Source organism: Strongylocentrotus purpuratus, unplaced genomic scaffold (assembly GCF_000002235.5).
Source record: "Strongylocentrotus purpuratus isolate Spur 01 unplaced genomic scaffold, Spur_5.0 spur5_contig_842, whole genome shotgun sequence".
In the NCBI taxonomy this organism is placed as follows: domain Eukaryota; kingdom Metazoa; phylum Echinodermata; class Echinoidea; order Camarodonta; family Strongylocentrotidae; genus Strongylocentrotus; species Strongylocentrotus purpuratus.
The window spans coordinates 1,625,918-1,698,006 of record NW_022145549.1 but is presented as its reverse complement, the minus strand read 5'-3'; the positions used below and the strand labels follow the sequence as shown (position 1 = coordinate 1,698,006).

Sequence of the window (72,089 nt, the reverse complement as noted above, 5' to 3'; positions counted from 1 at the left end):
AGGATTTGTGAAACACAAATCACCGATCTCACAAGAAGACATGGCGAAAATTCAAGATTCGCTTGATTTGGACGATCCACAAGGCCTTCAAGATAAGGTATTTATAGATGTCATGTTGTATTTTTGCAATCGTGGGAGGGAGAATTTGCGTGAAATGACAGTCGACAGCTTTGACATTTGTGAGAATGGGGGAAAATGCTACATAGCTCTCAAAGATACACTCACTAAGAACAATCGCGAAGATAAACTAGAGAAAAGCCAATGTGGAATTATGACTCCAACAAATGGTCCCCGATGTCCTGTTGCCTCCTTCTTACGCTACAAAAGTAAGCTGAACCCCGAGTGTGGATCGTTTTGGCAGAGACCAAATCCCAAGCTGAAATCAAGTGATGCTCAGTGGTCCATGGTATTGTAATGCTCGCCAAGGGAAAAACACCATCGGAGACAAGATGAAAAACATTTCATCTCGTGCAGGTGTCAAGACATATACCAACCATTGCCTAAGGGCAACCAGCATCACTACTCTGCAGAATGCAGGGTTCCGAGATAGAGAAATAATGAGTGTGTCTGGACATCACTCTGAAAGCAGTCTCAAGCACTATGCTACAACTAACAGTGAAACAAAAGAAAACATGAGCCGTGCTATCGCATCAGCTATTGATCCAAAGTCAGCACAACAATCATCAGCAACATCCACTGGTGCCACGACTGCAAGTGCAAGTGAGCGAAGTGAAAGCCAGGAACTCCGTGACTTAAATCTAATGATGAATGAGATCACAGATAATCCAGAGATCTTCCCACGTGTATGTAACATCACTGCTAGTAGTCATGCCCATGTTTCAAGCCAGCAAGTCCAAGCCCCAACATTTAACATACAAAACTGTGTTGTAAACATCTACAACAAGTAGACTAGACGCACAGTCTGTGTAAATATGTTGCGAATTTGTGAATTTATAAAGTTACTGTTCATGTTCTACTGTTCTACTGGAGCACAGCTTGTTGGTGATATCATCCTGTACAAAAGTTACTGTTCGTGTAAACGTGTTTGGTATTCCCTGTTCTACTGGAGCACAGCTTGTTGGATTTCATACTGTACACAAGTTATTGTTGGTGTTAATAGTTAATATTCATGACTTCAAAGAGATGGAAACCTAAATGGGTGAGTCAACATTTTCCTTTTTTTCGTTATATAAAATATATATTGACTGCTTTTAATATTCGAGGCATAGTGGTTTCTATAGGGTCTCGGGAAACTCACAACCTGCTATGACCCCGCGGCGCAAGCGCCTTGGGGTCATAGCAGGTTGTGAGTTTCCCGAGACCCTATAGAAACCACTGTGCCTCTCAAAGCAGTCAATATATCCTTAATATTTTACCCTCAACCGTTTCCAAGACGGTGTCAATGCGCACACTTTGTGCGCATGCTGAAAGTTACGTCATGAACGAGGACAAGGCGAATACTATAATAATGTCCCGTGTCGAGGTCTGCTCCTTCGACAGTCTTCTCACCAATCGAAGGCTAATTTCGACTATGATGTCATCTTGTTATATTCCTCATCCCCAAGACCCGATCTAAAAAAGGGCATAGAAGTTCAGCTCTGGAGTAATTAATACCTCAATATAGTTCAACAAGGGCTCCATCTGCAGAGTCTCTTGGTTGGTGTTCAGGCTAAACCCGTTTCGTCACTCAGTCGTTCAGTTGGAAACAATAGGGGGTTTTCGTTTGTCACGTCGACATAGTCGACGTCAAATATAAGACGTCATTTCGGCGATCTGTGCATGCGTCGGGTCGTCTGGCGTCGTCAGGCCACATTTGCGAACCCGTTCATCGATGATTTGAGGTTCGTCAGAAAACTAGTGACCCGTCGTCAGAATGACGTCAACTTGCTACATCGCAGCGTAAATCAGAAAGTAAAAACAGAAAGAGAAAGGGATAGAATGATTAAAAAAACAAAGAATAACATTTTTTAAAAAGGTGATAGAAGGAAGAAACAAAGAATAACATAAGGAAAGACTGAAAGAGAAAGTGATAGAATGATAAAAACAAAGAATAACATAAGAGAAGACAATAGAAGGAAAAACAAAGACTAACATAAGGAAAGACAGAAAGAGAAAGTAATAGAATGATAAAAACAAAGAATAACATAAGAGAATTAAGTTGAAAGAAGGAAGAAACAAAGAATAACATAAGAAAAGACAGAAAAAGAAGGTGAAAGAAGGGAAAAAACAAAGAATAACATAAGGAAAGACAGAAAGAGAAAGTGAAGGAAGGAAAAAACAAAGAATAACATAAGGAAAGACAGAAAGAAAAGGTGAAAGAAGGAAAAAACAAAGTATAACATAAGGAAAGACAGAAAGAGAAGGTGAAAGAAGGAAAAAACAAAGAATAACATAAGGAAATACAAAAAGAGAAAGTGATAGAAAGATAAAAACAAAGAATAACATAAGAGAAGATGAAAAAAGGAAGAAACGAAGAATAACATGAGGAAAGACAGAAAGAGAAGGTGAAAGAAGGAAAAAACAAAGAATAACATAAGGAAAGACAGAAAGAGAAGGTGAAAGAAGGAAAACACCAAGAAAAACATAAGGAAAGACTGAAGAGAAAGTGAAAGAAGGAAAAAACAAAGAATAACATAAGGAAAGACAGAAAGAGAAGGTGAAAGAAGAAAAAAACAAAGAAAAGCATAAGGAAAGACAGAAAGAGAAGGTGAAAGAAGGAAAAAAACAAAGAATAACATAAGGAAATACAAAAAGAGAAAGTGATAGAATGATAAAAACAAAGAATAACATAAGAGAAGATGATAGAAGGAAGAAACAAAGAATAATATGAGGAAAGATAGAAAGAAAAATGATAGAATGATATCAACAACAATAACATTAGGAAAGACAGAAAGAGAAAATGATTAAGAATAGACAATGGAAAGATAGAAGAGAAGATGAAAGAAGGAAAAACAAAGAATAACATAAGGAAAATAGAGAGAGTATAATAGAATAATTAACGAAGAACAAAATAAGAAGTGAAAGAAGGAGAAATTGAATAAGCGCGTGCGGGGGCCATTACGTCATCGTGTAGAGAACGGGGGTCGACTTAAAACGAAAAGGGTTATAAGGTAGTGAACAGGACGGGTGTCTGACGCCAATTCGCATCGTTAGAGGACGTGAACGCCGTCCTCGTCCACACAAACGAAAAGCCCCTATTCATGAACATCTAAAACTAATACCCCATTCCATACTCGTTGGGGGCGCATTTCCAGAAGAAAAAAACAAATTCAGATGATGACGTCGTTGTTTACTCTTAAATAGGTTTAACAATGATGTCCTTTGCCTACGACATCCTTCTCCTACCTTCTCTTTTCCTCCTTTTAAAAAAAAAATGTGTTTGTATTTCTCCCCTTTTTGTTCTTCCCATCTTCGAATTCCCACAGAGGAATTATTATCATCCCTCTTTCTGGAGGAAAGACAGGGAGCAAAGAAAACGACGACCAGGATTTGGTTGCTCTTTCCTTCTAAAAGAAACTTATTATCGACCTTTAACTCCGTCCTTTCTTCCCTTCTCCACCTCTTTAACAAGCTCCCGTCCCCCTCTCCCCGGCCCGGCTCCTCTTTTTTCTTTTATTCCATCCTTCATGTAGCATATTATTATGGCACAGTATTTCACCCTCAACCGTTTCCAAGACAGTGTCAATGCGAACACTTTGTGCGCATGCTGAAAGTTACGTCATGAACGAGGACAAGGCGAATACTATAATAATGTCCCGTGTCGAGGTCTGCTCCTTCGCTTGTCTTCTCACCAATCGAAGGCTAATTTCGACTATGATGTCATCTTGTTATATTCCTCATCCCCAAGACCCGATCTGAAAAGGGCATAGAAGTTCAGCTCTGGAGTAAATAATACCTTAATATAGTTCAACAAGGGCTCCATCTGCAGAGTCTCTTGGTTGGTGTTCAGGCTAAACCTGTTTCGTCACTCAGTCGGTCACTTGGAAACAATCATGAACATCTTAAACTACTACCCCATTCCATACTCGTTGGGGGCGCATTTCCACAGGAAAAAAACAAATTCAGATGATGACGTCGTTGTTTACTCTTAAATAGGTTTAACAATGATGTCCTTTGCCTACGACATCCTTCTCTTACCTTCCCTTTTCCTCCTTTTTAAAAAAAAAATGTGTTTGTATTTCTCCCCTTTTTGTTCTTCCCCTCTTCGAATTTCCATAGAGGAATTATCATCATCCTTCTTTCTGGAGGAAAGACAGGGAGCAAAGAAAACGACGACCAGGTTTTGGTGGCTTTTCCCTTCTAAAAGAAGCTTATTATCGTCCTCTAACTCCGTCCTTTCTTCCCTTCTCCACCTCTTTAACAAACTCCCCCCTCTCCCCGGCCCGGCACCTCTTTTTTCTTTTATTCCATCCTTCATGTAGCATGTTATTATGGCGCAATATTTCACCCTCAACCGTTTCCAAGACGGTGTCAATGCGCACACTTTGTGCGCATGCTGAAAGTTACGTCATGAACGAGGACAAGGCGAGGTCTGCTCCTTCGACAGTCTTCTCACCAATCGAAGGCTAATTTCGACTATGATGTCATCTTGTTATATTCCTCATCCCCAAGACCCGATCTGAAAAGGGCATAGAAGTTCAGCTCTGGAGTAATTAATACCTCAATATAGTTCAACAAGGGCTCCATCTGCAGAGTCTCTTGGTTGGTGTTCAGGCTAAACCCGTTTCGTCACTCAGTCGTTCAGTTGGAAACAATCATGAACATCTAAAACTAATACCCCATTCCATACTCGTTGGGGGCGCATTTCCAGAAGAAAAAAACAAATTCAGATGATGACGTCGTTGTTTACTCTTAAATAGGTTTAACAATGATGTCCTTTGCCTACGACATCGTTTTCTTACCTTCCCTTTTTCCCCCTTTTTTTTTGGTTAAAAATGTGTTTGTATTTCTCCCAAGACCCGATCTGAAAAGGGCATAGAAGTTCAGCTCTGGAGTAATTAATACCTCAATATAGTTCAACAAGGGCTTCATCTGCAGAGTCTCTTGGTTGGTGTTCAGGCTGGTTCTAGGACAATTACCCCCTTTGCAATCACCCCCCGGAAAGTTACCCCCCGGAAAACTACCCCTCAAGGACAATTACCCCCCGGAAAATTACCCCCGAGGACAATTACCCCCCCCCCCCAAGGATAATTCCCCCCCAAGGACAATTACCCCCCGGAAAACTACCCCTTGAGGAATTACCCCACGAGGACAATTACCCGCCCCGAGGACAATTCCCCCCCCCCCCCTGGGACAATCAGGATTCAATAGCAAAAGACGATCTGACACGTATGCTGTGAAGGTTACGAGCCCATAAAATCCCGTGCATGAACCCACATTCGTTCAAATACTTTCGCGTGATCTTCCTCATTACTACACATTTTTCTTTAACTATAATGTATGCAGCAACACTGTGGTTGCTGTTTTCTACGAAGGATTTATCTTGTGCAGCGTTATTTCAACTTTTTGTTCGACACGATGCCCTCTTAAGAAAAGAAAAGTTTCGCCCAATCTTAAATTCTTCACAATTTATTTATTTTGCATCACTCTGGCACTCGTCAAGTGCTACGTATGGGCACATTTGTTTCTTGATTTAGTGAACGACCAAGAAAAGCAAGGACAAGACATTTTCAAAATGGTAAAACATAATGTTGTAATCAACACACTAGCACAGATTTAAGGTATGCGGGCGCCTCACCGCCGAATGTACACGAATATAAAGTGAAATATTCGGTCATGACCTTGATACACGAATATGAGGATATTCGGGCCTCTCGTTGCCTTGATTCATCATGTTTATAATTGTGATGAGTGTGGTAACAATGTAATGTCACAATAAAAGATAATATATATTCGCAAAATATTTTCAGCGAGCGAGGAAGAAAGACATTTTATTATTTGTTTACATTTTATTTTCTCATGAAAATAAATACTCTACCCGTTTCTGATATTTGTTTTTCACAAAATCAACGTTTGCCAAAAAAAATTGTCATGTAACTAACATTCTCTTGCGGCACCCCAGTTGGAAAAATGCTGCAGACAGCTCTGGAATTACAAAATCATTGAGATGAATGTACCCAAGTGCTTATTTTATTTTAATATGGCACCGTACATACCATATATTTAACTTGAAGGCAATTTTTATTTCAAAATAAATTACAGTACAAGAAAACATATTTTAGTTCACCATGAAAACAGAAATATATATATATATATATATATATATATTACATTACATTTATAAACATGAAGAGAACCTTAATTTTGGAATAGATCATGGATGAGGGCCCATTATACATACAAAGACAAATATACGATCAGCTGATTAGAAAAGTTACAGAGGATGCATAAATAATGATATCTTACATCCTAATTTCTTTGTTGGGCCATTTTGGGGGAGACTAGCTGTATTAACGCGTACTCATCTGCGCGCAATGTATTGTTAAATTTCTAAGAAATGTAAATTCCGTACTTTGATTTGATACATGCGTCTTCTGGCAATTGAATTCGATTTGATACATGCGTCTTCTGGCAATTGAATTTGATTCAATACACGTGGCATATTAAGTCATACTTCACAAAGGTGGAATGGATACAGAGCGAGAGGGGTGGGTGAAATCTCCTCCTAGGAGGATACATGTACGTCAAGCAAAAAGATTTGGCAGATGGGTACGAGGGCTTTGAATGTGAGCTACGAATATAAATATAATTTATACACAACCCCTGTACGAAACAAATCTATTCCGTCATAAATAACTAAGAAAATGAAAGTTCATGACATTTTCTCTAAATAGCAATTTGAAGAGGAGCTCGTATTTTACGTCACAGTGTTACAAATTCCCTGGGTGTGATTGTCCTCGGGCCGCGGTAATGGTGTTTCGAGGGGGGGGGGTAATTGTCCTCGGGGGTAGTTGTTCTCGGGTGGTAATTGTCCTCGGGGGTAGTTGTCCTCGGGGGGTAATTGTCCTGGGGGTAGTTGTCCTCGGGGGTAATTGTCCTCGGGGGGTAATTGTCCTCGGGGGTAGTTGTCCTCGGGGGGTAATTCTCCGGGGGGTAATTTTCCGGGGGGTAATTGTCCTTGGGGGGAAATTGTCCTCGGGGGGTAATTCTCCGGGGGGTAATTTTCCGGGGGGTAATTGTCCTTGGGGGGTAATTGTCCTCGGGGGGTAATTCTCCGGGGGGTAAATTTCCAGGGGGTAATTGTCCTTGGGGGGTAGTTTTCCGGGGGGTAATTTTCCGGGGGGTGATTGCCCAAGGGGTAATTGTCCTGATACGGTATGCGAGTATTGCACCAGGGAGACCATAGGCCACACGCCGGTACGCTTCCTCAGATTCCGATGCAGTAAACACTGTTGTAACAAACTGTCCCCATTCGTTTAACACAGTGGTCAGGTACTGCATTGTCATGGCCATCACCTTTTATTTTCTTGAGGATCTGGGAGAAGAAAAAACAGTTGAGAAAGAAAAAAAATTGTTAGTTTATTTTGTATTATTATTATTCTTTTTAATGATTTAGTTGTCCGACCAGCCTGCACTCTCGTAGTTTGGACTGCTGTATTCAGAACTGAAGGTCGAGGGTTGGAGTCCCCACCATGTCTGGTATACTATTAATATAGTTATGAATAAAAATATAAAAATCACCTGCTTTGTGCCATCCACACAGAGTATCTCACCAGTCTGGCTCAGTATAGACTGCCTGAAGACATCCAGCTGCTCGATCTCCTGGATAAAGAGGGCCCGACGGAGAACCCGTGCACATGGGGTGGGGGACTGGGGAATGGGTTGGGTATAGCTGCCTTCTGGCTTCAGGAACTCCATGATGCCCTTCTGAGAGGTGGATGGAGCATTTATCCGCTGGCTGTGGAGCACCGTCTGGTAGACTCCTCTCCTGGTGGCATACCATACATCGTGCCCCTCCTTTATCACACGATGTAGCTTCGTCATGGACATCAAGTTCAACCTATCCTGCAGGAAAAGGATTAATAGCCCGCGTCCCACATATAACAGCCGGGAATAAGTTTGCAAAGAAACGCGAAATGTTCATCAGGATAGATGGGCTGTAACCATGCGCCTGGTACTGGAGGTCACTGCCCGTCCTTTGGTGCTCCTTCAAGCAGTAAAAGCACTGCATCCTCTCAGTCATTAGAGTGAAGCTGCTGCTCAATGTACACACCTTTAAAATGCAAAAAAGACATAATTGAGAAGAAAAAAACATTCATTTGGAAATGAATTCATTGTTATTGGTTTCACATAAAAACACCAACTACCATGCACACACACAAACACATGTGTACATACACACATACATGTACATACAAACAAACAAACAACAGGCAAAAAACAGATGATACATGATATAGATCTCACTTGTCTTGCGTTGGAGCTAAAGCCACTCTTGGGTGTAACCAACACTGTTCTCACCGCTCACCATACCATTCATCATGTCCCTGTTGAATCATCCTCTGTACTTTGTTCATGGATATGGCATTGAGACGATCACTCAAGAGAGTCACTACATATTTGTCTATGGCCCGCTTTCCACAGATGATTGCCGGGAACATACTTCGGACTGCAGGGGCAAGTTGCATTAGGATGGTCGGACTGAAGGCATGCCAGCGATATTGTATTGGCTGATCATCACCTTGGACTGCTGACGATGACTCATGCAGTATAGGCATTTTAGACGCTCAGTCAAAAGAGTTCAATCTGGCTTGGACAGATTCGAACTTGTGAGGACATCTGAACCTTTCCTGACATTAGGAGCAGCAAATGCAGGATTTGCACCTACAGGGGGGTTTGATTGTGCAGTCTCTCCCCTGACAGGCCTCTGCCCTCTTTCCCAGGCCTGGTGTGCCAGGAATGTTGAAGTTGGCAAGGAGTGTGGCACGAACACATCGGTCACCGTTGACCAGCTCCTTCATAGGGGCATCTTCCAATTTTGTGTATGATCGCTTGTACGCATACAGGAGAGCGACACCGCTAGAGATTTGGCGAGCACAGCGCCCAACTTCCTGCCAATAAGTTAGGGCATCCTCCACTCCCCAGTTGATGACCACTTCCACATCATCAATGTCTACTCCAAGTCCAAGGGCCAGAGTGGTAACAACCACTCTGGTACAGCTTCCCCTGCGACCAAATTCTCCCATTATTTCCTGGGACTTGCCAGGTGTCGTTTTGCTGTGGTACATCTCTATGAGCCGATGTTTGCTTGGATGTGGACATCTGACCTCTGGCACCTGTTCCACCATCCAGTTGTAGTTCTTTTGGCAATTGTTCATGCCCTTTGTAAAGATAATAATCTTTGTAGCCTCGGTCCCTGACTGCTGTACACCATTCACTTCCCAGAGCAAATGCTTCTCGAATTGCTCCACAACTCGTTCCACATGGAGGTAGATGTGGGGTCTGTAAGATATTAAAATAGTTTTCAATTATTAAACATCTGATGAGCACCTTCCCTAAAATGAAACAACTTAAAATGACACAACAAAATAACGATCATTGGAGAAGTGTACCGAAAGAAAATAAAGATGGATAAAGTGTGAAATTCCTATATTATAATTTGTGACTAACCTTTTCACGTTTGTGAATATGCACCATGATGCTGGGAATGCCTCCACAAGCTCCAGCAGGCGCTCCTTCTGCCACCTTAGCCCCGGTGGCCTTGAACTTGTCAAGGAGCCACAGAACGTACCCAACGTCGTTCTCCAGCAGCCACTTGAAGTGCTGCTATGACTAACCTGCAGCAGTTATTGTCAGTGTATAACACTTTTGGGGATGGGGCATTTGCACGCCTGAATCTCGAGCTGAGTCCAAGGGCCATCCTTTGGTAGCATTCTTCTGATTCGGAGGCCACCACCACTGCCGTCACGAACTGGCCCCACTCGTTTAAAATGCTTGTTAAAAAAATGCATGGTGCCCTGGCCGTCACCATGCACCTTTTTGAGGATCTGTAATATAACATACATGAACAATATTGCATAACTTTAATATTTGCGTCAAATGATTTCATTTTGATAATTTGTGTACCTATAATTGACGATAACTTCCATCTTTTAGTTATTGATTTCAATTCTGTTTTCATTGTTCTATTATTTAATTTAATTGTTTGATTACTATCACTAATACCATTATCTTCTTCATCAACGTTATCACCATCATCACAAAGTCAAGTACCTACCTGTTTAGTTCCATCAAGCAGAGAATCACTACGGTGACGCTCAGTATGCTCTGGCGATAGACAGGCATCCTTTCCATCTCCACTATCAGATGTGCCCGACAGAGCGTGCGGGGAGAAGGGAGCTGCATCTGTAGGAGAGGAGGGGTGTATGTACCAGGCGGCTTGATGAATGGCAGGATTCCTGGTTGAGATGTGCCCGAGGACTCAGCAGAGTGTGCCTTGTAAAGTAGGGTCTGGTACCAATCCCTTCTCTTTGCATACCACTCGCTGTGACCTGTCTCTAGCACGCGGTATACCTTGGACATGGAGACCGAGTTGATGCGGTCGATTAGGAGGGTGACGACTTCCTTGTCCACTGCCCGCTTTCCCACAATAACGGCAGGGAACATACTCCTCACTGCGGGGGCAAGTTGCTGGAGAACACTTGAGCTAGAAGAATTCCAAGAGTACTGGAGCTTTTCCTTGTCTGAAGCAGACCTGTGGTAGATGAGGCGCTCTGTGAGGAGCGTATACAGGAATTTCATCCCAAACACAGTGTGGGCGACACTCCCCTAACCATGGCAAACAAGGCTATACCCTAATGGTGCCGGGCAATCAGTGTTGGGGCAAGGCACCTTCAGCTGCATGACACCGACTGGCCTCCAAAAGAAAGTCGGTGTCCTGAAGAAGGACAGCATCGAGGGAAGAGTGCCTTCTACTTGAACGAAGAGTGGGGGTGGGTTTAAGAACCTTCCTTGATCCCTCTTTGGTGTACAGCCCAAACACTGGATCGTTCTTAAGCCATGACAAATGCAAAATATAGCATTTATAATAGTTTGGAGGTATAAAATTGCATCTAGAACATCAATAATATGAGATACTGTTCAACATCTACATGAGCATAAAAATGCAAGAAATAGTATTCTGCAATGATCAGAGACCATTGCCTCTAACACATGAATAAAACCTCAATTTTGAGAAGCGTTTCTCAACCGCTCCAACTCTTCATCTACAACCCTTTTAAAATGTTCAAAGCTCTCAAACTGCTGGTTGTCAAATCCAGGAGTTGTAGATCTGTTGGTTGTAGGGCAGTAGGTGAAAATCTTCCGACCACCTGTACCTAGCAACTTTGGTTTGGAGGGATGGTACCGCTGCTTCTTACCTCCACATCCAAATCCACATTCATAGACTGCTCTCATGTCACCATGGGCACATTTACATAGTAGGAAATTTTCATGAGGGCACATGAGTTAAAATGATTTCTAACCTTCAGTCAATTCTCCAGATGAACCTTGACACTTGAAAATTCTCACACCCATTCTAGGAGCCGTTCCTTCTGCCATTTTAGACGAGTGCACTTTTCTCCCTCCCGGTGAAATTTGTGAAGCAGCCACACAACCCAGCCAACATCGTTTTCAAGTAGACACTTGAATGTTTGGCTGGCATACTGGCCAAAGGTGATTACAAGGCAGGCTCTCCACAGCTCGTGCCCTAACTCCCTTGCAGCACTCTCTGCCGTCTTTAGATCTGGCCAGCGCTCATCTTTTTGTTTGGGCTGCTTTAATCTTCTCGGCTTCTGCAGAAGACTTCAGCCTCGCCTCTTCATGCCTGAATCTATAGACAAAGTTTGGGATACAGATGTATCTTGGTATGGCTGGCAAGGTTCTGCTTTAAAGTGAAAATCTTCTCACAAAATGAACATTTGAGAGTATTCTCCTCATGAGTTTTCATGTGTCGAGTTAAGTTGGACTTCACAGAAAATGTCTGGTTACAAATCCTACATTTATGATTTGTCTCCATCTTCAGTTTTTGGACCTGAAAATAAAGTATAGCAAAGAAAGAACGATAAGTAAATATATCAGCTAATCATTTCATGGCACAAACTAGTAGATCGTTTGATAGGTCTTAAGTAACTGTTCTCTCAACCCAAACTGCCTCCATTCGCTCGTTAAATGCGTTGTTGACAAATAACATGCACGGCATGGGCACTTGCATGGCCATAGGCATCGTCCCTTATCCATACATAGCTTTAGGCAAAGCACCTTTATTCCTGTATAAAAGGAGAACACACATGAACACACACCAACATTTAAAAGGTCTATATAGACTACTTGGACCTTTATATTTGTACTAAACTTTAAAGTTAAACATGATAACCGGATAGGCTAACTGTTATCATTGCATTACACAATTCTTTACAACATACACGTAGAATTACATGTATAGTGCTGGAATAATGGTTTTCGCTAGCCGAGCTCGAAAAATAAAATTCATGCATTCTTACTTGTCAAGGAAGTTCAGAGCACAACAAAGATGGATACGGTAGAGGATACTGATACTCTTCTGCAGATTCCCTCTCTTCAAAAAATTGTGTGGTATTTGATGAGAAAATCCTTCAAATACACAAATCGTTCCTATTTTCACGAAGTGACGGTGGTGAGGAAAAATCCGCACGCAAATTGAATGCGATTTTCCTCACTACCGTCACTTTGTGAAAATAGGGACGAAATGATAATCACTTTTTCGACAATTCCAATTCCGTGGATAAAGATGACGTCACGATGCTTCGTCCCCAACAGGGCCCGTAGATTGGTCAGTTGAGGAAATATGGCTCCTCGACCCTGCTCAACATACAGTAGCTCAACGATTGGTCTGTTGAGCAGGGCTCATGGACTTTGAGTGGTAAGTGCCTGGGAATGGCGCACGACCCCTGGGAGTTGCTACCCGAGTTCAGTACACTACTGTGGAAGTGCAGGGCATCTGTCCGAGTACCGAGTGCTCAATTCTCGCTTGAGGCCACATTTTGTTGTACCACAAAAGACGTAACTCCATTTGGGCCATTTTGAAAAAAGTGGTTTGTGTCACTGAGCACTCGGGCCTTAAGGAGTTAAATCTATGTTTTACTAGGCAATGACTTTAATGGGGTGTTGGTGGAGTTACGTCTTTGTGTCACTGAACCCTCGATTTACCCTTTAGTGGCTTATGCACAAAACAAATTAGAACTAAAATATTTGGGTAATTCTACTGACCAAAATACCCAAATAAATCAATGACACTATGGAGACATAACAAAGGAGGATTTCTGTATTTACTAAAATAAGTTTGTTGTTTAACCAAATGTGGTGAGTAAATTGCTCCACCTAATTTAGTGAGTAATGCTTTACTCAGTCAAAGAATCAGTGATAACAGGATGTACCCCACTCATCATAGACCTATGCTTATTTTATCTCACATGAAAAATAATTTCACGTTTCATATTACTCATTCACTCAAAATCAAATGTTATTTAATGACTCAATACATGCACCAAGTCACTCCAAGGGAATGCAATAAAAGTAAAGTCATAAAATGTAAGTCAGAGTTTGGAAAATAAGTGTTTTTTTTAAAACCCGAGGAAAAATCTTCAGGAAGGCACTTCACCTTTGTGCGCATGACTCCCAGTATATAATATCCTTTCGATAAACATCGAAGTACTCTGGTGAAACAGTACATTCAAATGTTCTATTAAAATGCAGTACCTTAATGGCATATCAATTTTATCTGACTTTAACATTAACAAATTTAATATAACAGGAAACATATCCAGAAATATATCCAAAAGTTTTGCATACTATGATTCAACATTGAAATTTCTTCACTGAAATATCATTGAAAACTATATTACATTAAACGTTATGCAGAATCTTTACCTGGTTTTCAATCAATTTGGCGTGTAGTATCACTTAATAATCTTCCACTAGAAATAAAGTCTAACCCTTTCTCTACTGGGCTATTTTGAGCACCTCACTGACTGGGGGAGGGGGGGGGGGGCTCCCGATAAACATGAAAATTTGCATGTTTGTAGATATTTACGTAAGAAACAAGATGGTATAATTATTTTTTTCCTAATATGCAAATTTGTGTCATTACAGTCTAATTAATTATGCAAAATGCTAATTTTATGCATTTTACAGAAAACTCTACACATTTGTCTGTTGACTTGTGAAGAATCTTGAAAATGTATAGAATAAATGTTTCCTTCATCTCAAATTCATGAGGTTTCATTATTTTTATGATATTTGAAAATGCATCTAGGTTAATTTGCATAAATTATGCATATGCAAACTACGTATTCGAAATTCATCATCTTATTTATTTTATCTTATCTTATCTTATGTATTTTATTGTTTTTTATTTCTTATTATATCGATTGTTTTATTTCTAATGTATTCTTTTGTTCTGGAATACATCAAGTTACTTTGAGTAACATATAAAAGCAATTTGATATCAATTCATATTCTCATTTCTGCTTGTACATGAATAATGCAATTATAGCACTTTTTGATAACATGCGCATACTAATTGTTACGTAACACCTTACAGGTATATCCGATTTCGACGAAAATGGTATAAAAATGTGCGTAAGACTTGAGGGAAAAAAGTCATGAAACGACAATTCAAAATTCCAAGCGGTTGCAGCGCAATCTCCGAAAATGTTGTGGGGGGTCCTCCCAGGCCCCCCCCCCTCCCCAGTACAGTAAGGTTTAATAGATGAATACTTTTAAAAGTAAACTCAAATCGTATTTAATCACAAGTGTTTGAAATTTTGAATTCTTGATTTACTGCCTTGTATTACTATTGTCCTTAGTGGGTTTGTGCGGTAATACTTTGGTTCTTTTTTTAGTACCGGTATGTCATATATTCGTAATTATTTATTCCTTAATAGTACTCTTTTATCTGTTAAATTTTCTATATTATCTTGAATGTTCAATGCAACTTATTTTACCTTTATTAAGCGTGGTCTTCTCGACAAATCCTCATGTTTTTTTTTTATGGCCACTCAATTCCAATAATGCTTTTGTAAATCTTTTGTTGTTATCTGATGTATCGCTTTATTGTTTGATCATTTTACCTTATTTTGTAGTAGTAGAATGGATTTTTTTTTATTAGACAACTTCAAAATGGTAGCCCGAAAGCTAAATTACATTGCAAGTTTTACATGTATTAAAAAGCATTTCAACAAAATTAGATATAGACAAGTACACAGTCGGGTAGATCATAACTACCCTACTAGCAAACAAATTGATGAAACAAATAAAATAGATTCGGCTTATGCTGTTATTCTGTCATGATTTTATTGTGTGTTTTTCTAAATATTTTATTGGAATTGAATGTAACTAAATTGAATTGAACTAGTATGTACATCTAAAAGTGTTTTTTCAATAATAATTTGTTTCAATGGACTAAATGTCAAAATTATGCTGAAAATAATAAAGGTATGCATAAGAGGACAGAAATCTTGCAACAGGGGTTTTATTCTTTCCAGTCTCGTTCTGAATTTTATTTTTTAAATTTCTGGCTGCTATTAATTAATAAGGCTTGTTATGTTTATTTTCCCAGTCTCATTGTTCATCTTCCCACTACTTACTTTACAAATGCCTGACTTTGTAGCAAAATGCATATCAAATTACTGATCTTATCATGCTGAATCCAGAAACTGTACACTTTGCCTTACCTCTTACTTTTTCATTTGGCATCCATGACTGGTAATAACAAAAGGAAAGGACTTTCGTTTGGAGGTCATACATTTTTGCTAACCCCATTACGATTGGCTGATTTTGGTAGTTTTTTTTCTTAACTCTGGAACAAATAATTAAACCGACATTTTTAATCTGCTGAAATGTCAGTGAAATATATATGTAAAATCCCCACAGAAAACAGAAAAAAGAGGGGTGGGGTTACTGAGTGCCAGTATACAAGAACAACATTTGAGTCGTACAACCTTTTAGCCATTTTTTCTCCTGAAAATTGTTATATGATTGAAATTATAATTACCACAACATGATACTTTGCTTTTCGTGTAAAAGGGCTTGGTAAGACCACTCCTTAACTCCCCGAAATACAGTAAAATTGGATTTTTATGGACAATTCCCTTTTTTTTAAATAAATGAAACGCATGTAGTTGCTTCCAATAGGATTTTTTTCCTCTCTTTTCAGAGGTGAAGGGGCACAAGGTCCAGCCCCCCCCCCCCCCCCCCCCGCGAAAAGAGAGAGAGAGAGAGAGAGAGAGAGAAAGAGAAGGGAAAGGGAAAGAAAGAAGAGAAAGATGAAAAGAAAAGAGGGGAAAAGTAGGAAATTGGGGGGGGGGCGAGAGGGCCTTGCCCCCCCCCCCCCGCCCCCGCCAAAAAAAAGGAAGGGAAAGGGAAAGGGGGGAGCTAATATGGAACAAAAAAAAGAGGAAGAAGAAAAGAAAAGTGTGAAAAAGAAGGGTAGATCAGTTGCGATTTATTCCGCCAACAACGTGTTGATCCGGTGGGAGGGGTGGGGTCAAAAGGCCCTTGCCTACCCCCCCCCCCCCCCAGCAAACCTAAAATAGAGAGAAGGGAAAGGGAAAGAGGAGAGAAAGGGAAACAAAAAAGAGAAAGAAGAAAGGTGGGGGGATCAGTTGCGATTTTTCCCGCCAACAAGGGAGAGGGGGAGGGGGGAGGGGAGGGGACGGGGGGTAGACAAAAAATCAATCCGCATCACCCCACTCTGAAGTTTGTGTTTCCTTCAGTTTCGTCGTGATTGCGTTTGACCTTGGCGTATGGTTTTACCCAAATCTGGCACATGGATTTTGACCTGCCATTGTCAAAACGGCTCGGTGTAAAAATGTCAGAGGAAAAATGTCTGAGGTAAACATACCAAAACAAAAGCATGTTACAGGTTGAATATTGTTAATGGTTGCAGAGGCGGGGCCCCTTTTTAAAGTGCCCCTCTTTACATAGGAAAAGTGCCCCTTTAACATTATAAGAAACGCCCCTTTTTACATAAAAAGTGCTTCTATTAATTTTTAAAAGTGCCCCCTCCCCTTTCTACCTCTGATATGTGCCCCTTTTATTTTGTAACGTACCTCTTTTCCCTGGCAAGTTTCCAGTTTCCTTTGCAATTTTTCCATTTTCAATTCTCATAAGTGCTCTTTTTAATCTCTAGTAAGTGCCCCTTTTCGGGTACGAATGCGCCCCTTTTCACATTTGTTAGGCGCCCCCTTCACCTCTGATAATTGCCCTATTTAAATCTTAGAGGTGCCCGTTTACTTTGAAAATTACCCCTTTCCCTTTTAATAACTACCCCTTTTTAACTTGGATAAGTGCATCTTATTTTTTCACATGTGCCCCTTCCCCTTATAATAAGTGCCCCTTTTCCTTATGATAAGTGCCCCAATTAAAAAAAACCCTTCTCCTTTTCATAAATACCCCTTTTCACCTATGAAAATAGTCCTTTTTCATTCTCATACTAGTGCCCCTTTTCATGTTTGGTAAATGACCCTATTCATCTCTAATAACAGCCCCTTTTATTTTGACACGTGCTCCTTTTCCTTCGTAATAAATGCTCTTTTTCCTTCATATAAGTGCCTCTTCCCCTTTTCATAAAGCCCCCTTTCGCCCTCCAATAAATGCCCCTATCAAAATCTGATCAATGCCTCTTTTCTTTCAACAAATGCACATTTCCCTTTATTATTAGTGCCCCTTTTTCATTCTCATAAGTGCCTCTTTTCACATATAGTCAGCGCCCCTTTTCAGATGCGATAAGTGCCCTTTTTTCACCTCTGATAATTATCCCTTTTAACAATGATATACGTGCCCTTTTCCTTTCTTAAATATAAGGAACCTATCCCTTTTTCATAAATGCCCCTATCAAAATCTAATGGTTGCATCTTTTACGTCGTCAAATGCCGATTTTCCTTTCTCATAAGTGCTTTTTTCATCCCGGGTGAGTGCCCCATTTTCACCTCTGATAATTACCCTTTTCACGGCAAGGAAAAACTAGCCATACTAATTCTCAATGTAAAGAACACATGAATGACATTCATGATCAGGCACCGTATTTAGTTCAGAAAGAATAATTTTATTGTATCATAATGTATCATATATAACATCACATTATCACGATAGTTATATATCATAAAAATCATTGGGAAATGAGTGTGCCCAATACCACGCCGCTCTATCTCTTTTATTTAATAATCACTCTGACTTCTATCTAAATGTGTATATAATACCATGTTTATAATCAAATAAATACTTCAACATAATCATGTTCAACCTCTTTCTCGGAAGAAAAACAAAATGGTTACAGTAGGATAAAATGCAAAAATCTTTGGTGTATCTATAAAAAAAAAAAATCAAATTCAATCAAAAATTTGTTGAAATGATTATCATTTTATTGCCTTTTGATACAATAATTGTTTGAATCACTGCACAAAACAGGAGTGGAATGTTTAACAACAAATGAATAATTGGAACACAAGAATATAACATTCCTGTATGCTTCACATTACCATGTATGTGCAGCTTTCCTATCCAAAGCCCATGCAAACACAGTGTATACTGGCATGTGAATATACCTCCACACATGATTGTCCAAATAGCAATCAGTTTATTACGAAGGGTAGAGTGCAAAACAAACATGTATGACAATCTACTCATCTCAATACAGGCAGGTTTTCAAAGCGATATGCACAAAAAGACGCTTCCGGAACGCAACATGGATATAGATAGTGTTTGTTAATTAAAAGTTCTTCTTTTTTACACATCTGAATGAAAAATTAGCTAACATATTCTCATGAAGAAAGTATACCGGTATGCATTTACCAGCGCCCTATCCTAACGATGTGATTCTGTGAAATAAAGTGATCATATGATTATCACCAATTATGCAGTTTGCGTTCCAGATACATCTTGTTGTGCCACTACATTAGGCTAAACTACCTTCGGGGGAAAGATGAAAACTATATTGATTTTGACAGTGACTCTACGGAAAATAAGAATTATATAATAAATAGTCACAAAATATCATTATTGCCAGGCTAAAGACATCTTTAAAAAACGTTACAGAAACCATCCTTGTATTTAACTCACAAAAACAATCCAATAAGTCAGAGTGCAGTGGTTTTCTCGTAACGTCTATTCACCATAGAGTCACCATCTTGGCAATGCTTGATGTGGGTACATGTATATGGTAAATCAAATCAAAGCTTAATGATTCATCTAGCAAACTCATATACACAAATTTAACATAAAGTAAAATATTGTGAAACATGACAAATTCAAACAAAGTTCATGTTATTGATTTAATTAGAAACAAACACAATATTGGAAATAATATCGCTAGTGATATTTGAACTACAGACCCTCAGTGTGATGTAGAGTAGACAGAGAGGATGAATTATTTGTGATTTACAGAAAGAAAAATATAGTATCATGGCTTGGATATACTTCCTTTTCCTCCCTCTTCTACTAAGTGATAATTATAATAAATTGAACCAATATGAACAGTCACAAGCATTACAAAATATTAGGGGGCTATTTACATGGTGATCCAACATTTGCACCAACGACAATTATTGCTTTAATTGGGCTTTATTTTATCAAAGGTATAAAGTTGGGGTTGTGTTCGGGGTAGGTAGGCTATACTGTTAGATACAAGACTGAAGTAAGGAATTCTGATCATGTATGACACTAGCCTTTAGACAAGGCCTAGTGTCTGATAATTATATTTGTATCTGACACCGAGCGACTAAAAAGAGACTAATCGCAAAAACCCGAGAAGAGGCGTAAATATTCACTCCTGAATGATAAACGCCTATAAACCAAAACAACAACAACAGTGAACGCAAGAGCGAGTGGCGTCACTCGATCAGGCGTAAACCCCGGGTCTCTAGATCTCTCTTCATTGCCGGCTAGACTCATCTCAGCCGCTGATTTGCGTAGAAAATAGCCGAGTCACAAGGCCTTGTCAAAAGGCTAGTATGAACACTGACTTGAGAGCAATATTCAGAGGAGCATACATGTATGTCACGCTACTGTTTCAGTATTACTGTAAAGCATCATAAACTTAATGACTAATCAATTATATTTATCTGCTGGTAAACAGAGTAATATTACATTCTCACATTCAATAATTTTCCTCCACGAGAGGAAATTGTTTTTTTGCAGGTAAGATTTAGCTCGTGAAGCTATGGGTATGGCTCCTCATTTCTCTCTAAAAAAATTCAAAATATGGAAGCAATTTTCTCCCATTTTGTTCATATAACTAGAACTTAAACAATATTGAAAATTAAGTTGATATGACTCCTTCTCCTACATTCACAACATCAAAGTTGTCTTGTGATTTAAATACCTTTTTCAGATTTTTGATGTAGTCATTTCCATACATTTATCAAAATCTGTGTTCGTTAGTTTGTAAAAAGCCTGTTAGGCCAGTAATTACAGATAGACCAAATGACCTTGTATAGCTAGATGTAATGGAAACATGGAGAGATCCCACTGTGTGGAATTATTTCCATAATTATGGAATTCCTCTAAGGAGTTTCACATTAAGTTTCATATATTTGATAAATGAAAGTGTTACATCTCTTGGAAGTTCTAATATAGGCAACACACATTCTATACAAAAATATCTTTAAAATAATATATAAAAGTACAATTTATGAATAAAAAGTAGTATTTTTGGGAAATAAACAAAGATGCACAATAATCCCTCCGCCCCCTACCCATCAAGCATCATTAGCATTGTACTATGATTATGTCAGTTTTAAAATGATGTATAGCGGAAACTAGTAAGAACACACACCTTATAAGTAACATTGTAACTCAAGTGTTTCACAAAGATCCTAAGTTGAACTTATCTCTAATTTGGACTTACCAATTATGAAAAGCTGTAATAGAGTCTATGAAAATATATTTTGTAAAAGTTATTTTCTTGAAAAGGCATAAAATGTCGATTCAAATCATTCATATTTTCTATTATCAAGTAGATTTCATGTTCTTGATATGAAATTTTAAAAAACTGTAAGATACTTAAATTTTCGCTTTTGAACAAACATGTATTTCATATTCAGGGTACTAATGGCTCTCCATAATGTCCAACTTAGAGTTAAGTTTGACTTTGGATCTTTGTGAAACACCCCCAGGGCTGTTAAAAATAATAAAATAAAACTAAAACTATACATTTTCAAATAAAGAATGACAACAATATTTTTTACAATAAAACGTCATTGTAATTTCTTCCAAAAAAAACAACCCAAACTGAGTTGTTGAGTGAGGAAAATCTTCTGACAACAATTTGTTTTATACCACTTTTTTCTTTCTTCTTGAGGATACCTAATAGGTCTCATGATCGGGCCTTATAGGGAATTTATTACATGATTTTTACTATAGGCACAATTATAATCCTATGAATAAAAAAGGAACCTATATCAAAACAATACATAAAAATTACTCCCAGAATTAAGCTGCTTGATATAAAATTTCCTTCCTCAATAAGTGAATAAAAACAAAATCACTCTAAAATGTATGTGTTACTGAGAACTCAGTATAGTATAAAGATTAATAAATTACAAATCTTTGTTCTTGCTAACAAAATCATGTGATAAACAGTATGGCTATTTGTATATAATACCATGTATTTGCATATTTGACAAAGACTGTATATAAATATAAATATAAATAGTAGGCTGTGCGTTTGTCATACATGAATGAATCTATTTGGAAAATGCTGGAACAATTACATTCACATGTATGTGTGCGTGTATCAATTCCTTTGTTCATTACATGATAACTACAAGTACATGTATGTAATAATACTTCCCAACAAAAACATGGTTGCTATAGCTCTCCAAATTTAATAAAGATACAAAAAGCTCTTTATCTCCTATAACAGCTATGCTGCATTAAAGACATGGTAACTTATCTCAAGTGCCTGCACAATGACCCTTTGAATAATATCCCTATTCATGTTTAATCAATCACGTTTAAAGTCCACAGAAAGATATGTTTCTCCTGGGGGTGTATTGTATAACCTGCAGCCTCTAACATTATGCACCTTTTTCAGCCTATAAAATCCCTCACAATGTATATATATCTAAACCAAATTAGCCCGCTATTTCCCAAATAGCGGGACATTTTGGAAATGAGACCAAGATTTCTCAGGATATTTTCTCGACCAAGTACTGCAAATTTCAACTGTGGGCTGATGTCGCAAATTAACTGGTTAAAAAAGCGGGTTATTTAGCAAATTCAGGCCCATGAGGACAGACCTACAGTACAGATACTCCATCTTACCTCTTCTAATCAATGTATTCTGATAGCAGTGTTACAAAAGTTCCCTGGAGCACTTCAGCTCCCCTGTGGAAAATGGATAAATATACAAATAATACACAGCAGTGAGGACATTAATAAGAATTACCCACACAAGGTAACTTTGGAAGAGTCTAACACGCCTGAGGCGGTAGCCGACAGTGTTTGGACTGTTTTTAAGGTACCTAGTGTGGGTAATTTTACTAATGCCCGAACCAAATCATGTGTATTATTTGTTTTATAAGATTGTAATTTATTCGTTTTATGAAATGATGTTTTATAATAAAATTTTACTAATGACCGGTCATTATCCAAATTGCGCGTTAGGCATAATAAATGCCTGGTCACGTGTACGCTTTCAACCAATCATTTGATCAGGATCTACGTCATCATCTTATAACATATACTATTCTATAAAATCACTGCAACTTAATTTATTTACCACTTCATGTCACTCAGAGAGAGTGAGAGAGAATGAGATAAAAATTCTCCTCATTATCAGTAACACTGCTATTTTTTTATGCCAAAAAATAATCTGCCCAGAATGACTTTAATGCACGCCTACCTAGGGGATGCCCTCCAACGAGATGAAAGAACCAGGTTAGGTGCGATGTGGCATTGCCAACACAAGAGGCACAGCAACAAGCCCAGGGCAGATCAGAATGGAGCATGAATTCTCGTAGGGGAGCTAGCTAGGGGACACACCGCCTATGCACCTAAGTTAGTAAGTAAGTAAGTCAATCTGCCTGAGTGTGTGAAGATAGATACACCGGCCAGAGTGGTATATCCAAGGATCTACAGAGGGGTTTGAAATTATGTTCCCAGTGCATGATTTATCTATACCGGGATTAAAACGATTATGGCACTAAAAACAAGACCCAAAATTACTAATTTCGCAAAGCTATTGTGGTGCACAACAGCACAAGACAACCCTTTTGTCAATTGGTGACTAAAATTTGTGCAAATAAATTTAAAATCACACGTGGCAAACAGGTCATCGTGCAGAAAGGTGAAGACAGCAACAGCTGTGGCTCTGTGACTTGAGTAACAGTGATTTCACTTTCCTCCTTGTTGAAATGTTCTAATGGACTTGTAGAGGTGTTGCAGTCAAGTGGTTTAGACACTTGAATGGAGATGCATATGTTGTGGGTTTGATCCCTGGCAAGTCACTTATGGCCTCCAGCGGATTCTGTACATATCTGTGCTTCTGCTTTTTGCTCAAGAAATTGTGGCTGACTGCAAGTTGGATCTTTTCCCAGCAGCAAAGAAAAAGTGCCTTTCTACAAATCTCTGCGGTTGCTGAAATCTGTAACTGTGGCTACATAGGCATAATTCTTGACACATTGGTGCTTTCATTAATGGCCCAATCAGGTGTGGCTGGATACCTATGTGATCTTCCACTTTATGTAGCAGCTATAATACATGGATTTCATGATGATAGCCCATGCACATACCATGATTCTCTGCATATCTGTGTTTTCACTAGTGGCACAAGATGATGTGAATGGCTACCTATCTTATGATCCCCTCAGAGCCCATAGTAAGAAGCTTTCTACAAGTCTCTGCTCTTTCTGAATGATGAGCTTAAGGCATGATTATCTTCATATAAGAACTTCTGCTGGCATCTCATGGGGCACAGCTCTTTATATTTGTTCCCACCTTTCCACTGGCAACATACGAAGCATAGCCCTATCACTGATCTCCCCCGGTAGCCTAATATGGATTTAAACTAATATCTGCTCCTGGTCAGGTTGCCTAGCTGATCTTCACCTGGCTGGCTGGCTACAATACATTCTATTCTGGGAATGTTTGACACTGCTTGTGATCCTAAAGGCGTTTTCCTTTACGTATCAGCTAGTACTTCCACTGGCAGCCTGTCTAGAGCTATCTTCCTCTTCATCATCTTCCGATGAGGAGGATGAGGATGTGGTTTTGCTGGAAGGCTTTGGTCTCCTCACGGGTTGGGGTGTGGTTCGGTCCACCAGAATATTTAGAAGTAGCATGCACTTGTCGAGCTTACGGTCCATCAATTGCATCTGAGAACATATGACAAAGGGACAGAGAAGTTTTATTAAATAACTGTTTTGACTTTAAAGCACAGAATACTCCAATTGATTCCTGATAACTTCCCTTTTTCAAGAGATGTTTAAATACTGATTCAGTTGGAAAAGCAGGATTCTTTATTAGAAAGATGACACCGTATACATTTGATATATATATATATATATATATATATATATATATATATTTATATATATCATCATTATTGTCACTATCGATCATTACCATCACCTTTATCATCCCCATCATCAACAATATCAAGATGATGCTTTTAAACAATTGAGAGCGGTATCATTTTATTGAACAGGAATTTCTCACTATTTCTCTTTGGGGAGTTCATTACTGTGCTGTCATTTAAAATTGTAGAGCCTAAAGAGCAATGTCCCTTTTTCAGCATGTAAGTTGCATTTTGTTTAACAATAATTTTGAAAATCTTACAAACAATTTTTACCATTATCTGTTCAAAATCTAAATAGCCCTTTTGCTTGTGATGATTCTTGTCTTGCAAGTTTGCTTGCAGAACTTGGTCTACCTCCTCACATTTCATTGACTAGCTTTCAGTACTGTGCCATATTGAAGCTTTCATATAATCTGTATATATTGTCTAAAAGTATTTTTTTTAAATTGTTTGTTTCTTTCATTGCGTATGTGCACTTCTTGCACGTATTTACATATTAGTTGGCTCATTCATGTTGCTACGGATATAAAATCGTACTCTTTGTGAATTTTAAGAAGTGGTGAAATACTCCCAATACCATTATAGATTCCTTATTACCATGTTAATATGTTTTTTATATGTTGTGTCAGAAATAGTAATAAATTCATTCATTCAGAATGTTCTAGCAAAACCTGTGCATGATTAAGGGACAAAAGAATAAAATACAAAAACTTAAGAATATTTGTGAAAGTATATTACATTAGCAGAGGGCCAAGTGAAAACTCACATTTTGTTCAACGACTGCGACTCTAGCAACAACCGTTTGCCGCTTCCTGTCTCCTGAATAATACAATTAAGAACATTATTTCATGACATGATTTCTAAAATTGGAAAATAGAATAAACCAGACTTGATATGGTGACAAATGTCAACAGTATTATAGAAAAACATATAGAAACAATCTTTATTTGAATAATGATCTACTTGCTCTACAGTGCGAGTCAAAAAAAAGTTTACACCTGGAAAATTGCTACCGTAATTATTAAAAAAATCATTGATAAACATTAAACTGTTATAATGTCTTATGAAAGAGCGTTTTATCCCAAATCATTTGGTACCATTTTTGTGTGGTATGTGTTCACGCTTGGATGAACAGGAGACATTGTTTGCGAGAGTGCAAAAATCGAATTGCGCCAAAGTTGCCTATGTGATGTTTGAATAAAACAATTGGGATTTGGGTATTAATTCGGTCTTTGCAGATCCAAATAACACCCCTAACAAAATTAATCATGCCACACGTATCAAATATCGAATATCAAATATCAACAAACATTTGTGCGCGTGTTTGTGGGTGTGTGTGACTTTGCTCTTCGCAAAAAACATATGCAATGCATTTCATTTGATACATTCAATCCATTCTCTCACTCCGCTAATCCCAACATAATAATATATACTGAAGGCATCACTTTGGCGCAAGTCGATTTTTGCACTCTCGCAAACAATGCCACCTGTTCATCCAAGCGTGAACACATACCACACAAAAATGGTACCAAATGATTTGGGATAACACACTCATTCATGAGATGTATAACAATTTACTGTTCATAGATGATTTTTTTTTTTAAATAGCAATTTTCTAGGTGTAAACTTTTTTTTGACTCACACGGTATACTGTAGTCGACAGACAATACTCCATACAATTACAATGTGTTTTGCTTTCTAATGTGTATCATACATTTGCATAATGTGCAGAGAAATTCACACCATTTAAAAATAAATTTGTGATACCTCTTTCTTTATCAATGTACATATGGTACTGATCAAGCAACTTTTTTTTCAATAAAAACAATACACAAATATAAATTTTGAAGTAAACAATTAAAAGAGGACTATTAAACTTCATTTGTAAGAAATAAGAAAGAAAATTCGGAAAACTATGAATATATGAGAAGCTACATGTACATGTATATGTAGCATCTTGGGATGAAGGCATAAATGGATATATTTATAAATATGTAAAATACACCTTAGTTTATTTTCTTACCTAAATGCATAGATGCAGGTTTTCCTAGCGTAGTATCAATTCTTCTTTGAAGCTCTTTAATACGGACCATCATGTTTAAATGGCCCGCTGAGTACTGCTCTATTACATCACGAACATCATATGGTTTCCTTGCTTGCTGTGAAGAATAAAATACAGAAAGATTCTATTAGGAAAGAAAATGGGATTAATGACATGGCCATCACTGGTCATGTGAACCTTAAGGTCGGTCAGAAATCACATGACTTTTACAAGCAGATCGCCTGTCTGATTATCAAAATATTTATGATTGGAAATCGGAATCAAATTTTGCGTTTTCCTAACAGTTTTTATAACACTACAGTCTATTGGGGAAAATGAGTATGGTAAAACCGGTCACTCGAAGACTTTTACTTTTTTGAGGCACTTCATGATCATTTTGAAGTGCAATTTTGTTATATAGGGCTTCAATATTACACCATATCACAAACACTGATAACACGTACGGCCATGCTTCTCAGATTTAACATTGTTAAACGATGCCTTTCATTTTAAATTACAGTAATAATTTGAAATTTGATCAACTCTTTCTTGGCTTTGGAATTCGTTTTCACTGGCTGCCTGCCGTAGCAACAAACAACAAACTCTGTTTTGTTGACGATCAGCCATGCATGAAGTCTTTCGTCTTCTTCGATGTTAGGCCAGACAGCCAGTGGAACAGATTCATTTAATAACATTATGGAAAATGCAGCATTATACTTTAAACAAACAGAACTTTGTTATTCCTGGCTAATTTTTCCTGATTGAGGTGTCATATGAAAGGGCAGAAAATGAACTTTCTAGAAATATGATTTTATCTTTGAAATTCAGATACCGTTTGCCAAATGACTTTTTGGTACCCTTTTTTAAATTGTTTTCAATCACTCATGCATGAAATATGCATCATATGAGTTGCATCAAATGAAAGAGGAGGATCTAAGCTTTACAAATATGTGCCACTTAATAATTATAACTGTGTTTAAGTTATGATAACACATTGATAATTCTCGGTTTTGTTTTTTCTAGGATGCACTGTATATCAATAATATGAGAAAATCACAGTTGCCAGAATTAACATAATATTTTCTTGCTGCTACTCTCTGTTCTTTCTACGTCTACTGTATTTATTTATTTTTCTTCATAAATTCATGAATGAAACTGAAGTATGAATCTCATTAAGAACCACAGCCAATGTCTCACAAACAAACGTTGAAAGATTTAGGATGAATCAATATCCATGTTTAACAGTCAGCTACATAAATGTGTAGATGTACTGTATGTGATTTATAAAAAATCAAATAATAAACAGTTAATATATCTTGGCTTGGGTTTGTGATAAAAGGACACAAATTAGGAATTAGTTAGACTTACCTGGAATTTTCTTCTTGCAACATAATACCTAATTTTTCTTATTGCACGAATTGCATTTTTATGGGCATCTGTGAGTCTGGAGTAGGAGAGAAATGAAATAAAACAGAATGATTAATTTCCAGGATAAACCATAACTTGCATGCTTTTATTGTGTGCATTGAATTTTCTACATATGGCATAGATGTAAATTCATTTTCATGACGTCATTACACCAACTGCCTTTGAAGGTGTCAGAATAAATTGGGAATTTCAATTATTTATTTTACTCGTGCTTTGGCCATTTAATTCCTGAGAGAGCTAGGCAACTAAGAAAATATTTGTCATGTTTTCTTAGATCACATGAATTTTAGTTGGGTGCGGCAGAGTGAAGGTGAGTGTACATGTATGTATGGTTGAATCTGTGCAGTTGACGAGGTTTGAAACAAGGTTCTAGGTAAGGATAAGGGAGAGCCTGTATGGTGTGTCGTTGAATACCGGGTACCGCAACCATGACATTGTATTCGGTGGAAGGAAACCCTTTATACAGGTTATGAATTGAAAGGTAATCCTCAAGCCGAGCATTATTTGTGAGTCCTGAAACCCCTGACAGAAGGCATAGAGCTTACATAGACTTGTACTTGAATAGTCAATAGCAACGGTGATCATAGAACTTGCAGAAAATAGGAGTATGAGGTTCTCATTGGTGTAGGTTTCAAGTCCAACTCCAGGACCTCACCCCTTGACCTGCGACATAACCCATGTTGATTCCGTTACACCACAGGACTGAGCTTATCTTATAGGATGCTAGAACACCATGGGACTTGGCTCATCGTATAGGACTCTAGAACACCACGGGACTGAGCTCATCCTATGGGACTCTAGAACACCACGGGACTGGGCTCATCTTATAGGACCCTATAACACCACGAGACTGAGCTCATCTTATAGGACCTTAGAACACCAGGGGACTGAGTTCATCTTGTAGGACTCTAGAACACCAGGGGACTGAGTTCATCTTATAGGACCCTAGAACACCTGGGGACTGAGCTCATCTTATAGGACCCTAGAACACCACGGGACTGAGCTCATCTTATAGGACTCTAGAACACCACGGGACTGAGCTCATCTTATAGGACTCTAGAACACCAGGGGACTGAGCTCATCTTATAGGACTCTAGAACACCACGGGACTGAGTTCATCTTATAGGACCCTAGAACACCACGGGACTGAGCTCATCTTATAGGACTCTAGAACACCACGGGACTGAGCTCATCTTATAGGACTCTAGAACCCCATGGGACTGAGCTCATCTTATAGGACTCTAGAACACCACGGGACTGAGTGCATCTTATAGGACTCTAGAACACCACGGGACTGAGCTCATCTTATAGGACTCTAGAACACCAGGGGACTGAGCTCATCTTATAGGACCCTAGAACACCACGGGACTGAGCGCATCTTATAGGACCCTAGAACACCACGAGACTGAGCTCATCTTATAGGACTTTAGAACACCACAGGACTGAGCTCATCTTATAGGACTCTAGAACACCAGGGGACTGAGCTCATCTTATAGGACTCTAGAACATCACAGGACTGAGCTCATCTTATAGGACTTTAGAACACCACGAGACTGAGCTCATCTTATAGGACCCTAGAACACCAGGGGACTGAGCTCATCTTATAGGACTCTAAAACACGACAAGACTGACCTCATCTTATAGGACTCTAGAACACCACGGGACTGAGCTCATCTTATAGGACTCTAGAACCCCATGGGACTGAGCTCATCTTATAGGACTCTAGAACACCACGGGACTGAGTGCATCTTATAGGACTCTAGAACACCACGGGACTGAGCTCATCTTATAGGACTCTAGAACACCAGGGGACTGAGCTCATCTTATAGGACCCTAGAACACCACGGGACTGAGCGCATCTTATAGGATCCTAGAACACCACGGGACTGAGCTCATCTTATAGGACTTTAGAACACCACAGGACTGAGCTCATCTTATAGGACTCTAGAACACCAGGGGACTGAGCTCATCTTATAGGACTCTAGAACATCACAGGACTGAGCTCATCTTATAGGACTTTAGAACACCACGAGACTGAGCTCATCTTATAGGACCCTAGAACACCAGGGGACTGGGCTCATCTTATAGGACTCTAAAACACGACAAGACTGACCTCATCTTATAGGACTCTAGAACACCACGGGACTGAGCTCATCTTATAGGACTCTAGAACAACACGGGACTGAGCTCATCTTATAGGACCCTAGAACACTATGGGACTGAGTGCATCTTATAGGACCCTAGAACACCACAGGACTTAGCGCATCTTATAGGACTCTAGAACACCACAGAACTGAGCTCATCTTATAGGACTCTAGAACACCACTGGACTGAGCTCATCTTATAGGACTCTAGAACACCACTGGAAGACTTGTAATGACTCAACAAACACTCAACTTGAGTTTGACTGGGTCAGCTAGGTTGGTAGCTAGTCAACTCAACTCAATTCCTGTAAATAATTTAAAGTGGCCCACTTTCCTTGGCAGATCACTCACGTGGTTATTGTTTCAGGCACATAGGGAAGGCTGTAAGTATCACTTTCATCATGAGGATCAAGGCAAACAATATCTCCCATTCTCATTGTTCTCTGTGAGCTGTCTGATACCGATAGCTCCACTGCTCTCTTTCTGTTAGGGTTTCCTACAGAAGATGAACAACAAAAAAGATTGTCAGGTTACTGTGAATTTACATGTTAATTTAATCTTTTGATTTTCCAAAAAATTGTGCTAGTTAAAGTTATTTGAATCTGAGTCGGCTCTTTCAAAGAAATTCAAAATAAATAATGTATTTCATTTTCAACATTCTCTATGAGATGTCCAATACTGACAACTCAACTGCTTTCTTCCTGTTCGGCTTTCCTGTGGAATTTCAAAACAAAATGTTACAGATTTTCTGGTTAGATGAATTTTTGTGCTCATTTTGGTTATTCCAAATAATTTAGGAGCCATCCATTTCAAATAATATCAAGAGGACTGTGAATTAAGAACACTTTTTTTTAATATAAATTTCTTCTTTTTTCGGAGGGGGGGGGGGGTATCTCAAAAGTACTAACATTTATGCTCAAGCAATCACCAACCTCTCACAAAAGCTCAGTTGTGTGGAATTAATACCGATATTTGAAGGGAGGCTGAAATGAAATGATTTTAGAATATCTAATTTATATCATGTGATCAATGGTAAGTTGTTTTTTAGCAATTGTCATATATAATCATTCAAGCATGAGTTAGATTTGATAATTGTTTTATTATTAAATTGGACATTCAAATATCATAAATGGGAGTACACTTTATAATATGTGGATACTGGTTCTCTTTCAAAACTCATTTTATTTGGAGGATTAAATTGGTAGAGCACTGAAGTGAAGGGCCTAATCACTGTGTTTTAATACCTGCTGTGGGTTCTTCCATATAGCACACCATATCACCACCGGCTCCTGCTGCGGCCACTGCCACTGACCCAGCCAAGTTACAAGCAACCCCGCCCATCAACGGAGATATCTTATCCGCTGGTGGTGAGGTATTTGAATTAGCTGCATTTTGATTGGCTGCTGGTTGCTCACACAGCTCCAGGAGCGTCGTTGGTAGGAGGGCCTCCTTCAGGCTCAGCTTGGAGCTCTTACGTCGCTTCAATGCGAGGTGAGGTTTGACTGAGTTCACCACCCCTGATAGTTGGTTAGGCACGGATTGTTGCAGGTTGGGCGTAGAGGGCGCTAAGTGGATTTTCCATGTTGCTTCTGATTTGAAACCCTCTTGATTTGAGGCATATAATCTCCAGGCACACTACATCCAAGACAAACACACAAAACAAATCAACCAAAGGCTTTACTCTTCAGTCTTTCTCACATTTACCTGTGAACAAAAATCTTTATCAACTTATATTAAACCTTTATTTTTTCAAAATCAACAAACCAATTTTGGGTGTCTATTCCTTAAATTTTTTGTTCACCCACAGTTCATATTTTTCTTCTTAATTGAATCATTGGCCATAGATGATACATAATCTTTTTCTACAGAAGGTATGAATATGGCACCAAAAGTTCAACTGCGATAATTATACATATATTAAGTAATAATCTGGAGTAAAATAGCACTTAATACAAAATACCGTCTCTAAGCGCTTTACAGATATATTTCCCTGGTCATCGGATTCAATTAATGTGCACCATCTCCACTCCCTGGGGAGTATTCCTACCATATGGTCACCATGAGGGCATATGGCAGTTACTAACACAAAGACTTAAGTCATCCTACCAGGTCCCCATTTCTCTCCTGGGTATGGAGTGGTAAATTTAGATTAATGCCTTGCCAGAGGACATCAGTGACGTGTCAGGTATCAAACCCACAAATACGATAGAAAACGATAGAACAATAGCTAACTCAAATAATCTCTGCAACTTTTAAGGCAATCAACTTAAATGAATGCGTTTTTCTTTCTACAGAGGATTGTTCAATCAGCATTTGTTAAAAGAAATACAAAATTCCAATATTATAAAGAAACATCTTTTGCTCGTCTTAAAGTGTAGCTCAAACCATGGTTTAAAGTTTGAACATCATTCATGACTTTGGGTCTTAATGATACTTACCTGAATAAGGGTAGCAGCTGCAGGAATTTGACGACTGAAATGTTTTTGCCTCTGCTTGTGTTGTACCTTCAAAGCAAACCCTGAACCTAGAATACCCTGCAGTAATAAGATAGAAAGAAACATAGAATGGTATAATGATGAATTAGTCACAATCACATTGTCCTTGTGTCTCCAGGTCCTCTCTTCTTTGGAGTCACACAGAATATTTTTCCCAAAAAATTTCTCCTCCATCAAAGAATACCTTTCCAAGCTAATTCCCCTTTCTCTGTTTAAAAAGTATGGAATGGTATACCTTTCATTAAAGACTGAATAAAACTGAAATGAAAGCATGATATTAGCCTAACCTACATTTGCGATGACAGAAAATGTCAAATTGTGTAATTAATTATTTTGCAGATCCAATAGTTCATATGAATTTACAGTCATGGTGTAAGATGTCACTCAATTTGAAATATTCAGTTTTACATTTATTTATTTCTCAGAAATATGACTTGTGTATAATTACTATTGCACTTGCTTTGATATATGAGTGGAAGGCTAATTAATAACACTTCAATCTTTATGACTCGGCTCAGGCTACTACAAAGTGAGTCGTCTTTGAGAGTCAAGTATTTAATATGCCAAACACCTCATGTCGTCTTTTTAGGCAAAACCTTTGAGTGAAATTGAAGCACGAAGAGCAGTAGACCACAAATCATTACTTGTTATTCTTTGTTAAAGACAAAAAAAAACTTCAACAATTTATATTTTCCCTTAAGAAAATTTAAAATCATAAATTCGCCCTAAATATAATTATTGCAATTTTTTAAAAATACAATCTTGGTATGAAACAAATCTATTCCGGCATCAATAACTAAGAAAATGAAAGGTTAAGATATTTTCTGTACAGAGCAAATTGGAGAGGAGCTCGCAAGACACGTCACAGCATTGCCAATTTGTGTTTCAATGATCGCAACTTCAAACATTCATAACTTGCTTATTTGTAATTGGCTTTTGCTCAAACTTTCACTAATTTGATTCTCTCATTTTCTGCTTTTTAAACACCAACTCAATATCAGAGTGGACTTCCCCTATGGGAACAAGATAATGCACTAGTCAAAGAGTTAACAACACGAGTGAGTAGGGTGGGCTAGCTGGCCATTAAAGTTGAGCAGCTACTTGAGAAATACCTTGATCCTCTAGGCTTATGTGCCAGACAGGAGCTTACTACGTGTGATATCTCTCCTAAATGTCTCTCTTTTACCTTGACATCTCTCTCTCTCTCTCTCTCTCATCTCTCTATCTTTCTCTCTCCCCCTCTCTCTCTCTCTGTATCTTTTTCTCCTTCTAGTCTGTCTGTTTTTCATCTCTCTTTCTCTTTCTTTCTTACCCTTCCTCTCATCACTTTTGTTCTGCCCCCCCCCCTCCCCCACTCTCTCTCTCTCTCTCATGTTAGTTGCTTCATCTAAAAACTACATACAGCACTGCAAGGGTTACAAATTATATTTAGATAAGGAAATGCATGACACCTTTAATAACAGCAACATAATGAACAAAACATGTAAAGGGTAAACTAGTCCTTTTTTTAATTATGTATTTTGGAAGAATAGATATGTATTGTGAAGCTTTGCATTTGTCAAAATTATACCAAAAAATGACCCAATATCGTTGAAAAATCACAAACAGTAAAGAGCACTGCAGAAAGACATATAGTATATTCACAATTGTGTTCTAGTAATTTGTAATATAAAGGCATTTTAACAGGATTCTATCCTGATAGGTTACTACTACTGTACCCAACATGTATTTCCTCCACATTTATATTTTCTCTTCTGTAAGATATTAATCCTCATTACCAAGTCCCTTTGAGAGGACTTAATGCTGTTGATCCCCTGGTTGTTTGTTTACAAGCATATACATGTTTTCTTAGCAATCAGGTAAAACAACCATCTTCAGAACATTAACAAGTTATTCATCACCTTCCCTAGCTAGATCTCTATATATACCTCCTGTTTAACAGGCCTGGAGAAAATGGCTGCATTTGGATGATACCATCTTAAAGGTAAAGACCAGTATTGGAAACGCCCCAATTAAAAAAAATGTAAAGAAAGCTCTTTATTACCAATCATGTGAAAGAATATGTTTTGACTAATACATGATAATAACAAATTTGCCGGGAAACCGCCTACTAATTGATATATTTGGTAAATTAGTTTATCCATTGGACTGTGAGAGATAAACGCACGTCCCATATACATCTTTCTGTGTACAGTTCTTGTAACTTTACGAAGACTGGGCCAAATTTCTTATCATTTTGATGATTCCAGAACCTTGCAGTACACACCAATACTTATATGCTAGATGATCAACCTTTTCTGATCGATTCCACGTTTCTTTCACAATGCAATCACATGACCATAACTGGTCTTTATCTTTAAAGGCAGGATGCAGGCTTCCTTGCCTTGGTATGACGTCATCCCTCTGCTGAGAGTCAGAAGAGCATTGAATCTGTATTAATGCCCTTCTGACTCTCAGCTAGCAGACAATGCCTAAGATGGCTGTATTTACACAAGGATGACAACGCCTATAATAATAGCAATAAACACCCAGCGGTAATAGCTAGCCTCCCACCTAGATATGACATCATCCCTACTTAAGAGCCAGAAAGATATTAACTCTGCGTAAATGATAGCCCTTCTAGCTCTCATTCAGAATGCTGTATTTGCAAAGGCACATGTTCACTGTATGCGATAATAACAGCAGCAAGGAAGCAGCGCTAATGGCCGACCGTCCTTGGCTTGGTATGACATCATCACTCTGGTGGTGAGATATGACGTCAATCTCCGTCTGACATCATACGATTGAAAACCTCCCCACAATTAATTATGGAGAGAGCTTCTGCTAACACATGGAATGGTACGGCATGGTGATTAAGAAATTCTCTCTGTGTCTTTCCTCAATGAGAGGACGATAACGCAAATATGCAGACATTTAAAGGCAAACACACATTCAGAGTGGAAAGAAATGATGAAATAGTATTATTGTTATTTGTTGATAATAATAATATTATTATTTATATCATTATTATTATAATCATCATCATCGTCATTATTATTATCATTATTATTATAATCGTTATTGCCATAATCAACATCACAGATGCTACCATTTTATTTTTTGTTTTTAATTTATTTATTGTGAACAATTACAGAGACAAATGGTATAGAATATTATTTTAGGGAAAAAATGATAAAGTTTATGTATTCTCCCTGTGTTAGCTTTCCACTGATGGAGGATTAAACAGCAAATATACACAAAGTTGAAGAGAAACACAGATCTATAGTAGAATTGGCTAGTTGTATATAATACATTGGATGTATATATAAGGCAAATCTGAGGATTAAGTTTTCTGCATGTGTTCAAGTTCTGATGGATTACCTGTAATGAGGATGATTTGGTAAATATGCAAGCATTAATAAGAATGGCTTATGAGTTTTTGAATTAGTCTTTTATGAGATCTAAATTGGCAACCCTGTAATTATTTTAGCACCTTATCCATTTAAACAGCTCTATTTTCTTTTAAGAAAACATTATTCATACATAAAACCTGGACATAATTTTACGCATGTTTATGTGCAATCCTGTTGTGAAATACATCTATTCCTTCACAAAAAAAAGAGTCAAATTTATTATATATACAAAAATCAGTACACAAAGCAAATGGTCGAGGGGCTAAAACAAATAGATCACAGAAATACCAATTTGCAATTGATGGAGTACAATCATAAACTTTATAACTTTATAAGATTTTAAAATAAATCAAGTAAGTATTATGAAAACTCTTAGGAAGAAGACTACATTGAATACAGGTCAGGGTGGTAGCCATTTTTATTGCCAATTTGTGAAGATCTTTGGCATTGTCCATTTCATTACTAGTGATTAAGATGGGCGCTGCGATACACCGTGGCCCTGTGGCGGGGCCATCCTAGCGTGATTAGTTAGGCAGATTGCTCTATCAATCAAAGCTTGGCCTTCGATTGTTACTCAGATCACTCTCATTTCCACACTATTACAGACTATTATCATGCATGTTCAGCCTGCAGGGGTCAAAGAGCCTTTGGATTGCAATCTGATATCTCCCAAATAGATTTAGGATCAATCAAAGGCCTTATTGAGTTGTTACAGTCATATTGCAATAGGGTGATCTGACAATATTGTTCCAAATTTGACTGGTCAATGATGGACAAGTTGGTTTAGTGTTGGGAGCGAACTTGGGTGTTAGGTTGGATTTGGGTAAGGTTTGGTGAAGGTATAGATGAGAAAAGGCAGTTTTGGAAAATCACATCAACGCCTCAGCAGTGCTCCGGCATTGACTCACATGACAGGTGCTTAGATTGTTAAAGACATTAATCTACATGAAGGTGCAAATTTAGGGTTGAAATTAGATTCAAGGGTGAGTTTCTGGATAAGTATAGGGTACAGGTACAGATGAAAAAAAAACAGTATTGGAAAATGTTGCAGTGGTGATCCAACGTCTGCTTCGGTGATGATTGTGCCAAGCTTGATTCCATCCATTTAAGGTATAGGATTGAGCTTATAGATGTAATTGCGTTTTATGGTAAAAGGGTTAGGGGTAAGGTGTAGTGTTTGGGTTATGGTAAGACTTAGGATAGGGTTTAGGGATTGAATTAGAGTTAGGTATAGAGTTTGGTCCATGGTTGATGTTAGGGATTCAGTTTGTATATAATATGGAACAATTCTTGCATCTCAGAACAACCTCGATCACCACTCGCATGTTATCTGGCATGGACTAGTCAACAAATATCAGGCCTGCACTAATTGAGGAACACCTTCCTTTAAGAAAAGACCACCCTGATATCAAGTTGCTTTTAGTAGAAGCTGAAAATTGGTGGTTTCTTTAATCAATCATTTATCCTCGCCCTGAATATTTCTAAGCAAAATATTATACTTATGATCATCAGCATCACTTCCCTTTTAAAATGGTCTGAAATACTTTAATGTTTAAAATCAATCAATCCCTTATAATTGAGAAATAATTACACTGAAAATATGTTCATTAGTTACAGGATGTCGTCTGCTTATGCTCAAACTTTCACTTATTTGTTTCTCTATTTGTTCTGCTTTTATTAGATGCAACTTAACATCAGAGTGGACTTCCCCTTTAATCTTTGTAAAGGAATAAAGGCCAACTGATGACAAGCACGATGGTTAAGTAATAATAATAATAATAGTTCAGTTCTTGTATAGCGCATAATACAGACGAGTTCAGAAAACAACATCTATAACTGCAGACTAACATTATGCATTTATCTTTTGTAATAACATCCCTTTGATTGTATTTCAATAAGAGCTCTTTATATAGTTCTTCATCACTAACTCCAAGGATTCTTTTAATGGTGTATTTTCAAATGTCATGGATCAAGGACTCAGGAATTCCTGGAATCAATACTATTATCTATAATTGCGTCACCTGAAAGGCCTACATTTACATCATGATCATTTGATGTACTATTCCCACTGGAAGGCAGCTAGACACTACCAATTGGCAGAGAAAATGAGATTCAGGTAAACACATTAATCTGTGTACCTTTTGGATACATACTTCACGCCTCATCTTGCAGTTCCTAGCAACTCGTATTAGCACTGATCAGGATAGAATGTAAACTCATTACATCATCCTGCAAAACCTCTTGTACAATGCGCTAATGGGAAGAAATGTGACGCATTACTAGATTGGAGCTTTTACAGTTATAGCCCATGACTTCAATTACTGAAAAGTATGGTCAATTGTCATGCATTTAAACCTTTCTATAATGACCACCTAAGAGAAGCAGAAAGCATGGTCCCTATACACAGGTGGCAATTATACAGACATGCTCTCCTCATTAGCCCTAATGAGCTTCAAATGAGAATTCATTATGTTTGGTATTCTAGGAAATCAGGTATACTGTAGCTGTTGTGGTTTTCCCACAAAGCTTGGATTTATGAAAAATATATTTAAACCTTTCTATAATGCTTAACAAACAAAAGATGTTGTCTTGCCCTTTAGGTGCCAAAACATGGGTCAGTCGGTCGGTCAGAAATTTTTTTTTTCTTTTTTCTCTCCCTCTTTCGGCTGACATTTCTCAGATTTGAATGCTCTAATACACTTTTTTCTCTAAAAAACAGTTTTAAAAAATAAACATTTTTTAAAAGCCGACCGTAGATTTTTGGGTCGGTTGCAAAGGGCAATTCAAAAAAAAAAAAATTTAAGCACCTATAATGGCCACGTATAGGCCTGTTCACAATTTGCTGCAGATTACTGCTACGGTTTACCCCAGGTTTATTTTTAAAGGTTACTTAAGCACACTGTATTTCAATTTGTTTACATCTTTGTTATAACACGTAGCTTTGTTGTGCGCAAGTACTCTTTGAATCCCAACTTGGATTTCATTAAGTAAACAAAACAAAAACACAACGGTAAACCGTGGCATACAACCCTTTAAGTGATTCGGTAACATTGTTGAAAGTTGATGAAAAAACTGCCTAATTTTTGTATGAAATGTTACTTATCATATTCCTTCTACTGTACTAACCCTCTAACATGCACAAAATCCTGAAATATGCTCAAATCACAAATATATTCATGGTTTTCTTTGACAGCAGCAATATATAACTCCCTCTAACAGTAAATTCTCCCAACCAATTTTTGAATTATCCAAACTGTTTTTCCATGAAAATAAGACATAAAACAGGCTCTTAATTTTTTTTTCAAAATCCAAATGTTTGGAATGGTATATGAAGCTAATTCATATGATGATTTACAGTCACCTAAAATTTAATTTAATCATGATAATAAGGTTGGGAGAATTTAGGAATCTCTCATCTGAACTATGTTACTGAGTCCCTTTAAAGCCCCACTGCACTACTTATAGCTACTTGCGCCCTCTATATAGTATATAGCGGTGACCGTTGGTCCCCCATGGTCCCATGTTAATTGAGAGCTGATTTGATGAGATATCCACCTGTCAGTGACCATGCGGGGAGGTCTAATCCCTCCTGGCCAAACTAGTGCAGATAGGCTTTAAGGGATACATGGTATAAAACAGCCTTGTGGTATTATGTAAGTTGATATTCTAATCATTACAGGATGAATAAACCAACAATTTGTATCTACGGATAATCTTTTCCCTCCAACATTAATCAGCATAATAAGAACAGTCACCAGTCTGAGTATATCCACATCTAACGTAGATAGATCATGATCTTGTCCTCTTTCTTCTTTCTCAATCTTTTGTTTCTTATTATTCTGCAGCATATCATGCCCCCTTCCTCCTCCAATCATCATCATTACCCCCCCCCCCCCCCTCTCTCTCTCTCTCTCTCATTATCCCCCTCTCTCTCCCTATCTCTCCTTCTCTTTCTCTCTCTCCCCCTCTCTCTCTCTCTCATTATCCCCCTCTCTCTCTCCCTATCACTCCTTCTCTTTCTCTCTCTCCCCCTCTCTCTCTCTCATTATCCCCTTCTCTCTCCCTATCTCTCCTTCTCTTTCTCTCTCTCCCCCCTCTCTCTCTCATTATCCCCTCTCTCTCCCTATCTCTCCTTCTTTCTCTCTCTCTCTCATTACCCCAAGCTCTCTCCCTCTCTCTCTCTCTCTCTCTCTCTCTCTCTCTTTCTCTATTTATTGTCTTCTTACAGCCATAGTGGCTGCCATACACACACTGACATGGTAACTGTACTGTCATCTCATTATCACCATTGCAAAAATGTCAATTATAAGAATACTAAGTTATAGCTTAATCACAGGTATTTGGGACAATACAAACCTGATACATACCTGTTTCATAAAGCTTGCTATCATTAACAAATTTCAAATTTCAATGACAACACAGCTCACAATCTAATGCAGTTATTTGAGGAGCTTATAAAACAGTTATTGCAGCACGTTCATAACAAGTTCCATGAAACAGGGCCGTGCTCTGCTTAAGATATTGCAGGTATACAGTACTCACCGCCGGTAAAGCGAAGAAAGATATTGCAAATATTGAGAAACAGGAAGCTATCATCTTGCCCAACCAGGTATTGGGCACTTTGTCTCCATAGCCAATGGTTGTCACAGTTACCTGTTTTAAAAACAAACAAAATCAAGTGATTTGAAGACAATGTTTAGCATTCAGATTCCATTGTGACTTAGTGTCTTACTGTTCTACAAGTCGAGAGGCTCCTGAGTGGATTAAGGCTTTGGAGAATAGGACAAAAGAGATAGTTGATATGGTAAACCAGTTTTGAAAACAAACAAAATTTATTTATTCTGAGACAAGGGGTTTGAGGTTCAAATTCTGTTGCAACTGCAGGACTTGGTGTTCTATGAGGGGTATTACAAGGTTCTTGCTACAAGTATACATTGATTTAAGAGCAGAAAACATCTTTGTGGGCTAAGCCATAGTTAAATAAGGTGAGAGAGATATATATATATAGAGAGAGAGAGAGAGAAAGAGAGAGGGAGGGGTATGCTAAGAAAGAAAAAGAAAGAAAGACAGGCAGAAAAAGATGGGACTGAGGAAAATGTATATGAAATATTTATAACTTATGCTGAGGGACACAAAACATGGAGAAACAGAGGATAAATAGAAAGATAGAGAAAGAGAGAGGGGGTAACAGAGTGTAGTACAAAGGGGGGAAATATGCATTGAAGTGAAAAAAGCAATTGACAGGGGGAAAGTGGGAAATAAGCATAGGAGTGAGAAACAGAGATGGCATATGAGAGGGAGGGGCAAAGGAGAGCAATAATAATAATAATTAATGTTTATATAGCGCTTAATACAAATGTCTCTAAGCGCTTTACAAATAAGGGGTAAGATATGAGTTCAAAACAGTGTGAGAGACAACACATATGGAGGAATAGAAAGAGGGCAAAAAAGGATATCAAAAGGTATAACTAAGCTGAAAAGTGAAATATATTTCATGGGATTGGAGGGAAAGAGAGAGAGAGAGAAAGAACAAGAAACATGGGTAGAAAAGACCCAGCACAACATGAGTCACAATGAGTGAGTGAGTGCAAGAGAAAATAAACAGAGGGAGGAAGAGTGGAAAGACAGGGGAAGAATAACAGGGAGGGAATGGATCTTAGAGACGACACTGCTTTAAAGTGAAAAGCAATATACAACAGCAGAAGCACAAATGTTTGATGGTAAAGGGAAATGGAGAGTCCCTAACGGCAAGACAACGGTGATCTATCAGTTTCAAAGACTGTTTGATCAGATGGCTGGTGCTCTCAACATGTAAACAGAGAAACAAGAATTCTGATCAATTTGTGATTAGTCCCAGGGTGTACACCCGTCAGTCAGTGAGGCTGTTCACACCGGCAGAGATAGCGCGCGCTAGATCGCGCTATCTCTGCGGTTTGGAAGGTACAACGTCGTTTCGGTCCGCCCAACAGCGAGCCACGGCGAGCCAAAACGGCGTGCCACTGGAGCACCTCTTGGGGGTGGTCCACGAGAGATAACGCGGTCTAGCACGCACTAGAAAAAAGGGGGTGCTACGGTAGACCGCATTATCTGATTGCGGTGTGAACAGCCTCAATGAATCAGTTGAAGGCACCAGGGAAGAGATCAATTCTAAATGGCAAAATGCACTTATGTACATGTACAGTTAACAACTAAATTATTCATATCCTTGTAAATTTCATATATTTGTGTATTTTTGTCACTCAAGAATGAAAGGTGGACTGGCTGAATTAGGGCCTTTGTTGTCACATTCTTAACAAACATAAATTGGGACAAATCATTATTCACATATATTACAAGACTTGGTAAGGATATAGATAATTTAGTTGTTAAATGTATATTCATACATGGAAAGGAGTAGCAATGGCATTCAGAATGTTGAAATTAATGGAAATAGGTATGTCTGACATTAATCAATGTAAATTCAATACATGGAAAGGTGGTTAAAAGTATAGCACCCTTTCCAAAGGGTTCAATAAGTCATTAATGAAATGATAATATTTCTTACCACACCCCACCATAGAGCATCAGCATAAGTCTCAAATTGACAAATGCCCTTAGCATCTATATGATCCTTCTCAGCAAGATATACAAAATAAGAGGTAAATATGAGCCCCAGGAAGCCAATGTATAATGTGGTTATCAGCTCCTGAAAGAAACAAAGAAAATAAATAAAAATATAGCAACAATTTCTGTACCACCAGAAGTGTAAACAATCACCACACATTAATTTTAAAGCATGAAATTTGGCATCTCACATCCTTGCATCACTATTATATTCAATTATGAAGGTCTTCTTGCAGAACAACATGCTAGGTTACTGGTTTTACAGTTGAGAATTGTACATTAGAGAATAATTAAATGGTTTCTGCAAAAAGTGCAATGATTTTTTGTTTTTGTTTTTTGTTCTTTGCACATATATAAAGTTATGAGGAATTTTTCTCTGCTGATCTAACATAATTTTTTTCTTCATTTGCCAAGTTAAAACTAATTTTCCTTATGACAATTTCCTGTGGTGATTTAGCATGACTTATATGGACATTAAGGAGATGTAAGTCCCTTACCTGCCGATGAATAAATACTACTGAACCAAGAAGTCTCCATGTTCCTCCTTGTCTGTCTATGTGCAACATACGAAGAATTTGAAGAAAACGCACACCCCTGAAAAAATATCAATCAAATGGGACATTTAGAGTAATCTGCAGTATGAATAAAGCAAACATTTTAAATGCACCAAGAATCAATTATAACTTTACAAATAACACCAAAACTACAAATATACATTATCATTTAAAGATATTCAAAGAAAATATAACTGAGAATAAAATCAACAAAGCAATAAAAGTATAAAACTATCAGAGGTATAGATGTAGTATAGAAGTACTCTTACTTAAAGAATTAACTGTAGCAGTACTAGTGGTGGTGGTGATGAAGGTGGCGGTGGTAGTAGTAGTAGAAGTAGTAGTAGTAGTAGTAGTAGTAGTAGTAGTAGTAGTAGTAGTAGAAGTAATAGTAGTAGTAGTAGTGGTGGTGGTGGTGGTAGTAGTAGAAGTAGAGTAGTAGTAGTAGTAGTAGTAGTAGTAGTAGAAGTAATAGTAGTAGTAGTAGTAGTAGTAGTAGTAGTAGTAGTAGAAGTAGTAGTAGTAGTAGTAGTAGTAATAGTAGTAGTAGTAGTAGTAGTAGTAGTAGTAGTAGTAGTAGTAGAAGTAGTAGTAATAGTAGTAATAGTAGTAGTAGTAGTAGTTGTTGTTTTTCTGTTGTAGAAGTAGTCAGAATAGTAATAATGCAATTCTGTCCCATATAGTGAATATTATTTTATGATATCAAATTGTGTATGCACCTCCAAACGACTTGAGAAAAAGTAAGGGAAATAGAAGCAGTAGTTATTATGAAAAATATATTAGTTCCAGTAGCTTCATTAGGAAAATTTAACATTCAATGTTTTATATCACTTCCCGCCCCCTCAACCTCCTGCTTAATTCACGTCAGTAATAATTTTTTAGTCTGTAATGATTTTTATTTTTAAATCTCATCAAGAAAACCACTGAATCATTCATTACTGCATTATTGCTGTATGTTCCCATCTTTCCCATGTTCTCCTTAGTGTGCTAGCTACTAACCATTATTAGTTTTCATGATGAATCTGGTTTAATTATTGATAAAGTAATCATGATCATCTCTGTGTGTTTATGATGCATTCCGCTGGTAGCTCAATGGACCCCATTCGCACTACCAAAATTCATTGTACACAAAAACAAAACAAAACAATAGCTCCACAATAAGTAATGATATTTTTTTAGGACTACCACACTCAAGAAAGAAAAATTATTGAGAGTCCTTTTTCAGGACTTACCAATCCTCTTTCTCTCACATGGTGCAACCGCAAGCCTATTCTAGATATCGTTTTTAGTTTGAACATCTTTTAAACAAAGTTCAAAGTGAGCATCATTTCAAAACTAAATTTACTCCTAATGTGAACGTTTGTTCTATAGTATGAAAAATCATATAAATGGAACTTTGTGTATAGTACAGAATTGAGCATCATTTCAAAGAAAAACTCAATAAAGAATCTGATTCCACTTCTCATGTGAATGATGTATCACATGAAAACACTTTTCTAGACGAGGCATATCGAGAGCATGAACTGATACTACTACTACTTCTACTACTAATATCATTACTACTTTTACTACTATGGGGGGATATGTCAACTGACCTATCCTAAACTAGTTTCTCCATACCATGTTTCTTTACACCATACTTAGTTTGTAAGTGTGTACACCTGCTTGCTATATACAATGCTTCTTTATACCACATTTCTTTATGAGTGGTGCATGAAGTTCCCATAGTCTGAATGGGCCGAGATATTTCAGTGCATTTCCGCTAAGTCGTATCGAGGGAGTAAATCATCAGGGAAATTAAACGCATCTCTCGGTCTACCTTAAGACAGGGTAGATATCATTAATGGACCAAAGCACATGGGGGTGTTAGCATTAGACCCACTAAGATCAACACACTTCAGCTGCTAGCGGTCTAGGAGATATAAGTTAATGAGGCGGAGGTTATTAAATGATAAGATACTCATGGAAAGGTTATATTTATGAACATGTATTACGCCGGGTATTATATCTGTAAAGCAAAAGTAGCAGTGTAACATTTCACATTTTTAAAAACAAAAAATTTGCAAGTTTTTTTTAAAATTATATCTAACTACTTTAACATTTCTTTTTCTTCAACTGCAAAAAAAAAAATGTAACTCAGCTACCAGTGGAAGCCCTGTAGCCGTATTAGCATGCAAGTACTAGATGGTAGAACTACAGTATATGTAGTTATGCTTTAGTACTTTCATATTAATTCATACTGCTGTATGGATGGAATTCTAAAGACTTTGGTTGCATCATCACCTCTTTGTACAGTTATTCATTTGCCACAAGTGTAATTCTGTGGAAAACAATAGGCACTGATTGGAAGGTCTGCTTTGTGCATGACAAAGGCTTTGCAAAATAGCAACTTATTACAAAAAACACAAATAAAACAGTTACTAATGACCTATAGAAGCAGTGGGGGTCATATCTATGAACTGCATTCTATACATACGATGTACATTTACAAGATTAATTAATGACTTGGGAAAATGATTGTCTCGAGGATAAATGAAACGCATGTTTAATACAATACTTTGTAAAATAAAACAATTACTAGTGACCTAATTAGAAACAGTGGAGGTCATATCCGTGACCTACTTTCTATACATACATGTACAAGATTAATTAATGACTGGGGAAAATTTATTCATGCACCATCTAGGCATGCATCTGACGTTAATAGCTATTGCTCCTTTTTACATTTTCTGAGAGCAAGACAATACGCAATGGGGCGGAACCAAACTGATGCCCTGTTCACACGCTAACATGAAACTCGTATAAAGAAACGTTGTATACATTATACATGTACAGCAAATGGGATATAAAGACCAGGGGGTGTTTCATAAAGCTGTTCCTAAAGTTACTCATGACTTTACGAACGACTTGTATATGAAAAGCCAAATGGGATGCTCAATCATTATTGATTATTATTTATTAAGTTGAACTATGCAGATGTAGATTAACATTCTTATTATAACAACCATTCTTAATGCAAAGTATATTTTTTGCCATAATTCAATTGAGGTTATTGGAAATTTCAGAAAAAAATTTGGGCATCCTATCTGGCACTTCATATACAAGTCATTCGTAAAGCCATGCGTAACTTTACGAACAGCTTTATGAAACACCCCCCAGATATATAACATTGTGTACAGGAACGTACACTAGTCTTAAAGAGGTCAATTGACATGACTGCTGGCCAATCATCAGAGAGAGCTCACAAGAAACCCGCCCAGTTTTACCGCACAAAAAGACGTTATGACTAAAACAAGAGCCTGATTCTTTACTGAGTTTTTGTTTGAAACAAAAGCAAAAATATACAGTAGGCTTGCGGGTGCACCATGTACACTCCTGACGACGGATAGTCAACCTGTTCGAAACGTCAAGCCACTCATCCTCTCCAAGCGCTATAGTTCTCCTTAGAACTATAAGCTAAGAAAGATAACAAACAGTCCTTTTCAGGACTACACACCCCCAAGACAGATTACCGAGTCAGAGTCCTTTTCAAGACTCCTCAATCTCTCTCTCTCTCTCTCTCTCTCTCTCTCTCTCTCTCTCTCACATGGTGCACCTGCAAGCCTACTGTATATCTACATCACCATGCAAGCCAACACTTACAAGCAGCATTTAAAAGCAAACATGCTATAAAACGTTTTATTATATGTTTTTCTTTATATGATACCGGTATTCAGACTAGAAAAAAAGGTAAGGTCCCCGTAATTGCAGTAGTCTGAATGCGGGGGTGAATCTACATGGTTGGACAACTAGGTTAGGATCAATCAGGATACAATTATGTGGAAGGTTAGTCTGACATTTCAGACTGCATACACAAAAGGATTGCCAAACAGCATATATGACAAGTCAGTCATTCATGATAAATAAGAATCTGTAAATATAAGTAAAAAATTATAGAATAGCAACTAAATGAAACATAGTACAATCATGAAGTAGGAATAAAAATGATCTTAAAGTGAAAAGGGTAGGACTAGAAATAGCAACAGTCAACAAATTAGAAGTAGAAGAAGTAGAAGTAGAAGCAAAAAGTGGAAGTACCAGAAGAAGAAAAGGTAGAAGTAACATTTATCAACTTGAAAATATTAGAAGCGGAAATAGTACAAGGGAAAAGGTGGAAATAGTAGAAGTGAAAAAGTGGAAATAGAAATAGAAACAGTTACAACAAACAAAATGATTGTTAGAAGTAGAAACAGAAAAAGTGGAAATAGTACAAGTAGATAGAGAACAATTAGAAACAGCAAATTGGAAAATACTAGAAACTGAAACTAGTAGAAGTGAAAATAGTATAGGATATATATAACGTTATATTAGAAGTTGAAATAAAGAAACTAGAAAGAGTAGAAGTAGATAGTTGAGTGAAAGGGTGCATGCACATTACTTTGAGTGAGTGGAAATAGAAGAAGTATAGAAAGATGAAGAGATAGTGAAAGGGGAAAGAAGAAACTGTTACCAGATTTATACATAATGCACAAAAAGAATAGCAAATATGATGTAAAACTTGCATCAAACTTATTAAGCTGTAAAAGTGTTAGAAGCATACTGGTTATGTCGTTTATAGACCTGTTGCATTGCAGACGATCCATTCTTTTTCTGACCTACGACAGTAAATTACATACTGCCTGCATACAAAGACTACAGAAGGAGCATTGAGGCTATTCAACCAATGAATCATCTTAATTGGGCTGTTCTAGTCTGCCATTTCAGACTATAAATCACTATGATGTATTACAACTGCCATAGGTCACATACTGATAAGGTATTGCTGTGTATTTAGAAACTCTTGCCTTGGTTTAAAGGCCTCTACATTAAAGAACTTTACACTGAAGTTTCATTGAAATTACAGATAAAATGACCAGGGTTTCAAAACTGTCTTTACACGTTTCTTTAAATACCTTTTCAACCACCTCTTTTTCATTTGTTTGAGACAAGATGTGCATATATTACATCTTATCGTTTACACAGCGTTACCTCCCTTCTGGCTTCCAACAGACATTGCAATACTCAGACCATGCATGAAACTTACATTTCGACCTTTAACCTCTGACCTACCTGATTGCTGATGCAGCAAATACTTGACCTTCTGATCCAAAGCACATTACGGCAGTAGAAGATATGACTACAATAAGATCTAAAAAGGGAAAATAAATACAGAACAGAATTAATGCAAAATCAATTATGTGCTTTTAATAGGTACATGTATCATTTAACCCACTTCATTAAATAAAATAATTATACAAAAAAAAAAAAAAATCAAATTCCAATACAAAACAAGGGAAGCAAGAATACCCTTGCAATTTAACAAAATAAAAGAAGGAGTGAACGAATGTAATCCCTCTGTTGACAGCCAGAAGAATATTAAACTCTGTACTTTTACTCAGAGTTAAAATCCTTTTTTGCTCTAAACAGACAATACCTCTTTAAAGATAAAGTTGAGTTCTGGTTATGCGATTGCATTGTGAAAGAAACATTGTGGAATCGATCAGAAAGGATTGAGCATGTAGCATATAGGTGTGTACTGCAAGGCTCTGGAGTCATCAAAATTATTTATACCTCTCCCTAGAACTCAACCTTCTCTTTAAGGTTTAAAAACTTGGGACATTAATTTCAAAAGTTAATTAGAAAAGTTATGATTCTGTGAGACAAGAGAAATCCCCCTCTCCACTTCTGTTTTCCCTCTCCTTGGTTTACTATTATCACTCTCTACCTATCTCTTTGATATCACATGGTTCTTTCCATGATGTGTCTTGTTTATACTATATTGCATTATACTTTATTGTACATTATATGTTTATAATATTATTGATAACATGCCATTGTACAGGTATATTGTATTACTTCTTTGTCAATGGACACTTTCAGCCTGCGTTGCTGTTAATTTTTTATACGACGATACCCCAAAAAATATTGAAAAAAATAGAATCTAACCTCTCTAGATAAAAACAATCCACCAAATATCTGTACTGTTTAAAAGTGTGAGCTTCATTGACTAAGAAATTCTACCTTTCTTCTACTATAATGACTGGCTTATGCGTTGCAATGTTTATTCATATTATAGTGTGTATATCTTCCTCTTCAACATTTATCAAAATTGTACAACTGAAAATGTCTCTTGGAAGCTGGGTTACAAAAAGAAATGTGGTGACAGAAGAGAGTAAATACAAACATGATTTATCTGTTAGGAGCAAGAAGGGGATTAATTGATGAAAAAACACAGAACAGAATTAATTTGGACTCTCCCGCTAACTCTCTTTGGTTCCAGTCCTTACGCTTGTAAATGTAAATATAAATGGAATTTTTTAAATGCATTTTCTCCACCTTCTCCCCCCCCCCCCTTCTTTCTCTCTATCTCTCTCTCTCTCTCTCTCTCTCTCTCTCTCTTTCTCTGTCTCTCTGTCTGTCTCTCTCTCTCTCTCTCTCTCTATCTCACTTTCTTTATGTTGCATTATTCTAGTTGTAAAGTGCCCCATTCAGCCTGTGCTGCTGGTCAGTTCTTATAGACCAACAGACAAATACATAAATTAAACAAATTGGACAAGACAAATCGAGCTAGAAATCACGATCACAGGTTACGGAGACACATAAATTATGAAAGACATTCCAAAGTTGATCATTAACCTATTTGCTAATCACACCACTATCAGTCACATCAACAGTACCACCGTTATCCCTGGCAATACTTTGACAGTAGAGCTAGAGCATGAATCGTGGTAAAAGATGAAGGAGAAAAGAAGAGAAAGACCCTTTTTTTGGGGGGGGGGGGGGGGGGGACACTTGCATTGTTGAGCTACAGCATCAATAGCATAACTATTTGTGGGAGCAGGGGATACCCCCCCCCCTCCCTTGGAAAACATGAGTAGTAAACAAATGTGAAGGAGAGAAAGAAAGGAAGAGGGGAAGGCAACAAGAAAAGAAGATGATAACAAATACAACCGACACAGATTATCTTCTCCAAACAACTGATCACAACATAACTTTTTCCAGTTGATTCTTCCATAGTTGAGCTACAGCAACAGTGGGGTAGCTATTGGTCAGAGCAAAAGACACCCCCCCCCCCCAACAACAACAAAAAAAGGTTGGTGAGTAAAAGACAAAGGAGAGAAAGAGAAGAGAGGGGGTAAAAAAAAACATGAAAAGAAGGTTATGAAAGCCACAATTCACATATTTAAAGGGGAAGTCCACCCTGAAATTAAGTTAGTTTTAATAGGAGTAGAAAAATGAGAGAAACAAGTCAGTGAAAGTTTGAGCAAATTCCGATTAAAAATAAGGAAGTTAGGATTTTTGAAGTTGTGATCAATCAATCACAAATTGGCAACTCTATGACGTATCATGCGAGCTCAACTTCCATTTGCTCAGTACTAAAAAAATCTAAAATTTTCATTTTCCCTCAAGAAAAATTTCAACCATACATGCACCCTAAATATAATAATTGCAAATATGTTTCTATACTCCCCCTGCAAGGAACAAATTTATATTCCGTCATCAATAACGAAGAAAACATGATTTTATGGAATATTATGCACAAAGCAAATGAAGGAGAGCTCGTATAATAAGTCACAGAGTTGCCAATTTGTATTTGATTGATCACAACTTCAATAATTCATAACTTTCTTATTTTCATTCAGAATTTGCTCAAACTTTCACTCACCTGATTTTCTTATTATTCTGCCTCTATCGAAACAAACTTATTTTGGGGGTGGACTTTCCCTTTAAATAACTAATCACAAGACATCTTTTTGCTATTGATTATTCCATAGTTGAGCTAAGGCATCAGTGGGTAAGTAATAGTTAGGTGGGGCACAGGGCATTCCCCCTTCAAAAAGAAAGAAAAAAGAATGACTTATAAAAATGAACAAAAATTACGAAAGAATAGGGAAAGGGGAACAAAGTGGGAAAAGAAGATGATAGTGCCCAAACCCTCATAATCCTTCTCTCTATTGCCTCACTTATTTCTTCTCTCACATGTTAGGTGCCTATTACAGGCATGTTCACATAGGCCCCATTAAACCACTGTGAGTACATGTAGGACCACTCTTGTGCACAACTACTGTTGTCATTCCCACTTCCTATTCAGTACAAACACAAACACACAAACACACAACGCAATGGATTACCATGGTCAATGTGAACGAGCCTCTCCCCCAAAAACATGAAAGTGTGAAGGGAGGAGCCTTCCATTTATTATGGAGAAAACAAGAAAAGGCACGAGTTCCTACACCCTTCTTCCAGCCCTAATTACACAGTCCAGTAATTGATGAGCTCTACTTTCAATTAAGGCTTTCCCCACGAATCCTGATTATTGAACCCTCTTTTCTCGTCTGCCTTCTTCCTTTCTTTTCCATGAGACAGGTGAGTTCTCGTGAGGAGGACAAAAACTTGTCAACTTTCTCCCTCTTTGTATGTTAGTTTGAAAGGAACCACAAAAGATATGTCCGCTGAAACTAACTGCCCTTAAAATGCCTTCACATTTGAATACTATTGCAAGAACTAGCTGAATTTTGGTCTTTTTTTTAACGGAAATCCTAAATTATGAAGTACTCTGTACAGTGCATGTGATGTAAAGCAAGACAGAGTGAAATTCTTTCAATTTTCATTCCAAGACATCACAGTATGCATAATGGTCTTATGTACTCAATTATCAACCCTTCTGAATTGCTTCCATGCAGTGTCTGTAATTGACCAGTACTCAACTTTATCTTTAATGAGCCTTTCCTCCATTTCAAGCATAACCTTTCACAGCCTCCAATTCCACCATTTCTCCCCTTGCTCTTCAAATGAGAGCGCAAGATGACAGTTCCCCGCTTTGCCGGCCGAGCATATATACACACGACACGGAAAGATAATCAAGCCAATGCCTCGCTTAACTAGCCATGCAGAGAAAGTAATCAGCACACTTTACGATCCACCCATCATTTCTTTTTTGCACAAATAGGAAATAAGTTGGATAGAGGGTGAGAGAAATATAGAAAAACATAAAGACAGTGAAAGAAGAGAGAAGATTTTAAGAGAGATAAAGAGATAGATAAGTATATTGATAAAGAGAGAGAAATAGAGACAGGGAAATTGAGATAGAGAGAGAGAGAGAGAGAGAGCACGAGAGAGGGGGTAAAGATGAGAGAGGGAGAGAGAGAGAGAGAGAGAGAGAGAGAAGGGGTACCAAAATATGAACAGCTCCTAATTGCATATGAGTAGGTATATATATATATATATATATATATAATAAGCAAATATTTCCCATGTACATTAAATGTAGCACCTATTTGCTTAGCAAGTATATTGACGGGTGCTACCACCATCATATCTCAGTCACTCTACCAAACCGACTCAAGACCAAATCCAAACCACTTTTTCCACTGGGAGCAATGTATTTGATGCTTACTCTGTTGTAGGTCTTGCTGGTGAGACCGAGGTCCAACATTAATAAGTTTCTAAATTAACATAGCAACTTAAATTTAGTTTCCTTTCTAAAATTGTTTCTAGACAGTTTCTGTTTCAATGCAACTGCATGACCTTTACTAACTTACATTCTTAAACCTTTCCTGATGTTGGTAAATATCTCATCCCAGAAGATAGCTAGTGGTAGACAACTTTGGTCTAGAAAACATCTTTGTATTCCTTGCTTAAAAAGTAAAGGGTGAATACACAACAAGAGCGCAACTATTTAAAAAAAAAATTAAGAGCAATACCCAATTGTATGTAGCATAGAAATCATGTTCGGCTTATATAATACATCTATGTGATGTGGGTGCATTTCACACAGGGCTGGTTTGCCTTAGGTTGGTTTTTCAAATGTAGTTGCTATCGTGTAACATACAACATTGTGAATGTTTGTCACATGGAAGGTACTGATAGCAACGTGTAACATACAACATTGTGAATGTTTGTCACATGGAAGGTACTGATAGCAACGTGTAACATACAACATTGTGAATGTTTGTCACATGGAAGGTACTGATAGCATCGTGTAACATACAACATTGTGAATGTTTGTCACATGGAAGGTACTGATAGCAACGTGTAACATACAACATTGTGAATGTTTGTCACATGGAAGGTACTGATAGCAACGTGTAACATACAACATTGTGAATGTTTGTCACATGGAAGGTCCTGATAGCAACGTGTAACATACAACATTGTGAATGTTTGTCACATGGAAGGTACTGATAGCAACGTGTAACATACAACATTGTGAATGTTTGTCACATGGAAGGTACTGATAGCATCGTGTAACATACAACATTGTGAATGTTTGTCACATGGAAGGTACTGATAGCAACGTGTAACATACAACATTGTGAATGTTTGTCACATGGAAGGTACTGATAGCAACGTGTAACATACAACATTGTGAATGTTTGTCACATGGAAGGTACTGATAGCATCGTGTAACATACAACATTGTGAATGTTTGTCACATGGAAGGTACTGATAGCAACGTGTAACATATAACATTGTGAATGTTTGTCACATGGAAGGTACTGATAGCATCGTGTAACATACAACATTGTGAATGTTTGTCACATGGAAGGTACTGATAGCATCGTGTAACATACAACATTGTGAATGTTTGTCACATGGAAGGTACTGATAGCAATGTATTAAGAATTGTTCCATAGACTACTGAATTATCTTATTCCCATATAGGCTGAATGCAAGAACAACAACGGTTGCCATAGGCAGGGGCTCAACACCAACATGTACCAGGGGAGTGTTTCACAAAGACTAAGATCGACTTTAAGTAGGACTTAACTATATATGGCAGTCCATTCATGCCACTGGTTGCTCTCACTATTATGATCTTTAGATAATATTTTTTCCTCTGAAAATAAATTATCAACAAATGTAAATTCTGTAGATTTGTGACCATGATTTGTACGTCCCTTGAGAGACCAGTGCCAGTAAATGATGAGAGCAAACAGTGGCATGAAAGTCCTACCATAGTTAAGTCCAACTTAAAGTAGATCTTATAGTCTTTGTGAAACACACCCCAGGTTGCCACTAATCTAAGTCCAGACCCCAACACATTGGCATTGTTATACATAGGGCACATACATGCAGACTGTCAAAAGGGCAATCCAGACCCCTGTCCAAAAAGTTAGTGTGTAGCACTGTCACAGGCAAAGGGTCTTTTACTCTTGAACCTGGATTAATTTAAGCAAAAACTACATGATTTTTTTGGTACTATAGTCTAGTAGCTCTGAAGGGTTACTCTAGAACCACAACTGAGTTATGAATTTTAAACATAGCATTGTTATGAAGCTATACATTTTCAAAAGTATTACCATAGAATAGACATTTTATTCAATTACTGTCATCTAATCTTTCATCCAACCATGTAGCTTCTTCCCTCTCTCTATCTCTCTTTCCCATGCACTCTTTCTACCCCTCTATCTGCCTCCTTTTCTCATTATAATTCACCTCCAAGAGATCCTCTAGCTATTTTCTCTCTTCTGAAATTGTTCTTAGACAGTATGTCTGAAGTACAATGTAATTCCTTCCTCACTGCAATCGTTCCTTATATTTTCCATAGATTATCAATTCATCTTTCATATGTTTATTCTTCTAAACCAATACTTATCAATTCATACAATGTTATCATCACGCCTCTAACTTGATGTATCATTCTTTTCTGCCGGCATGAACCCAATCTTCCAGTTCAGATTGTATATGTAAACATTATGTAATTTACTTTGTACTAATTCTACAATTTTGCTAGTTGGTCATAAATGAATTTTTCAATAAACCATTACCACTGCATTACTTATACAACACATCTCCATCACATATACCATGCTCTTGAGCTTGGTGATCGATCCACTACCATTGAAGTGAACATAACTTCATTACTACCAATGTGTGAAGCGTAAGGCCCACTTCACTGGTAATTCATTATGGCAATGATGGTGCTTTTCTGCCAGAATGAACTGCTAAGTGATATCAATTGAATTAATCCGTTGTTAGGTTAAGGCTAACTAGAGACAAGCATCTCAATTCAAGCTTAAGACCCTTGCATAAGTTCTGAAATTTCATTAAAGTTTAGTCTTGAAGTGACGATGATATCTGTATGATGGAAAATAAATTGATAAAGATGCACATTTAACACGATCTCAAATACTTTGAAAAATCCACTCCAGGGTAGTTTCAATACCCTATTGTGTTTGTGTATTTCTTAATGCTATTGAAAGAACCTTAAGTTGATTGAGTTGATTATTGAGAAGTAATTGTGATTGTGTGTTTACTGGAATGCATGATGACTTACACTGCATGTCAGTATTTGGTAACATATATTATGTCTAATATGTACTAGATAGTAATATATAGGATGGTTATTACATGACTATCTAAGCCACAAAACAAATGAAATGATAAGTATTATTGAAGGTTATAACACTCAAGATTGGATAATCAATCAACAAAAACTGTTATCAGATCATGATTACTTTCTTTTTGTTTCTTTTATTTCTTTTTACTTCTGTTGTGGATTTAATCAATTTCTAGGAAAAGCTAAACACAAACAAAAAAGTATAGATACAAATTAAATAATATATAGACACCTTTATGGCATCTTTTGAAGGAATCCTACCGAGTACCAAGTACCACCGACTATTGCCAAGGATAGCCAAAAGAAAATTGATTTCTTAAAGGTAATTACTATAGGGTAGCTTTGTCTTCACTAGTCAGTGGTTTACAATCATATACAAACATACAGAAATACAGATAATCTGTATTTTCAATTTATGATGATGATAATAGTGAAGTAATGAAATCATCTTTAAAGTACAAGACAAGCAAGGGAAAGCAGCAGTGCCTCACATAAAGAAAGGGGGAAATAGAAGAAATGATATGAAAGCAACAAAAGTAATCATATCAATTATGGTTAATTAATTTTGGGGTCAAAGAGGCAGAAAAGTGATAGAAAGAGCATAAAATGAGTGGAAAATCATGTTCAATGTTAAACTGATAGTAAGGCATAACCAAAACATTGTACTCTCAAATTAATGTAGAGAATTTACAAATGAAATAATTTGAGATTTCTTCATCCCTATAATTGTCATGTTTCATGAACCCATTTCCTCTTCCCTTTCTGCATGATTTATGGTCACATCTTTGTGATTATTATGAAGCAGGAGGTAATGTAAGGAGCCACCTAAAACTTCCACTTAGATACACCAAACTGTAAACAGTCATGTTTTAATGCCGTATAGATTTAGAAATACTCAGCTATCAAGATTTATGGAACAGACATGTAAAAGTCTGACAGGATAGTCCAGGCATTATCTACATACAGATATGAAACCTGATTGAAATGGCTGGCCAAATTAAGTCTATGGCAGTGTTGATAACATTTACTGAAAAACAGGAAACTTTCACAAAGTCATTTGTGAGTCAATCATTTCATGGCATGAAACTGTTGGGAATGTGAAACACTCATCAAATTTGCAGATATTTCATGCACAAAAGGTTGATGGTTTTACAGTGTTGCTATGCTTGATCCTTACAATCACCTTTATATTGTATGTTAATAATAATAATAATATTGGCATTTATATAGCGCTCTTACAGACATACATGTGTATCACAGCGCTTTACAACATTACATTACTTAATTGACATTGATAGCAAACAATAAAATTACGTACACAAAATATATAAATTCAACTATTAAAGAGAAAGGTTTTCAAGGAACGTTGAAAGATAGCGAGTTAGGAGTCGTACGAGCATTAACTCTGTTTAAAGTATATGAGTAAATACCAATCTCGCTCCAAACAGTCTAATATCAAATTAATGGGGGGATACTGTTGGCAACACTAAACTATTTCAATGGCCCTAGAGTGGATTTCTGAAAGGAAACAATACTGAAACTTTTAGCAGAAAATGCAATGACAAATGCAAAGACTGTGATAATGTCAAGTGTCTATCATAAGTGGTCATTAAAAGGAAAGAATCACTTTAACCATTGCTCTTAATGTTCTCCTTACGATCTGCGTTGTATCAACACCATTTCTTAGTACCAGAGATACCAAACTGTAGATAATGGATTGAAAGCATTAATGTGGCTGTATAACCCTTTTGGTGCAATGCGCATCACAACCATCAAAGATCTTCTGGTATAAGTTCTACTCTATGTTCTGAATAAAAATGCCTAGTTCATCATTAAGGAAACAAATGGGGTTGCATACATTTTGAAGTTTGCTCCTTTGGGACACATTTCATATCTGATTCAGTCATATTTGTGATAGAGTATTTGAGTTAAAGTCCTAACTTAAAGCAGATACTATGACATCAACTACTACCAACGTGTAATTAACGTCTAGCGTTTGAAGGTGAGATGCAAGACATTGTTCATTTCAACTACTAACTGAGACTGACAAGTTCACTCCTTTCATATCCCTGAAGGTCCTTCTACCAGGCATGTGATGAAAACCATCACATGGTGAGAGACAGGATATCATCTGTCAAGAGTCAAAAGGGCATTAAGACATATTTTGTTCCTAGAGTTAAAACCCTACTGGATCTCAGTAGATGATATTTCGGCTCTGGATCAGAAGAGCTAACACATAATATTTTGTACAGAAATCTTTATACCCTTACCAAGTTTTGTAACAAATATTTAAGTAAAAATTGATTTGGCCTAAGTTTACGTTCTTTAGAATAGGACATATTAAACCTTACATCTAAAAGTAGTCAACAAAGGCCCTAATTCAACCAATCCACCTATCATTTTTTAGTTAAGAAAAACAAGCCGCCCCCCCCCCCCCCAAAAAAAAAAAATGAAAAAAAAGAAAAAGGGAATCGCATTTACAAGGGGAATGAATAATTTAGTTGCTAACTGTATAGCATTTTGCACATAATTAATGTCATTCATGCTCTATGCAGACTACATTTTCTGTTCAAAGCACGAAGGGAGTAAACTCAAAGGATTCTATATAATACCCTTTTAGCTCTCGACCGATGCTATGTCAGTAATGTTGTTCTTATGTCTCTGATGACACATTGAGTGATAGCTGTAGGAAACGAGGAGCTAAGAAAACAAATTGGAATTCATGTTTTCATTTCAAGTTCTTGCCTTCTTGACCTTCATGTGTCATTCAGGATGTGATGTGCATCAAGTCATGAGCTCAGATCAAGATGATGTGGCTTGAAGAGGCGGGCTAAAGCACACAAACACTTCTTATCTCGTTCTTAAATCCATAAACCATATGCAACTTGTGTAAATCACTGCACGCGCCATACAGCTTTTAAAATCTCTGCTTATCTCACGCAAAGATATAAAGCATGGCGTCGTTGCTGTGAATCATGCATGGTATCTATGATTACACTTTAATATCATTTACTTAACCGAATGACCACGGAGGATAAACAAAGATAAGTCAGAAAGCATTCAGCTTCAATCACTTTTCCATGTAAAAGATGTTGTACACATGTCATGTCAAAACTTCTTTGAAATAGAAGGAAAATGTTTTCGTAAATTATATTTCCTACAACTTTTGTTACAAGACTTGCAAAATCAGGTTATGGAAACAGGCATCATAGTTAAAGTGTTTGGTAGATAGATCTTAAAGTTTCCTTGCGAGGTGCACACATGTTCTTGTACAAAAACCTATTATAAAGATAAAATTACAAAACTTTTACAGGCGATATACATTCCAGGTACCAATAATGTCTAGGTAGTAAAAACACACACATGTAATTTTGAATGCTTCTACAATTTTAAAACATTTCCCCTGGCATGGGTTACAAAATAAAGCTTGTTTTCTATAATAGGATCTAGATTGTACATCTAAGGTAGATATGAAATGAGCATAGTTGTTTGACTTTGTAAGTAGTATGTTCCACTGAACTTAGGCAGCAATGTAGAGGTGTCGTGGACGAGTGGATATGTCACCAGACTGTGGATCACAAGGTCAGCGGTTCAAGTCCCACCTAATGTGCTTAGATTAGCAAGTGTGCGCTTGTAAAAATGACGCCTGGCTGGAATGCTCCCCAGGGAGTGGATAATGTGCATACATTGTGTGCGGGTAAGCCTGAATCCGATGACCGGGTAATATCTGTAAAGCGCTTTGATAGGGCCTTCCTGAAAAGCGCCATTTAAGAAATAGTTATTATTATCATGGAAAGCGATGCAAACCCCTATTACTCTAAAAATGTCAGCATATTTACCCTTGCATGGCTTTACCAAATCTGACTTGTTTCATCAAAACCATCAAATTGTTTATCTTTGGTAGATGTTAAATAATCAAAGAAGTTTGAATCTTTGGTATTAAAATAAAGAACTATTGATACATCATAGTATTACAATGGAATCCAGATTTTCATCCTCACAATGTTCAGCATAGTTTACCAAGCATGCCTTGCACAATAACTGCTACTTAAATAATGACATTAAATTAATCAATCTTTAATAGATGAGAAGAAAAGAAAAAAGGCTTTGGGTTTTATGTACAATATCATAAAGATAGCATTAATCAGGCTAGTAAAATTGTTGATTTCACACCATCCATTTTTTTATTTCACTCCAGCATAAATTTAATAAAGGGGTGGATGGGAGAGGGTCAAACATGTTCAGACCCCCTTTCTAATTTTGCTTGTCAGGAAAAAATTGTGGGATTACCCCCCTCCCCCTTTTTTGGTTTTGTTAATGCTCCGTGGCTAATATTTCTCTTTTTTTGCTTCCCAGAATATTTGAAAGCTCGTGAAACTCATCCCTTTTACAAAATCTTTGAGACACCCTTATAATACCTAATCTTCAAGTATGTAAAAACATCTCTTAGTGTAAGGATCATCAGCTGTAAATATTACTTGAATATCAAGATTCAGTTTTGAAGCAGTTCATGTTTCAAAGAAGTAAAACCGTTCAAGGGGAACAAAATGTCTCCTGTATAGACAGGTGTTTTTTTTTAAGGGGGGAGGAGGGCTAGATCAGATTTCACTGTTATAATGTAAAAATTGAAAATGATATTAATTTTTGACAGACCTTTCTGATCATTATATGTATATCAAACGAGAAATGTCCAAACTTTCCAAGTTTACCAACGGCACTATAGAGACCTGTGTTTACCAGGACCCTCAATCATTAAATATTGATATTTTGGAAACTCGTTCGATGGTTACCACATCAACTTACAGCAGATACCAAAACAACATCAATTAGAACCACTCTTAGATGCCTGAGTGACTAAAGACCATTTTTCATTTTGGAAAATCAATTACTTAATAAGCTCAGAATGAGCTTGGTTGGAGGATTCAAGATCATTTTCATATCGTAAAATCAATCGCTTCAGCTTGGTAAATTATTTTGTTTTTGAAACCATGCTAAAGACGGTGCTATCAATAAACAAGGAGACTAGGTCAATGGTAGCCATAACAAGGTGTGTTAAGGAGCATAATAATATCAACTAAGTATCAAAATAACAATATGATGACATACAAGAGATGCCATTACAACATCGATTGGAAGCAGCATTGCATGGGTGACTGGTGCAAGATCATTTCATATTGCAAAATCCATTGTTTCAAGTCAGAATTTTCCCTTCAATTTTGAAGCAACATTAAAACACTTATACACAGTCACTCTACGTCCTGGAATTCAGACAACCTACTTCACCAGCAACCAAAATCAATATTGCCCCTCCCGGGCGACAGCTCAAAAGGGTATATTCGTTCTCCAGAGTGACACTTTGCAACCATGCGATACTGTTACTTATCCCACGCCAATCAATCACGTTTGAAGGAGGAAAGCACGCTTTCACAAGCCTGCGAAACACTGCTATTTGTGCAGCGCGGTCGATACGTTTCGTTTTTGTCGACATGGTCAATATTATAACAATGAACCCAGTAAAAATGAATTGATCAGATGAGGGAAGAGGAGGGTAGATACCTTGCTTGGTGGGATGCATGCTACGAGATGGAGAGTATAGTGGGTCAATTCTTGAAGATGGGACAAGAAAGGAGATTAATTTGATGTAGCTCTGAGCTGTAGTACAAATGTCTTCTATTACACAATCATGGAAGACTGAATCATCATCGATCATGAAAGATTTTATTTAATGGATAACTCATGGTTAGTTGATCCTATCTTAAACCCTTTCTTAATAAAACTTTTCTTTTTTAACTAGGCAAATCTTTGTTTTATAGAATTGGTGATGAAGTGGAAACTGCAGTATTTGAACATATCATCCAGACCCTAATTCTCTGTACCCTCCCTCATCCTTGAGGGTCTAATCAATGGGAGAAGGTCAAGAGGAAGGCAAAGAAGGAGATGGAAGATCATATCAAACTAGGGACAAGGAGATACCTTGCTGAATGCACAAACAACAGAGATAGAGGGAGGGAGGGAGAGAGGGAGAAAGAGAGAGAGAGAGAGAGAGAGAGAGAGAGAGAGGGAGAGAGAGAGAGAGAGAGAGAGGAGAAAGAGAGAGAGAGAGAGAGAGAGAGGAGAGAGACAGAGGAGAGCATTGGTGAATGAATCCGTGACCCACAACCCTTAGTTGTGAGGATGGGAGGAAAACAAATGATTTGAAACATACAATGTATAAAGGTGGATATCACATTCATGTAACTTGACACTAACTTTAGATCTCTCCATAGTTTTGATACACCATGACGCTTGAGAACTTCTAAATAGAGTCAGATATGTATTGTATGCTAAAATAAATGAGAAAGTTATGTTGACACTTTGATACCAACTTTAACAGATTAATTAACACCACAGTTTTTAAGGTAAAAAAACATGGGTTTTTTCACAAAATTAATTTGTATAAATAATAATTCCCAAATATCACAATTGAAGAGGTTTTTTGTTTAATGTTAAAGTACATAAGAACATGTGGCACCAAACAAATGATTTATGACCTGTCATTTCTAAAATACCAAAAAGCAGTCAGAATTCCTTCTCTCTTATTGTATGTTTGTGTAGAGATTTGCAGCTTTCCAATAATATGTACCAATTTGCTGGGACCAGAGGGGCTGTAACTTATAAATCTTACATGGAGACAGAATATTTAATATACATGTAAAGTATTACTAGGTAATGCTATAACTAACTCAAGATTTCCATTAAAATTACTATTCAGGTGCAGGTTTACATTGTAAACAATGAACAATTAGTCTATGGATTACAGCATTGTATGTTCTCTTTTAATAAACTAAAATTAAAATCAAGTGAATTAGATTGAATAGAGTTAATATCATTTTAGCTCTCACCAGAGCTATACAGTTGATTAATTTTTTCTAACTTATTAATAAATTAAATCTTACTAAAACCTTACCCCTTATTTTTCTTGTTATCTTTTTTACATAAATCACTATTTTTCCATCTGCTCAGGTTTCGATTGTGCAACCTGTCAGTGACTCTCAGGGGTTAGGCCACCACTAAAAGCAATAAGGTTATTCATGTTGAAAGATATGATTCAATATCCTCTGCCCCTCAGCACATTGAGGGGCATTCTGTCAGTGTAAGCTAGTAAATTTTGCAAAAATGGAAAGACCAGTACATTGACTAAAATACACAATAAATCTTTTCCTGGTGAAGCCACATTTTGTTAAATTTGTTGATAAAAATGTAGATGCACTGAAGTAGTTTTTTTTTTTAACAATGAGTGCTGCAGACAACAAGACTTTCAGAATTCAATTTAAAAGTACCGTGTATGAAGAGCAATTTAATCAGGACAAATGTCGCCAATTTAATAGTAATCATGTTTTTAAATTTGTTACTATACATGCCCTGTACATTTTCTCCAAATGTGCTATCATAACATGCATGTGGATTTCAATCTAGATGAAGTTTTTGCACAAGATAAGTATAAAGAAAATGTTGGCTCTGCTCTGTAACTATGTTGAGACATAAAATCAAATTAATTAGCGGTAGCCAATTCTCTTTATCAAATGGCAAAGATACAAACTGATAAAACAGCAGGTGTGAAGGTTTGAAACAAGATTGTTTTCAAAAGAATGACAGATTGCAGGACAAGATTAAAATGAAACTTTACTTCCTATGTCTACATTCTGTCACCTTGAGTATTTCAATCAACTAAAAGTTTTCAATATAAGGAGCCTAAACATTAGAAAAGATGGTGCGATTCTCTGATTAATTTGTATTCAATTCATTTTGAATATAGATACCATTTTATCATTTCCATATTTTTGGAAAGACAATGTTAAATGAAACTGATGGTACTACCATATTGATATTGTACAGTTCGTAATTTCAACTGATGCCTTACGTTACAAAGAAGATTTAAGGTATCATCCATTAAAAAAGTGGGAATTAGATAACTCCTCTCTTCCAGTGATGTGAACAGATAAAATGTTTCACAGTGCCATGTTTCAATTATAACTGTACAGTATTCCATTCCCCTTTCTATTTTCCACACTGTTCAATAATTACATTTTCACGTTTTATGGTTGTGATGCAATAAATATTCAGTAGACTTTATGATACTCATTTAGAGTTCGGTGTGTTGTAAAAAGAGATTTCTTACAGATAGAATTAAAAAATACTTTCTTCCCTTTAAAAAAAACAGAGCTCATAACTTCCCAAAGATTCTTCCTGTCTCCTTTCAAATATTTTAATCACTTGTACCATCACACTCCCTGTTCAACCAAAATAATGCCTGTACCCTACAGAGGAACATAGCCTTCAGTCAAGGACATTCCAAAGAATCAAACCTGTATATGCTCCAAATTGAGCTGCTAGTCTGGGATGTTGTTTTGCATTACATTGTTCAAGTACATGCCACAAAAGTCAACTGGGCAGTCAGCCTACTATTTGTTCTACTAGTCAGCCAAATACTTCAAGCTTCACTCTACATTTGACGATGCAGTTGCAATTTGTGAGACACGTCTTACGATCTCCAATACAATATTTTTTAACATGTTTAAATCCAAAGAGTCTTTGAAATGGGGCAGCCTGGTGTGAAGACTAGCCATGGTGCTAGATAAGAGGGCAGGGACTGTGCACCTGCGCCAATTCTTACACCTTAGAATCCAGATTGGTGTCAAAGGGAGGGTCACTACCGTACACCACACAGAGTGTTAAGAGCCAAAAGGGTGTATAATCTAGGATGAAGTATAGGATTGAATGACCTTCTTGCTCCAAACACATGACATAACAACTCCAACCAAGCATTGCATGGGGCAGATAATTACAAGCAACCTGCATTTGCTAACCACCAATTAAGATATCCATCTTTCTTTTCAATTTTGTTCTTGATGTCGGTGCTTGCCTATTTCTTATTCATATCAGCAATTTCTCGAACTGAGGAGCAGCTGGAAGGTTATATTGCTAATCTTGATAACCAACATTATGCAGAAAAGCATTTTTGTAGAAAACTGTGTTTCTAATTTACTATTCATACATTCATTTATTTACACCATTTCATTTATTTATTTGACTATTAATTTTATTCATTAATTTATTCATTGACATATTCATTCATTTATTACCTATCTCTTCATTAATTCATTTATTGATATATTTATTAATTTATTATCATTCTCTTCATTCATTTATTCATTTAAATTGTGTAAAATATACTGATGGAAGAATTCAAATTGGAAAAATTGTTAGTACATCTACATAATTAGTCACAAGTCTCTTTAAGAATTATCTACGGGACTTCTGAGATTGGAAAGAGATAACCATAGCATAAGCTGACTTGCACATCACATGTACATTGCATGTGTGACAAACGTTGACAATGGCAATCCAGTCCTTGTTCCATTCGTCAACCAAAGTCAGAAAAGAGTTGAACAAATTTACTTTTATTTCACAAAAATCCTTTCCGAGACTACACAAATTTAACACTTGCTAAAGAAAGATTTGACTTGGCCATACAAGCTGACCTCACTCTCCATTTACATTTCAGACGACAGCCCATCATCATTTGGGAAAATAAATATTGATAATGCAGAAAGACAGCCTTGCCATTTTGTGGCATGATAATCACTCCCATTATTGTAATTATTCTGATTGGGCATTCTCTCTCAGGCTGTCCATCATCTTTATGCGATGCACCATGTCCATTTTACCCCCTGCAAGGGTAGAGAATTGAATCTCAATATATATACATGTAGTGTAATGATGTGTGTTGCAAACTATTGTCCATGTTTCTCCTCCATTTCTATGCATATCTCATACACAGATTATTGATTTCCACTGGCTTTTGCTCTGGATAGTACTATTGTAAATGACACAATGTGAGCTTACATGCATTTCAAAAGTAACAAATTCTTCATTAAGTATAACAGAATCTATACCACAATATGTTCAAGACAACTACTAAATTGCCTGCAGGAAACAAAAAGGGTGTTCATTTTGGTGCATTGGTTAACTTTTCCATAAATACTTTTTGTCATTTGATTATCTATTTTGTTATGTTGTATTAATGTTGTTTATAAATTCAAATTTGTCATGATTGTAAAGCGCATAGAGAAATTTTCAACTTATTATGCGCTTCATAAATATTCTCTATTATTATTATTATTCATAGTTTCTCACAAAAATGCCAGAATTGAACAAAGCTCTGTAGCCTTGCTAACAAACGTAAAACCATCTTTGAAGAAAAAAATCAAAAAAATGAATTTTGAAAAAAATGTGTGACACACACTGCCTACATGTTTGTTTTTTTTGCAGTAGTGGTAGGTTTCAAGGCTTTTAATTATCACATCAAGTTCTAAATTCGCTTAAATGTTAAGGGAGGAAAGAAATAGTGACTCACCTATAATAAGAATTGGTTTCCTTGCGAACCTGAGACGCCCTCTGAGTCCTTGGTATTGCTGCCTGCAGCCTGCTGACCAGAGCCGAACCACGTACTCACAACTGAAGAAAACCACCAGAAATATTTCCTGTACCAGTTGAGCGGGGAACAAAAACGGGATCGGGTCGTGGAAAGAACAGGTAGAGAAATAAGGATACATGTCAAGGTTTAACTCGTCCCTAAACCCCCTTCCCCTATCAGTAAACGGGATCGGGTCGTGAAAAGAACAGGTAGAGAAATAAGGATACATGTCAAGGTTCAACTCGTCCCTAAACCCCCTTCCCCTATCAGTAAACGGGATTGGGTCGTGGAAAGAACAGGTAGAGAAATAAGGATTCATGTCAAGGTTCAACTCGTCCATAAACCCCCTTCCCCTGTCAGTAAACGGGATCGGGTCGTGGAAAGAACAGGTAGAGAAATAAGGATACATGTCAAGGTTCAACTCGTCCCTAAACCCCCTTCCCCTATCAGTAAACGGGATTGGGTCGTGAAAAGAACAGGTAGAGAAATAAGGATACATGTCAAGGTTCAACTCGTCCCTAAACCCCCTTCCCCTGTCAGTAAACGGGATTGGGTCGTGGAAAGAACAGGTAGAGAAATAAGGATACATGTCAAGGTTCAACTCATCCCCCTTCCCCCAAACTTAATCATGCCCTAATGTTCGATCTCACTAACAAGAAACCCTTTTAAAGCACATTACCACACCCCCAAATGTTCAACCTTGTAAGAACATAAAAGATCACTTTTTTAATGCTATAAGTCTATAATGTATTTTCTACACACAAAAAAAGGTGAATTACCGGTATTTAACTTTCCTAAATTACAATGATTCTATCTGATTCAAACATTTTGCAATTTGAACATTTTTTAAAATCTTTCCTTTGTTTCTAATCAACATATTCAATATATGAGGAGCATTCAATAAGTTCATAGCCTAACTATGAAGGAGCCAGTGTTCGATGAAGTAATTATGTCTTATAAATATTTATGGTTTCATTACAGGTGACAATATTGAAGTTCAGCAACACCACCACCTAGGTATTAGAGCAGCTGTTCAAATTGAAGTACCTGGGACTTTTGAAAAATTGATTAATATTGAATCTTACCTATTGTTAATCATATACATATTGATGATTATGTAAATGTATGCGCATGCATATTTGCTATCAGTTACCGAATACCTGCTCCTTCATAGTCGTGCTATCAACTTATTGAACGCCCACATACATGCCTCTTTTGCCCATCTCTCTCTCTCTCTCTCTCTCTCTCTCTCTGTCTATCTGTCTCTCTCTATCTGTCTCTGTTTGTCTGTCTCCCTCCCCCTCTCTCTCATCCTGCAACTCTTAGCATATCACTCAGCCTCTTGTTCTAACACATACATTCACATCACCTTTGACATCACATACCGGCTCCCAACAACCCTTATCTAACTGTTTACAAACCTAGACAGCTTTAACCTTTTCAAACAGGACTCCTTCACTTTTTCATGTTTATTAAACGTGTGACAATTCTGTGTTGGTACAGTACAGCTCAAGATAGATGGACGTCTCATTATCAAACACACTTCACAGATCAAGAGTACTCCTCGTTTTCTTTTTACGGGGCATTCACACAAAATGAAATTTAGACAAAATTTGTATAAAGAAAGTTGTGTGAAAAAACAAAGTGTTGCAAAAGAGGGCATACACATCCAATCAGAATATCAGTTAAAGAAATTTCAAATGGAACTAGCTTTGGTGAGGTCAGCTTATATGTCATGGGCATTGTTTGAGTTTACAAAGTTAGATGTAGCCAATCACATAATAAGCAAATACTTATATGCCCCGCCTACTTACATGTTTTTGTTTGATACAATATTTATACAGGCCATACACCCTGATTCTATATTCAATAATTGTGAAGAGATACTCTAACCTCTTTTCCTCTTTTCAACTTTAAGAATGAAGAGATGATTGGTACTGCAAAAATAAAAAATAGCAACTAAAGCATCCTAAAGTTTTAGGTCTTGCATGCTTTATATTCAGGCTTGCAATTTACTCAGATGAGAGCAAGACAAAAAGCTTCAGTACCTCTTTATTCATTGCTATTCAACTTTTAATATACAAAAATAACAATTTACGGCGTTGGCTATACAGTTTTTGTATAAGAAACATATATTTCCCAAGTCTGAATGGGACATGAGTTGATACATGCTTCATGAATACACACATCATCCATGATGCACAACCATCATTCTATGTTCACAAATGCTTTCAATTTCAAGCACTTCTGCAATTGCAAGTACTCTGCAAAGAAGGATTACCTGATCCTGTGCCATTTCAAAAATGCAACAATGTTTATTCACCAGAGAGTGTTTTTTGCTGTTGTTTACTTTGGCAAGGAAAATGACCAACTTTGCCAAGATGAAAAGTTAATGTCAATTAAAGATGTAAGTTGTTGCTCATTCCACCCACTTTATTGCTCCACCTTCACCATTGTTAGAAGTGATATCCCTACTTTGCCAAAACATTTCAAATTCTTTGGACATTTGCAGGAAAAAACATACAAGAACAAATTTCAGCACAAAATGCTTTGTTTTGTTAATAAATTGAGCACAGAATATACTCCATAGATACACCTCAGGAAATAGTATACAAATATTGACTGCTCATGAGGATGATGGTGGGAACTATCACTCCCAAGGTGGTGTTTACACCGGCCCTTCTATCACCCCCGAGGCGAAGCCGAGGGGGTGATAGAAGGGCCGGTGTGAACACCACCGAGGGAGTGGTAGTTCCCACAATCATCCGATTACAGAGCAGTCCATATTTGTTTTATATACCTCATCCTTTTTATTGATTCATGATTAGGTCTAGCTGAAGGTCTAGATCTAGCTCTAAAAACAGGAAACGAGATCAAGAGAAATTTACTAACCCAAATAAGAAAAATACAACATCAAGTCCAAGGCAAGAGTATTGAATTCCTACGCGCTGCGCGTAACCGCGCGATTGCGGTAGCCTAGCAACTCAAAAAAATTGTGTGCGCAACTAAGTCGCGGGAGGGGTTAGGGGTCCTATCCCAGGGTTTGATAGTAGCTATCAACCCCTCTGACGTAATGATACTTGATAGATCGAAATGCTCCTTGACATGTGATATAGTCTTGACCAATCAGTGAATGACAATCTATGTATGAGGTATATAATAACTGTTTCTATTTCTATGAAGACGCTCTAAAGCAAATAAGTTGTTAGACATGCACATGTAATTTAGCCCTAGCAGAATTCAACTGCCACCAATGGCAAAAGTAGGAGTTAAAGGTGTTGAAAGATCTAGATTATAGAATGTCAGAAATTACTTGGTGTGATGGATGTGGAATATCTAACAGAATTTTTTTTTAATTTACCATTCTAGTCATTATGATGTGTCTGACTCTTCCTTTCTTGTTCTTTGGCAGATAATTTGACAGGAAAAAAAGAGTAATTAACATTAGATTCATATCTTAATCGATATAGAACCATTGTAGAATATCAATGATGGGTACCGTAGCTGGAGACATAAAAATTGATTGATGAAAATAAAACAACATTGAATTATGAAAAATTGACTGGTCTCATTTATTCTCTGTATTAGCCAGATGGTATCAAGGATGCCCTTTCATTTCATTTCTCTTTCCTTTCTTTTGTATTTTTTTAGATTTGAGTCTAATTCTGAAAATCATTTAATCTATTGTTTTGAAGACAGCATGTTAAAGACCATATCCGACCTGAAAAATGAAATGGATGAATTATATATCAACAGAAAACTTATAAGCCATAGATTACAATAATATCAATTATATGCCATTTTAGTTTCTGTCAGAGGAGTATCAGCTTTCTGAAAACTCAAAATCCAAAGCTTATACAAACATGAAGGTGTTGACCTAAATCAACTTGATGACATCATCTTATATGGCGTACGTATATTCACAAATCCTAAACTTCTGATGCATCACCCACTCTTAAAATTCATTCAAACCCCTTCTTTAGAGTAGACTAGCTCCACTATAATTTTGAGTGGATTCAAAGTGAGCTCTAATATGACACCTAGTAGTGTGTGTTTCTATTCCTGTAATGTAATGTAATGTAATCATTTTGTTTACCAAGAGAAGCATTATCAGCTTGAACGCTGTTCTTCCGACGGGCCCTGCAATTATTATTACCCGGCCCAGCGATGCCAGGTACCCATTTACACCTGGCTGGAAAGTGGCAAATGTGGATTAATGTCTTGCCTAATGACGTTAGCGCCCGACTAAGATTTGAATCCTAAAGCCGTGGATTGAGAGTCAAAGGATGGGCCACTATACCACAACACCTGCACAGCATAGTGGATACTTGTCAAAGAACGTTCACTGAGCCAATATGTCAGCTCAAGTATAACATGCTTAATATCTAGCATGATTACGTCTCCTCTCTCCTTCGTTATTTCAATGCCCCAACCTTCATTGTATTCTTCTTTTTTTTAAACACCTAACATCTTTTTTTACATGGGCTACCTTGCGCATTATAGGCCTCTATTTCGTTTTAGATATTTCTAACAAACTATTTTATTGTAGAGTGTAATATTATTTAATTATTGTGTTTAAACAAAATCCATGCTGACATGTGGCATGAATCTACATAGGGCTGATAGTGAGCGCTAAAAAAAAGTGGGTCTTTTTCCCCTCGACCACACCAGCTTTGAGTAAAAAAAAAAAAAAAAAAGAAGGGGGGGGGGGGGGACTCGGGAAGAAAAAAAATGGTGTCTTACAACATCCCCCCCCCCCTTTTCAAGTAAGAAAATTGGGATAAAATAGGGAAAAATATAGGAAAAAAGAGAAAAAATTGGGAAATCAGAATAAAATCGGGCAGGAAAAAAAATCAGGAAGAAAAACAAAATCAGGAAAAAATTGGGGGAAAAATCTGGTAATTATCAGGCCTGTCTACATTTGTCACTCTCTACCCAGGTGAAGTAAAATGATACCTTATAGGAATAAATGCATCAGCACCAAAATGATCATGGTAGCTTGGCTATTAAAAGCAAGATTAATGATATGATTGCAAGGCCCTTCGGGGGAACAGGATTAATACTGATCAAGATACACGGGGTAAACAAGACATATTATTATTACTATTATTATCAATAGCAATGACGATGTTGCTCATGATAATTGTAACGAAGATGATGAATTTACCTGAGAAGTTAACTAAACAGGACTAGGGAAATGATGATGAGATGATGATGATGATGATGATGATGATGATGATGATGATGATGAAGATGATGAATTTACCTGAGAAGTTAACTAAACAGGACTAGGGAAATGATGATGAGATGATGATGATGATGATGATGATGATGATGATGATGATGATGATGATGATGATGATGATGATGATGATGAAGATGATGAATTTACCTGAGAAGTTAACTAAACAGGACTAGGGAAATGATGATGACGATGATGATGAGATGATGATGATGATGATGATGATGATGATGATGATGATGATGAAGATGATGAATTTACCTGAGAAGTTAACTAAACAGGACTAGGGAAATGATGATGACGATGATGATGATGATGATGATGATAAAGATGATGAATTTACCTGAGAAGTTAACTAAACAGGACTAGGGAAATGATGATGATGATGATGATGATGATGATGATGATTATGATTTTGTTTCTGCTGCTGCTGATGATGATGGTGAGAATAAGATGGTGATCATTATCGACCTTTGTAACAATATCATCCATGACAAAAATGATGATGAAAGCCATAATGATGATGGTGATGTTGATAATTATCATGATGATATTAATGATTACAATAAATATGATAATCATAATTATGTTACTGATGGAAAATTGTGATGATTGTTGATGATAATGAATTTATATTAGAGGTTCCGGGTGATGCCATGGTAAAGACAAAAACAAATAAAACTATAATGCTAACACAACCGGGAAAATGAGAAGAAATCAGATTCAGATGAGGATGATGAGAGCACTCCGAGCAGTCTCTTAACCCTTGATATGAAATTCAGATGACAGAGTATGACTAGCAGACTATGGGTCAGTTCTTGTACAAATACACACTTCCTAT

The 72,089-nt window shown here is 37.1% G+C and overlaps 1 protein-coding gene across 2 annotated transcripts; it reads right to left on the bottom strand.

Annotated features, from left to right (window-relative positions):
* Positions 1-23,733: 23,733 nt before the first annotated feature.
* On the bottom strand, positions 23,734-66,308 carry LOC100889209 (potassium voltage-gated channel subfamily KQT member 1). 2 transcript variants are annotated; one of them, XM_030989758.1, is made up of 12 exons: positions 65,947-66,308; positions 48,278-48,356; positions 43,133-43,229; positions 42,577-42,717; positions 40,575-40,685; positions 32,584-32,679; positions 31,390-31,780; positions 30,497-30,641; positions 27,942-28,017; positions 26,556-26,691; positions 25,299-25,351; positions 23,734-24,329 (listed from the first exon to the last, which is right to left on the bottom strand). In XM_030989758.1, the coding sequence occupies exons 1-12, from the start codon at positions 66,233-66,235 to the stop codon at positions 24,144-24,146; spliced, it is 1,800 nt and encodes a 599-aa protein (XP_030845618.1). In that variant the 5' UTR covers positions 66,236-66,308; the 3' UTR covers positions 23,734-24,143. The 2 variants fall into 2 exon arrangements, with proteins under 2 accessions (XP_030845618.1, XP_030845625.1); XM_030989765.1 differs by lacking the exon at positions 25,299-25,351 and having other exon boundaries at positions 24,216-24,329.
* Positions 66,309-72,089: the final 5,781 nt, after the last annotated feature.

Coding starts and splice junctions, on each gene's coding strand:
- LOC100889209 (XM_030989758.1), bottom strand. CDS start 66,235: ATGTATCCTTATTTCTCTACCTGTTCTTTTCACGACCCGATCCCGTTT. Junction 42,718..43,132: donor TAGTATTTATTCATCGGCAG/GTAAGGGACTTA, acceptor TGTTTCTTTCAG/GAGCTGATAACCACATTATA. Junction 40,686..42,576: donor ATGCTCTATGGTGGGGTGTG/GTAAGAAATATT, acceptor TTTTTAAAACAG/GTAACTGTGACAACCATTGG.